Source organism: Panthera tigris, chromosome B4 (assembly GCF_018350195.1).
Source record: "Panthera tigris isolate Pti1 chromosome B4, P.tigris_Pti1_mat1.1, whole genome shotgun sequence".
Taxonomy (NCBI): Eukaryota; Metazoa; Chordata; class Mammalia; order Carnivora; family Felidae; genus Panthera; species Panthera tigris.
In genome coordinates, this window is record NC_056666.1 from 39,352,126 (window position 1) to 39,424,214 (window position 72,089).

The 72,089-nt window shown below is 40.4% G+C and overlaps 1 protein-coding gene across 1 annotated transcript; it reads left to right on the forward strand.

Moving 5' to 3' along the window:
• Window positions 1-298: 298 nt before the first annotated feature.
• On the forward strand, window positions 299-48,099 carry GALNT8 (polypeptide N-acetylgalactosaminyltransferase 8). The gene is given in 16 exon segments (XM_007089693.2): window positions 299-509; window positions 7,535-7,712; window positions 7,714-7,795; window positions 7,797-7,822; window positions 24,315-24,481; window positions 29,372-29,393; window positions 29,639-29,756; window positions 29,758-29,804; window positions 30,787-30,984; window positions 31,748-31,862; window positions 36,913-36,968; window positions 36,970-37,096; window positions 38,061-38,198; window positions 38,749-38,844; window positions 39,889-40,056; window positions 47,956-48,099. Coding segments are annotated over 16 exon segments (1,893 nt in total).
• Window positions 48,100-72,089: the final 23,990 nt, after the last annotated feature.

Genomic DNA, 72,089 nt, shown 5'->3' on the forward strand with positions numbered 1-72,089 from the left:
AGCCTCCCACCCCACAGCCTGAGGTAGCTCTAAGAGCAAGCATTAACCTGACTTCTGTGATAGTGCAAGATGTGCCCAGGTGCCCTCCCAGTCATTGGGTGGGTGTCATGGCACACTCCACACACCTGACACTGCTCAGGGAGAAGCCAGGCAGCTTATGACAGCTTTCTCAGTCGAAGAATATCTGGCCTAGCAGGCAGCAGCTGGCAGAGACAAGGCTCAGCTGATTGTGATCCTTAGCTTACCTGGGCAGTGACACACTCAGCCCTACAGGGAGTGGCAGTGTCAGAGGCAGGGTATGATGTCCCGGAGAAATGTCCTCAAAATCCTTTGCATTGGGCTGATGCTGGCTATTGCCATCACTGTCCTCCTGGTATTTTATACCAAGAGGACTTTACAAAAGTTGATTTTGAGAAGTCTTCAAAAGAAGCTTCATTTGCCTCTGTCTGAATGGAACAAGACAGTGATAAAGAGATTCTCTCACTTGGAGGTGGATTTGCAGCATCTGAGTAAGTTTATGACATTAACTGGGAGGGATGGGGTGTGTGTGTGTGTGTGTGTGTGTGTGTGTGTGTTTATGGCATGGAGAGAAAAATGAGTGAGAGACCACATTCTCATTTCTCGGTTGCTCATTTAAGCATCTGACATTGAATTCTATCCCTCCAAATGGGAGGTAAGTGACAATTAGTAGGAATTAGAGCAAGCCATTGAGGGGAGGGGAGCAGGATGTTTCTATATGAGGTGTGTGTGTGTGTGTATGTGTGTGTGTGTGTGTGTGTGTGTGTGTGTGTACATTTGTACACACTCATGATCACAGGTACATGCATGCAGTCAGGGAGATTAAGGCTCAGTATAAAAATCCCAGAGACTGACTTATTTCACTTGGCATAAGACAGATACCATATGTTTTCACTCATATGTGGATCTTGAGAAATTTAACAGAAGATCACGGTGGGGGGCAGGGGGAAAAAAGTTACAGAGAGGGAGGGAGGCAAACCATAAGAGACTCTTGGTTACTGAGAACAAACTGAGGTTTGATGGGGGGTGGGGGAGAGGGGAAAGTAGGTGATGGGCTTTGAGGAGGGCACTTGTTGGGATGAGCACTGGGTGTTGTATGGAAACCAATTTGTCAATAAATTATATTAAAAAATAAAGTAATGGATTTAAATTAGAAAGAAAATAAATACAAAAATAAAAATCCCAGAGAGGCTCAGGAACAACTAGGCATAGCCTGTCCTTAAGCTTTTGAGTGGCAGGAGCTGTTAAACAGCAGTGACAATCTCTGGGGCAAAGGTCTCCTTCCTATGTTGCTGTGAGCTCCCATCAGGAATTAATGGGGCCTTGTTAGAGGATCTAAGATTGAATCCTGATATGGCCATGATAGGCAAGTGCTTATCTCTCTCCTGGTCTGTAAATGGAGATGTAAGAGGTCCTTCCAGACCTCACATGGTTGTAAAATATATGCAGAAAATGCTCTGTAAACTGATGTGTATCACACTTTAACTTCTCTTTTTTAAATTGAGGTATAACTGACATCAAACATTGTATTAGTTTCATGTACACAACATACTGGTTCAATATTTATATATTTTATGAAATGATCACCAAAATAAATCTAGCTAACATGTATCATCACATAGTTACAAAATTTTATATGCAAATAGAGTATTAACTATAGTCACCAGTCTGTACATTATATCCCATAACTTATTTATTTTATAACTGGAAGTTTGTACCTTTTGATGTTCTTTGCCCATTTCACCCACCCACCCCCATCCCTACCTCTGGCAACCTCCAATCTATTCTCTGTACCTGAGCTCATTCCCCCCGCCATCCCCCCCTTTTTTTAGATTCCACATATAAATGAGATCATTCAGTATTTGTCTTTTTCTGCCCGTCTTAATCAACTTAGTATGATGCCCTCAAAGTTTACCAAATTTTAACCTCTTATGAATTCTGGTGTTTATTTTTTTATTCTGGCTCACCATGAAACCTAATGCCTCTGAATTTTATGTGTCTCAGGATCTGACTCCATAGAGGGGAAGCAGCTGTGTTTCCTCTGCTCCCAAGTGACGAGGATCTAATGCTTGTGTGCATGAAGGGAGGTGCTGAATGTGTGAACAGAGAAGTAACTTCACAGATGTATGGCTTTGTGCATATGGGGGCTGGAGTCAGGGAAAGTGCCTTTTACAATGAGAACTGAGTGTTATCAGGGTTCAAGGTGAGACCAAGGGATGGATGGAAGGACAGACAGGAGGAGCAAAAGGTAGAATTTATATGGAGACTAGAGGAAAAAAGGAAAACAAGATGGAGGGAGAAAGAAGAAAGCACCATAGCACTGTCTACCTCTTCCCTCATAAGATTTGCATATTTTAATGTGGAACAAGTTTCTGAAAGGCAAGTTTCCTAAGGGATGGTTTAGTGAATGTCTTATCATTCTATTCTCTGTACCTGGCATGTAGAAATTAATAGATGAATAAATAAATGAATGAATAGAAAGGGAGAACAGAAGATAGGCAGACAAGGATGAAGGGAAGAGGGATACAAGGCAAGAAAGTAGATGAAACACAGAGACTGTCACATCCAGAAGCCCCGGCTCTGAGCACACTCCAGTGGGTTAACATTAACTATGAATATATGCTTAGTGCAGCTTCACCAGGGCACCCAGACCATACTGGTATGGTCTCCCCAAACCCAGGACTCGTCCTACTGGCTCAGCCTCCTCTGGCCTTAACATAGCAGAACTTCTACCTAAAGCCTGGCTACTCTTTCCTTCAATTGGGACACAGTATGCCTTGAGAGCCGCCCAGAGCCATTGTGGGTACTTCCCCTTCCTTCTTTGCAATGACTAGTTCCTCCTTTTCTTGATATTCTCAGTGCTTCCCATGTTTTATTCACTTTAAAATGATACGGTGTCAGGGACTCCCTACCACCTGAGATGAATTTAAAAATGTCTTCTGGACTCTGTTTCCAGATCACAAATGCTATTCTTTCCTAAAGGGATTCCTGAATTGGAAGCTTGTTCAATTTACCATTCTTGCTGCTCATTGCCTCCAAGGAGATTGACAAAAATCATAAGTCAATAAGGATGCCTATGCAAATGATGTAAACTATCAAAAACAAAAGCAAACACATAATGATAATTGTGGGAAGGGTTTAAGACTCTTAAACCAATTTCCTAGAACCTCCATAAGGGTACTTAAAAGTCCCACCAGAGAGACACCATTGGGTTTTCCCCCTTTGGGTCGTGGAAAGTTTCAGTATGTCATGGGGATGGTCTAGTGACGCTGTGTTCATCCTGTTGGATTCTGCACTTACATCCTCAAATTGATTCTAGGGTGTCCAGGTCTAAACAATTTCCATTGACAGCAGTGATGAAACAGAAAAATCAGATATTCCCCAAGAGGAACGTTAGAGGAATTCAAAGACACAGAGAACCCCAGACTACCCTATGACTCTCATATACTTAGCACAGAAAAGTTTGACTAAAAATACTATTCAATTTGGAAAACTATAAAAATTCTGCTCTCGTTTTTATTTTCTACTGGACCAAATATGCTTTGGCCATCTTCTTTTTGCCTTAAGCACTTCCCTGGCTGTTTCTCCTTCCCTTTGGGCCAGTTTTATGCCACCTTCCAAACATCCTGCTCTAAGTTGCACGGACTTCCCTTCTTCTCTTTTAGGGGCTGTATATTTAGCTGAAATTCAGCCCTTGTTCTTCTCACCAAGCTATGTGCTGTGGCATGGGACTGCACCCACCCAGAGGAAATTCACACTTAGGAATGTCCCCTCATCAAGCTGGTGCCCCTGGGCTGCAATCATCCAAACACTTTCTTCTAACTTGCAGGAAGGTACTAGATGGTCTAGAAGGTGATCCTATCAATTTGGTTGGAATTTAGTGTGGGTTTATGGGGGATTAGTGGAAACTAAGTGGGTCCTTATGGTGGACTGCTTTATCATTTTGGGGTTTAATGCTGAGGAGTGTCATAATCCATGCTGGGCTTGGGAAATATTAATCAGCTCTAGGTTTGGTCTGACTGAGGAGAGTCAGAAGACTGTCACAGTAGCCCTTTACCTTATTATGAAAACCTGGCTACCTTCTTACCTCTGCTAACATTTCTCTGGTTGACCTCCCTGACAAGTTTTCTCACTCATTACAGACTTTGTAATGGCTCCTGTTTCAGTCTTTATCTCTGCCCCCAATACTGCTATCCCCTGGATGATGCAGTGTCAGGTGGATGATTCACTCAATACCTTGCCCTTCCCACCTGTATAGTTCTTTGCCTATATCTCACCTCACATTTCTATGGTGCATTCTGGACTTTGTCATCTCCCAGAATTGCTCACCCCAGAAATGACAAACTAATGCTGTCCATTCCCGGTTGAAACCTCATGACTGCAGCATATCCATCCAATTTTTCTCTTTAATAGTAACATTTTCCCAAGTCTTCTCTTGCCAGTATCCACAACTCTGTTGCATACTTGCTCTGTTGCACCTTCCTAAGAACCTCCAACATCATGTGAAATCAATTGCTCATCTTCTATGCCTTCACCCAAGTGCTTGGCACTGCTGGAAAAGTTCTCATAACTGAACCATTACAAATTCATGGTCACTAGTCCCAGTTAGCTCTCTCTGGCTCCATGGTGCTTCTGTGTTTCAAAAATCAGGTTTCACTCCTATTCCTTATCATCACAACTTTAAAAAGATTTCCACTTTTCTCAGTCTTCTTCACCATTTCTCCCCACCCCTTCCCCAGAAGAGGAAACAGAAAACAGAACCAAACTTTATTGCATGCTAGGCCCTGTCCTTAGCACTTGATATATATTAATCCACTTAGTTATCACAGAAACCCTGTGAAGCACTTGGTAAATCTAAGGCACCAAGAAGAGAAATCCACTGGTCAAGGTCACACAGGTAGGAAAGGGTAGGGCTGCCTGACTAAGGAGCCTGAACTTTTAACATCTATGTGGTAAGTTGTTGGATAGGATCAGTCTTATTTGCACTCACCTTATCAACTAGCCAGAGGAGATGCTCAGTAAGTCTTTGGTGACTCAATTGTTCAGATGAGAGTCAATAGGGAATCAGGCTGGAATGGAATGAAAAGAAAAGGATGAATTCTACCTTGAAGAGGCATACTGTCCATACATAGGCAACTGAATGGAGGTAGGGAAACAGTCAAAGGAGGCCTGAGTTTGGGGTGTTGGGTAGGTGGGAGAACAGTGGTTGGTACCATTTGTAGAAATAGGGAGGTAGCCTCAGGAGATGAGTTCAGTTGTTAAGGAATTTGGGGAACTTGGAAAACAGCAAAATGAGAGACATTTTCAATAGCCGGCTGAGATGAAAATGATGAGGAGGAGGACCAACATCAACTGAGTATGTACCGAGTGACAGGTACAGTTTTAACTGGTTTATGCGTACAAACTCATTTACTTATCCTCAAATCTATGCAGCAAGTGCTGTTATTGTCCCTATTCTACAGATGGGGAAATATAGGTTAAGATGTTTTGCTGAGGCCATGAAATTGGTAGTGGCAAAGGTGAGATTCAAATTCAGGAAGTCTGACTCTAGAACTACAGATTGTGTGTTGGGGGTGATAGTGGCCTTGAGGTGAAAGGCAAGGCCTTGGGGACAAATGAGATCACCAAAGACAGGAGGGGACAGAGGACAGGAGCGAGGTAATATTTGGGGGACAGGGCAGAGGAGCTTGTTGGATCCCATCTGTAATTCTCTGATGTAGAAAGTACTCACTTAAAGAGAAATAATGGCAGCAGAGCCAGGACAAGTAGAGGTGAACCTGGCTGGGGATGAGTGTCAGAGTCAGGTGACATTGGTTTGTTTTCCTCTGTTGATGATATTCCTAGCTGACTGGTCATGTGCCCAGGCTCCAAGATGGAGCTGTATCATGGGCCTTTTACCTGGAGACAAGGCCACTGGTTTGGATGACACTGAGAAGAAGATATATTTAATATAAAAATCATACTCAGCTAAGCTGGCTTTCTGTGAGATACTAATAGGTTTTCCTGCTTTCTTTAGGTAGGATGATGGTAAGTCCTGGATTGCCTAGAATAGTCCTGGTGTACACCTGTTTTTCTGGTGATACATGTTGCATAATTATTAATATCACCCCATCTACTCTGAAAACTGTCCCAATTAGATGGATTAATTATATCTTCATCACTAATTTAGGGACATTAGGTCTTTGAGAGGATTGGCAGGCCAAAGCACTCACATTAAATAGGTTCTTTTTTTTTTCTTTTCTCTTTCTCTGTGGAGTTCACAGAATTGAGCTAGAGGGAGTTCAAGGTACGTATGATGAGACTCTCCAAGTAGAAATCTTATAGGGTTATTGTAAAGGTGACATAAATAATGGATGGAAAAATGGTCTGAAATTTGTGGGCCATCTTCCAAAATAATTGCTATTGATGTCATGGATCTGAGAAGGACTCTCCTGCATAAAAGTGTCCTCTGCCTGGGTCTGTCACTATTCTGTGTTTGGTTGTTGTTGTTTTGTTTTGTTTTGTAAAGGCAGTGTTTCTCAAATTAATGTGACAATTACATTTATCTGGAACAATTGTTAACAATTCATATTCCCAGGCTCCACCCCAGACCTACTGAATCAGAACCTCTGGACGTGGGGGGGTGGGGAGGGTGGTTGGGGGGTGATAGAGGGTAGGGGAGAGGGGAAAATGGGTGATGAGCATTGAGGAGGGCGCTTGTTGGGATTAGCACTGGGTGTTGTAAATAAGTGATGAATCATGGGAATCTACTCCCGGAGCCAAGAGCACACTGTATACACTGTATGTTAGCTAACTTGACAATAAATTACATTAAAAAAAAAGAATCTCTGGTGGAGACCTGACTTCAAACTTTTGAAGATATTCTTATGATCAAGCAAGTTGGAAAATGTGGGATTAAGACATCTCCAATTTAAAAGTTCTTGGCAAATCAAATATATAAGTGAAGGGAATGGTGGATAGTGGTGGAGGTTGAAATAGATTTGCCTTTGTTAGCCACTGACACCATAGTATGATGTTTCTTAAACCTCATAGTACAAAAAAATTACTCCTTGATTTTGTTCAAAATACAGATTCTGGTAACCTCTCTTTCCTCTATCTCTACATGACCCTAAGATTCTGATTTAGTTGATTTGGGGATAAGCCTGAATATTTATATTTTAAAATAATCACAACAGAACATTTTGATATGTGTTTCTTGACTTTTATTCTGAAAAATGTTAGCTCATTATCAATCTGTTTCTCAAGTGACAGTTCCTAAAAGAGGCTTAGAGGTGTGGGACTCAGGACAGATAAGCCCTGATAAAGGTTTAGGAGAGGTGTGTTCTAGTGCACACATGGTCAGGACAGCCTTGCATAGGTCTGACAAGTTCCTTTGACATACTACATCCCCTGGGTCAAGAGATCACACGTGTCAGAATTTGGAGAGGAAAACATTTCAAGACAATTTGGATGGAAAACAATGCCCAGATACCTAAGGATTACCTGAAATATTTTCTCTCCTGTCCTTCGTTTGCAGAAGAAAGTATGAAATTGGGTATGAAGCAACAAGAAAATGTGGACAGCACAGTGGAGAGGGTGAAATATGAAGAACATCCTGTTCAAAAGGCATTGGAAGCCAAAGCAAGTGAGACCAAGGAGCACAAACCCAAAGAGATACTCTTCCCAGACGCACAGCTTTTCAGGCAGTGGGGTGAGGGTCCAGCAGAAAAAGGCTGAGAATTTTTTCCGGAAGTTTGGTTACAACGTTTACCTCAGTAAACAGTTGCCCCTTAATCGCAACCGTCCCAGACACGCGAGATTCCATGTAGGAGGAACCAATGTTGAGTTGCCGAGGGATCTTGTTTTAATTTGGAGATGAGCTTTGGGAGAAGCTAAAGTCAAGGGTTGAAAGAGAGTTGAGGAGTGAAAAATTGATGGGGAAGGAGTTCAAGACACAGAAAGTGCTGGCAGGCTGACTGAATCTTGTTTTTAATCCATTTTATAATAGAAGCTCAGAGAGGATGACTGACTAGTCCAAATGTTTATGCTCCTTGGAGATGGGCAGTGATGTCAGGAAACATAGATCCTTGAGAAATCTGATGATGAATTTAACTCAATTGTTCAGATGAGGAAACTGAGACTGAGAACTTGGAAAGACCCTGGTGTTTTCCTCAAATTCTCTGTGTGGACTCCTCTTTGTTATTAATTCTAATTTAAAGAGACTTCTCTTTCTTTCTCCATCAGTTTCTCCTTCCTTTTTCTCTTTTTACTTCTCCCACCCTCCTTCATAAGCTTTACAAATAACAGTTTGTTGAGATATAATTCATATACAATTCATCAATTTAAAGTGTGCAATTTAGTGGTTTTTAATATATACATGAACATTCATGTATAAGGTTTTGTGTGCACATATGTCTTCACTTTTCTTGGTCAAACCCTAAGAGTAGGATTTCTGGGTTATGTTATAACTCTATATTTAACATTTCAAGGAACTGCCAGACTGTTCTCCAAAGTGACTGTATCATTTTACATTTGCTCTGGTAGTATATGAGAGTCCTGATTTTTCCACAGACTCACCAACATTTGTTATTATTTGTCTTCTGATAATAGACATCCTAGTGGTGTGAAGCGGTATACCATTGTGGTTTTCATAAAATTTGCATGATGTCTAATATGCTGCATATCTTTTCATATGCATATTGGCTATTTGTATATATTAAATGTCTATTCAGAGACTTTCTCTTTTTTAAAACTGGTTTATCTTATTACTGAGCTGCAAGTTCTCTTTATATATTTTACATACAAGTTCCTATCAGACATATGATTTACAAATGTTTTCTTCCATGTGAATTGTCTTTTCACTTTCTTCATGGTTTTCTTTGTTACACAAAGGTTATTAATTTGATTATGTACAATTTATCTAATTTTTTTCTTTGCTTGTGCTTTGGATGTCATATCTAAGAAACTATTGTTTAATTCAAAATCATGAAGATTTATGCCTTTTTTTTCTAAATGTTTTGTAGTGTTAATCTTACATTTCAGTCTTTGGCCCATTTAAAATTAATTTTTGGACATGGTGTGACATAGGGGTCCAACTTTGTTTTTTTGCCTATGACTTTATAAGCTGTTCTAGCACCCTTTATTGAAGAGACTACTTTTCCACATTGGATTATCTTGGCACCCTTGTCAAAATCAATTGGCCATATTGTTTCCTTTGCCTACTCTTGGCTCTAGAGCCGACAGAATGGGAAGAGATATTTGCAAATGACACATCAGACAAAGGGCTAGTATCCAAAATCTATAAAGAACTCACCAAACTCCACACCCGAAAAACAAATAATCCAGTGAAGAAATGGGCAGAAAACATGAATAGACACTTCTCTAAAGAAGACATCCAGATGGCCAACAGGCTCATGAAAAGATGTTCAATGTCATTCCTCATCAGGGAAATACAAATCAAAACCACACTGAGATACCACCTCATGCCAGTCAGAGTGGCTAAAATGAACAAATCAGGAGACTCTAGATGCTGGAGAGGATGTGGAGAAAGGTGAACCCTCTTGCACTGTTGGTAGGAATGCAAACTGGTGCAGCCGCTTTGGAAAACAGTGTGGAGGTTCCTCAATAAATTAAAAATAGATCTACCCTATGACCCAGCAATAGCACTGCTAGGAATTTACCCAAGGGATACAGGAGTGCTGATGCATAGGGGCACTTGTACCACAATGTGTATAGCAGCACTTGCAACAATAGCCAAATTATGGAAAGAGCCTAAATGTCCAACAACTGACGAATGGATAAAGAAGATGTGGTTTATATATACAATGGAATACTACTTGGCAATGAGAAAGAATGAAATCTGGCCTTTTGTAGCAACGTGGATGGAACTGGAGAGTGTGATGCTAAGTGAAATAAGCCATACAGAGAAAGACAGATACCATATGGTTTCACTCTTATGTGGATCCTGAGAAACTTAACAGAAACCCATGGGGGAGGGGAAGGAAAAAAAAAGTTAGAGAGCGAGGGAGCCAAACCATAAGAGACTCTTAAAAACTGAGAATAAACTGAGGGTTGATGGGGGTGGGAGGGAGGGAAAAGTGGGTGATGGGCATTGAGGAGGGCACATTTTGGGATGAGCACTGGGTGTTGTATGGAAACCAATTTGACAATAAATTTCATATTTAAAAAAATCAGTTGGCCATAAATGTAAGAATGTATTTCTAAATATCAATCTTATTTCATTCATTTATAGGTCTAACCTTATGCCAGTAACTCACTGCACCTTTTGTAATAACAGCTGCACCTTTTGTAATAAGTTTTGAAATCAAGCAGTATGAGTCTTTCAATTTTCTTCTTGTTCAAGACTGTTTTAGGTATTGGGAGTTTGAATTTGCAAATGAATTTAAAAACAATTTTTTTAAGTTTATTTATTTATTTATTTTGAGAGAGAGAGAGAGAGAGAGAGAGAGAGAGAGAGAAACAGGCACAAGTAGAGAGTTGCAGAGACAGAGGGGGAGAGAAAGAATCCCAAGTAGGCTCCATAGCCCAATGTAGGGCTGGAACTCACAAACCATGAGATCATGACCTGAGCCAAAATCACAAATCGGATGCTTAACTGACTGAGCCACCCCGGTGCCCCAACAATTAAGCCTTTCAATCCATGAACATGGGAAACCTTTGCATTTATTTAGGTTTTCTTTAATTTCTTTCAACAATGTCTTGGGTTTGACAGTATAAGTTTTGCCCCTTTTTTGTTAAATAGGCTTATCTTTTTGATACTATTGGAAGTGAAATTATTTTCTTAGTTTCATTTTCAAATTGTTCATTGAAAGTCTATAGAAACACAAATGTTTTTTATATATTGAATTTGCATCCTGCAACCGTGCCATATTAATTTATTACTTCTAATAGTTTTTAGTGGATATTTTAGAATTTTCTATATATTAGATTATGTCATATGTAAATTGAGAAATATGTACTTCTTCCTTTCCAATATGATGACTTTTATTTAATTTTGTTGTTTAATTACCTGGCTAGAATTTCAGTACAATGTTGAATAGAAGTGGTGAAAGAGGGATTTGTTTTGTTCCTCGTTACAGGGGGGAAGCATTTACTATTTCACTATTATGATGTTAGCTGTGGTTTTTTGTAAATGCCCTTTACAGAAATCTTGTTCTATTTCTAGTTTGTTTAGCGCTTTTTTTTTCTTATTATGAAGGGGTGTTAAATGTTGTCAGGGTCCCATGTTGGGGGTTCTCTCTGCCCCTTGCCTGTTCACTCATGATCTCTCTCTGTCAGAGAGAGAGGGAGACAGAGAATCCCAAGCAGGCTCCACACTGTCAGCACAGAGCTTGACAAAGGGTTCAAACCCACAAACCATGAGATCATGACCTGAGCTGAAATTAAGAGTCAGATGCTCAACCAACTGAACCACCCAGGTGCCCCTAAATAAATAAACTTTAAAAAATGTTGTTAAATGCTTTTTCTGTGTCTATCAAATTGATCATGTGGTTTTATTTATCATCTATTGATATAGGGTATTACACAAATTGATAGTAGGATGTCAAACAAATCTTAAATTCATGGCATAAATTCTACTTGGCCATGGTATATAATTGTTTCTATATGTTGCTGGATTTAGTTTACAAGTATTTTGAGATTTTTGTGTCTCTATTTATAAGTATTGGTTTGTAGTTTTCTTTCCTTGTGATATTTTTTGTCTGATTTTGTAACTAATACTGGCCTCACAGAATGACTTCTATATTTTGGAAACATTTATGAAGAATTGGTATTAATTCTTTTTAAATACTTGGTAGAATTCACCAGTGAAGTGAAGTTTGTTGTATTTATCTTCTTGGTTACCATGTCTGATTCTCTACACTTGTTCCTGTGGGTTCAATTTTGTGGATCTTTTTTTCATAAGTAATTAGTGATTAGTAATTCAATCTCTTTATTTGATGTAGGTCTATGTATATTTCTATTTATTCTTGTGTCAGTTTTGATAATTTGTTTCTTTTTAGGAATTTGTCCATCTCATCTAAATTTTCTAATTTGTGGGAAGATTGTTTATAGTATTCTCTTATAATATTTTTTTATTTCTGTAAGGCCAATGGTGATATCCCACTTTTATTTCTGATTTTTAGTAATTTGAATATTCTTTATTATTTTATTGGTCAGTCTAACTAAAAATTTGTAAATTTTATGTTTTCAAAGAACCAACTTTTCACTGATTACCTCTATTGTTATACCTATTCTTCATTTTATGTATTTCTACTCTTATCTTTATTATTCTCTTCCTTCTGCTTGCTTTGGATTTAGTTTGCTCATTCTTTTCTATTTTCCTTTTTTTTTTTAAATTTTTTTTTCAACGTTTTTTATTTATTTTTGGGACAGAGAGAGACAGAGCATGAACGGGGGAGGGGCAGAGAGAGAGGGAGACACAGAATCGGAAACAGGCTCCAGGCTCCGAGCCATCAGCCCAGAGCCTGACGCGGGGCTCGAACTCACGGACCGCGAGATCGTGACGTGGCTGAAGTCGGACGCTTAACCGACTGCGCCACCCAGGCGCCCCTCTTTTCTGTTTTCTTAAGGAAAGAGGCTAGATTATTGATTTGAGATCTTTCTTTTTTAAAAAATATACTTATTTACAGCTATAAATTTCTTTCTCAGCTCTTCATTAGCTGTATCCCATAAGTTTTGGTATACTGTGCTTAGTTTTTTTTTTCAGTCATCTCAATGTATTTTCTAATTTTCCTTGTAATTTTTTGACCCAGTGGTTATTTAGGAATATATTGTTTAATTTCCACATATTTGTGAATTTTCCTTTTTTTTCTGTTTTCATCTCTAATGTCACTCCATTGTGATCAGAAAATCATATTTTGTATAAATTTAATCTTTTAAAAATGTATTAAGGCTTATTTTGTACCCTAGCATATGGTCTTTTCTGGAGAACGTTGTATGTGTAGCTGAAAGTATTAGGCTGTTATTGGGTAGAATGTTCTCTAGATGTCTGTTAGGTCTAGTTGGTTTATAGTGTTGTTTAATCTTCTGCCTAATCCTTCCTAGTTGTATTTAATATTGAAAGTGGGATATTGAAGTCTCTAATAATTATTGTTCAATTGTCTATTACCTCTTCAATTCTGTCAGTTTTTATTTCATGTGTTTTGGGACTCTGTTTCTAGATGTATAAATATATTTTTAAATGTTTATTTATTTTTGAGAGAAAGGAGGGGGAGCGGCAGAGAGAAAGGGAGACGGAGGATCCAGAGCAGGCTCTGTGCTGACAGCAGAGAGCCCAATGCAAGGCTTGAACTCAAAACCCAGGAGATCATGACCCAAGCCAAAGTTGGACACTTAACCAACTGAGCAACCCAGGAGCCCCTACATGCATATTTTTATAATTGTCATACCTTCCTGATGGATTGATCTTCTTGTTATTAAAAAAACTCCCCCTTATCACTACGAAGATTTTCATTTTAACATCTATTTTGTCTGATATTAGTATAACCACTCTAGCTTTCATATGGTTGCTATTGCATAATATATCTTTTATTTTCAATCTATTTGTATCTTTTAATCTTTTGATCTTAAATGTGTTTCCTGAAGATATAGTTGGATTAAGAAAATACAATCTGACAATCTCTACCTTTTAATAGGTTGTTTAATTCATTTAAATTTAATATTTGTATTTATTATATTTTATTTATTATATTTTTATTGATAAATATTTTATTAACTTATGTTGGATTTATGTCTGCCAATCTATCTTTGTTTTCTAATGCCTCATCTATTTTTTCTTGCAGCCTTTACTGCTTGTTTTTTGTATTAAATGAATATTTTCGAATGTAACAATATCATTCTTTTAATTATTTTCCAGTATATTTTTATAGTTATTTTCTTAATGGCTGTTCTAGGGCTTATAGTGTACATCTTAACTTATTAGAGTCTATTTAGACTTATTCCAATGAAATATAGGGAGCTTAGTAATATATAGCTTTATTTCATCTTCTTTTTTTGGTGTTATTGTTATAAATATTAAATAGATGTATGGTACAAAACCAAAAATTTACTGTTATAATTACTTTATATAATTTTATGTCTATTAAAATGAGAAAAAAATTAAGTATAGATTTATGAAGTTTGTTGTATTTATCTTCTTAGTTACCATGTCTGATTCTCTACACTTGTTCCTGTGGATTCAATGTACCATGTGGTGTCATTTTCTTACCAATACAGCTTTGCTCCCATTCACCTCTTTTGTGCTGTTACTGTCAGGTATATGAAATTATTATAGGCCCAACAAGTATATACACTTTAAAAAAACATAATTGCAGTGTGCCTGGGTGGCTCAGTCTGCTAAGCATCTGACTTCGGCTCAGGTCACGATCTCACAGTTCATGGATTCATGTCCCATGTCAGGCTCTGTGCTGGCAGTGCGGAGCCTGGAGCCTGCTTCAGATTCTGAGTCTCTCTTTCTCTCTGCCCCTCCCTTCCTCACGCTATGTCCCTTTCTCTAAAAAATAATGGACATTAAATGGGAAATTAAAAAAAATAATAAAAACCAAAAAATATAATTGCTTTTTAAAATCAGTTAAGAGAAGAAAGAAGAAATAGGCATTTATACTGTCTTTTATAATTATGCAGTTACCTTTACTGGTTCTCTTGGCGTGTGTGTTGAGTTATTGTCTAGGATTACTTGTTTTTAATCTAAAGAATTTAGTGTTTCTTGTAAGGTGGGTTTGCAACCAACAAATTCTTTCACTGTTTGTTTATTTGCCAATGTCTTTATTTCACTTTCATATTTGAAAGATATAAAAAATGCTTGTTTATTTTTTTCTTTCTTTCTGCACTTTGAATATGTCATCCCATTGCCTTTTAGCTCTATTGTTTCTGATAAGATGTCAACTGTTTTTATCACTCAGGTTTCCTTGTATGTTGTGAGTTACTTTCCTTTTGGTTTTTTTTCAAGATTTTCTTTTTATTTTTGGCTTTCAGCATCTGGATTATGATGTATCTGGGTGTGTATCTCTGCATTTATCCTACTTGAAGTTCAACGAGCTTCAAGTGTGTCCTGTGCTAAGAAGTATTTGAGTATAAATATTTTTTTTGGAGGTTATGATTATATCAGAAGTTGAAGCCTCTGAGGGTTAAGATCTTATAGCTTAATTCATCCAATACCAAATGAATGTGGAATTGTGATCAGGAATTTTTTCCACAAATTTTCTCCATTTATCATTTATTTATTTTTTAAAGTTTATTTATTTATTTTGAGAGAGAGTGTGAGAGAGGGGGGAGGAGGGGCAGAAAGAAGAGATGGTGAAAGAGAGAATCTCAGGCAGGCTCTGTGCTGTCAGCTCAGAGCCTGACACAGGGCTCAATCTCATGAGCCTGAGATCATGACTTGAGCCAAAATCAAGATTTGGGTGTTTAACCAGCTGAGCCACCCAGATGCCCCATCTTTCATTTATACATTTAGAATCATCATTGAGGATCTGACCCATAATCCGTGTAATGCATGGCAGTGGCCTAATGTATTGGCTGATGAATTGGTACTCTTCATCACATCATCTTAAGATGTTTTGTCATCATCCCCTAATTCTCTGAATCAGAAGGTAATGGGCATAGCCTTAGATGGAGGTGTGAGAAGCTACCTTTTCACTGAGACTCACTCATCTCAGCATGTAAAATAACCCTGAAGGCATTTAGAGAAATCTTTTACCTAATTAGTTTATACAAGGATGGTAACAAAATTTAATCTTTCATGCCAACTCCAGTTGATTGGTAGTGACTGCCTAGAGTACTGTGGTGGGAAGACTTTTGAGTCTGTATGATTAAAGGCATGGGTGATGTGTTAGTGATGTCCTCCATTATGAGAGGGGAGGACGTGTGTCAGTACTTGCCACTTGTGAGCCAGGACACGAGTAGGGCCTCATACATTTTCTCTTGGGTTGATTGCATAATTTAGATCTTTAAGCATAAAGATAATATACTGGGATAAGTTGGTAACTGAAGCTGCATTGCATTTAGTAATTTTGGAGCATCCAGATTTAATTCCATAAGGATTAACTCACAAAACTGCTTGTCAGAAAGTATTATTATGGATACAAAATATTTATGAATCAAGTATCTACATATACTTGAATAACATCTAAGTCACATCCGATACTTATAAACCAAATGAGTACTCTTCATCCCTGCTGTTCATAAAAAATCCTTGTGGCTCAGACAGAGAGATATTTCAGAACTAAAGCATTCTGGAAACCATTATGGTCTAAAACTATAGGAAGACTACTCCACTAAATTTCTTTGAGAGAAATAACTTAGAGGTATTATTATACAGAATTATAAGATAAGAATAGACTTCTATGCAGCTTCCTGCTGAGATGCCAAAGTGATTGTAACCCCTGTTTCCCCAGTTTTCTGGGTAGCTGAGACCAGAAAGATGGCAGCTCTTCTGTTGTCATGTCCTCTCTTTACCTTTCAAAGACTGGAGAAAGTCCACTCAGGGGAGTGTTGTGTGGAATTGGAGAATCGGCCAGTTACTTTATTGAGCTTAGGTAGATTTTTTTTAAGTTTATTTATTTATTTATTTATTTTTGAGAGGGAGTGAGACAGAGAGTGCGAGTGGGGGAGGGGCAGAGGATCAGAAGCAGGCTCCACACTGACAGCAGAGTCCAGTGTGGGGCTCGAACTCACGAACTGCAAGATCATGACCTGAGCTGAAGTCAGATGCTTAACTGAGCCACTCAGGCGCTCCATAGGTAGATGTTAAATACCAGCAAACAATTAGACACATGCAAAGGCATAGCTTTAACAGCTAATCTCTAATAGGGAGTTTACCAAAATGCTGTGGCCAGGACCAGCTACAATATTTGCTGGGCCCAGTGCAAAATGAAAATGTGGGACCTTTTGTTCAAAAACTGTGAAGAATTTCAAGATGGTGTTAGCAAAATATTAAGCCAAGTTAACTCAGTAAGTGTGGTGACCTGTGTGACTGCATAGGATGCACACCCAGGAAGCTTGCCTTGCTGCTGGCATAACTTGCCTTGGGAAATCCCAATGCAAGAATATATTTTACAATTGTTTAAAGGCTGTTTCGATATGTGTGTATTGGTTTGTTATACACAATGATAGTTTCAGGTAAACTTGTGATATACACAAGTTTATCTTTCTAGATCTAACACCTAGAAGCTACCTTATCAATTTCTCCTATTGTGCCCTTCTGCTGTTGGGGGAATGGAGAGATTGTGGTCTTATGTTGGAAGGAGTTGCCAAAGATCAGTTCCTGTAACTGTCACCCAACTAATAAATATTTTTCAGTATCTTTTGCTGCACTGCCCAATATGGTAGCCACTAGTCACATATAAGTATTTAAATTTAATTAATTAAAATTTAATTAAATAAAAAATTAGTTTTTGGTTCCCTAGTGACATTATAAGTGCTCAATAGCCATACGTGACTGTGGCTATCATAATGGAGAGAACAGGTTTCAAACATTTCCATCATTTCTGAAAATTCCTTTTTTAATGTTTATTTATTTATTTTGAGAGAGAGGGAAAGAGAAAATGTGAGTAAACATGAGCGGGGAAGGGGGCAGAGAGACAAGGAGAGGGGGGAATACTATTCAGGCTCCAGGCTCTCAGTACAGAGCTGGACACAGAGCTCAAACCCATGAACTGTGAGAACATGACCTGAGCCAAAATCAGGAGTCAGACGCTTAACTGACTGAGCCACCCAGATGCCCCCATCATTGCTGAAAATTCTATTGAACAGAGCTGGTCTAACGATTCCAGGTCGGGTGATAAGGAGCAAGGAGGAAGGGGAGATCATTCTTTTTGGAACGGCAGGAGCCACATTTCTTGTTTCTCTTGATATAAGGTGGGTAGGAGAATGTGGAGTGTGGATAAGAGAAGTGTTATTAAAGCATTTAGAATATAGCCGAGAAAGTATTCAAAAGGAAGCAAGGGAGACTGAGTGGAAGAAAGAAAATCTGAAGATAGTTGGATTATGTGGATTAGAGGGAAGAGAAGACTGACTCTTACTCTCAACTAAATACATGTGAAAGACCTAAATGTGAGAAAGGAAACCGTCAAAATCTTAGAAGAGAAAACAGGCAGCAACCTCCTTGACCTTAGCCGCAGCAACTTCTTACTAGACATGTCTTGGAGGCAAGGGAAACAAAAACAAAAATGAACTATTAGGACCAGATAAAAAGCTTCTGCAAAGGGAAGGGAACAATCAACAAAACTAAAAAGCAACCAACAGAATGGGAGAATATATTTGCAAATGACATTGGATAAAGGGTTAGTATCCAAAATCTATAAAGAATTTACCAAACTCAGCACCCCCAGCCAAAAAAAAAAAAAAAAAAAGAAAAAAAAAAGAAAAAAAGATAATCCAGTGAAGAAATGGGCAGAGGACATGAATAGACACCTTTCCAAAAATGTCCAGATGGCTAACATATACATGAAAAGATGCTCAACATCACTCATCATCAGAGAAATACAAATCAAAACCACAATGAGATATCACCTTACATCTGTCAAAATGGCTAAAATGAACAACTCAGGAAACAACAGATGTTGATGAGGGTGTAGACAAAGGGGTAGGTACCCTTTTGCACTGTTGGTGGGAACACAGACTGGTGTAGCCACCCTGGAAAACAGTATGGAGGTTCTTCAAAAAATTAAAAATAGAGCTACCCTACGACCCAGCAATTGCACTAGTAGGTATTTGTCAAAAGGATACAAAAATGCTGATTCAAAGGGGCACATGCACCCCAATGTTAATAGCAGCACTATCAACAATAGCCAAATTATGGAAAGAGCCCAAATGTCCATTGACTGATGAATGTTAGTGATCAAAAAGAATGAAATCTTGCCATTTGCAACAACGTGGATGGAATTAAAGTATATTATGCTAAGTGAAATAAGTCAGTCAGAGAAAGACAAATATCATATGACTTCACTAATATGTGGAGTTTAAGAAACAAAATGGATGAACATAGGGGAAGGGAAGGAAAAATAAGATAAATAACAGAGTAGGAGGAAAACCATAAGAGACTCTCAAATACACAGAATAAACTGAGGGTTGCTAGAGGGGAGGTGGGTGGGGCGATGGGCTAGATGGGTGATGGACATTAAGGAGGGCATTTGTTGGGATGAGCACTGGGTGTTATATGCAAGTGATGAATCACTGGGTTCTACTCCAGAAATCAATACTACACTGTATGTTAACTACCTTGAATTTAATTTAAAAATTAATAAAAATACATATTTATTATATAAGCAACCTGTACTGGACATTAAGAACTGCCACTGAGCTTGAAAGAATTTAAGGTTTATCTCTTACATTCCTCTGCCTTTGCTTTAAATATTGATGATCCTCAGGCTTTAGCTCAAGTCTCCTTTCTGCATGTAACTTGAGTAATTTTATCCAACTCTTGTGAATTTAACCACCACTTACACGGTAATGACTCCTAAATTCACATGTCTTCAATCCAGATTGTTCAGCTGTGGCCCCAGGACCATATTTGCAATGACCTGCTGGGGAATTCCCTAGTGTGACTCACAGGTACTTCCTACTCAATAAGACCAAACCAAAACATGTCCATTACTTTTTCTCCTCTCATTGTTCCCAGTTCAATGAAAGGTGCCACGATTCAAGTAACAAATATAAGAACAACAAGAACAGCAATAATCACCAAAGTAATAATAAAAGCAGTTAACATTTAATGAGCCCTTCTTTTATTCTGAGCACTTTATGCACATTATTATATTTGACCCTCATAATGATACTGTTGTGAAATCATAGAAAATATATATTTGTCTCTGCCTCCAGTTCCTGACACAGAGCTCAAAGCTTTGTCATTTCCTAAGTGATAAGAACACTATGAGTATCTTTTGTTCTGATGAGGTGACTCTGAATGGACTCCTGGATGAGGGCTGGTTGCCAGAAAGATCTACCATAATTAGAAGCTTGAAAATTTCAGCCCCAACCCCATCCCTCAGAGAAGGGAGAGAGACTGAAAATAGAATTAATATTTGGTCATGCCTGTAGGGAAGCTCCCATAAAATCCCAGTAGTATGGGATTTGGAGACCAGGTTGGTGAACACATCTACACAAGGAGGGTAATACACCCCAGCTCCATGGTGACAGAAGGTCCTGCAGTCAGGACCCTCGCAGACCTTGCCTGATGTATCTCTTCAGCTGGCTGTTCATTTGTATCCATTATCAGATCCTAAAGTAAACTGGTAAACATAAGCTAGTGTTTCCCAGAATTCTGTGAGTGACTCTAGCAAATTAGTTGAACCTGAGGAGGGGGTAATAGGAACCTTCAATTTGTAGCCAAGTCTGACAAAACTTGTGGGTAAGCTGGCGACCTACTACCTGCAACTGGCATCTGAAGTAGGATGAGTACAGTCTTGTAAGACTGAGCCCTTAACTTATGGAATCTAATGCTACCTCCAAGTAGAAACTACCAAAATTGAGTTAAGTTATAGGATATCCAGCTGCCGTCAGAGAGACTTGCTTGGTGTGGGAAAAAGACACACACAGTTGGTGACCAGAAGTGTTAAAATTGAAGTGGTCTGTGAAGTAATAATGTGAGTAATAAGGGAGACAAACTGTTTTTTTCTACATAAGTGGAAAATAGGGCAAGTTTTTTTCTTAAACAACTATGACGTGAGTGTTATTACTACTACTGTTTTATAGATAAGGTAAAGAAAACACAAATAGGGCAGGTAATTTTTTTAAGATCATACAAATAAAAAGTGCCAGGGCTATGACTTGAATATAGGTCTATTTGCAGACTTTGTGTTTACTTGCTCATATTCATTGTACCACACTCTTTACAGCATTGGCATTATCTGACAGTCTGTTAGAAATGTGGAATTTCAGATTCTTCCCAAAATTACTGAACCAGAATCTGCCTTTTATCAAGATCTTCAGGTAGTTTGTATGCATCTAGAGCTTGAGAAGCATTATGGTATGGTATCCTTCCTCCAACCCCCTACCAGTTCACAATAGTCAAGTGACTAGGAAATCAGATTGAGACTATTGTTCTTCTTTTCATTCTTCAGAGTATGTCTTAGCTGAGGTCTTCATACCTATTATACCTGTCCTATGCTTAAAAGGCTTCAGTTCCTCTACTTACTCTTTTTAACCATTGTTTGGTCCTGCTGGTCTGCCCAGCCTTATCTTTTGTCACTAATGCTGAGCAGTGTAGTTCTTCAAACAGTGTGTACTCTTCTGTGCCCCTGTGCATTCATCTGTACTGCAGCCTTTGCCTAAAACATTCTTGCACTCTCAGGGGATGCAACTCAAATGTCTATACAGATCTGCTATATGAGGGCTGTGGTAAACAGGGGAACATATGCTGTGAGTAACTATAGCAACTCTGACTCTGGTCAGAGGAGGTGCTATCAGCAGGGAAGATGGTTGCAGTGAGACAAATGTTTGATTTATCAGAGTCCAAAAGTCTGGATTTTTTTTTATGTTGGCAATTACTTTACATTTTTAAAAATTACTTTACATTTTTAAGAAATATATGGATTTAGCCTTCCTTCCAGAATGGCAGAATGTTGAGTATAGCATTTCTTCTCAACAAAATAACTAGATGACTGGAGAAATTCATGAAAAAGAATAATTTAAAATTTCTAGAGTGCAGATACATGAAAAAACAGATAAAAACAATAAAGAAAGCCAACAGAAAGTTGTGTTTTGAAAGATCGACAAAATTAATAAAACTTCAGCTAAACTGACCAAGAAAAAAATAAACAAAATCAGGATTGGAAGAGGGACTTCACTATTGACCTTGCAGAAATAAAAAGACTATTAAGGAGTACTATAACAATGGTCTCCCAAGAAACTAGACAACTAGAAGAAATGAACAAATTCTTAGAAACACACAAACTACCAAAACTGGCTCAAGGAAAAATAGAAAATCTGAGTAGATCTCTAACAAGAGATTGGATTAGTAACTAAAAAACTACTCAGGTCCATATGCCTTTACTGGTGAATTCTACCAAAGTTTAAACAAGAATTAGCTCCAATCCTTGCTAAAGTCTTCCTAACAATAGAAGAGAAGGGAACACTCCACAACTCGTTATATGAGGTCAATATTACCCTGATACCAAAGCCAGAAGAAAACATCACGAGAAGAAAATGGAAGAGCAGCATCCCTTATGAATATAAATGTAAAAATCCTGAGGAAAATATTAGCAAACTGAATCTAACAGAATAGAAACAAGATTATATGCAACAGGACAAAGTGGCATTTAAGCCAACAATATAAACTTGGTTCAAATTCTGAAAAATCAATCAATGTGGTACATCATCTTAATAGAATAAAGGACAAAAGGCATACTATCATCTCAATAGACACAGAAAAAAGCATTTTAGATAATCCAACACCATTTATGATTAAAAACATGCAACAAGCAAGGAGTAGATAGGGACTTCCTCAATCTAGTAAAGGGCAGCTACAAAAAGCCCATATCATTCCTAATGGTAAAAGAGTGAAAGCTTTCCCCATATGAAGACAAAAAACAAGTATATGTGACTTCAACACTTGTATTCAATATTTTAGCCAAGCAAGAAAAAGAAATAAAGGGCATCCATCTTGGGATGGAAGAAGTAAAATTATTTCTACTCTCAGATAACATGATCTTATATATAGAAAATCCTAAAAATCCATTAAAAAGACCATGGGGGAAGGGAAGGGGGAAAAAAGTTACAAACAGAGAGGGATGGAGGCAAACCATAAGAGATTCTTAAATACAGAGAACAAACTGAGGGTTGATGGGGGGTGGGAGGGAGGGGTGGGTGGGTGATGGGTATTGAGGAGGGCACCTGTGGGGATGAGCACTGGGTGTTGTATGGAAACCGATTTGACAATAAATTTCATATTAAAAAAATCAATTGGCCATAAATAACTCTTATAACTCAATATAAAAAAATCAAAGGGCTTAGACATTGCTCCAAAAAGATATACACATGGCTAACAAGTATATGAAAAGATGCTGAACATCATTAGTTATTAGGGAAATGGAAATCAAAATTACAATTAGATAATACTTCACACCCACAAGGATGGCTATCATCAAAACAACAGATAATAACAAGTGTTGTCCAGGATGTAGAGAAATTAGGACCTCCTTCATTATTGGTGGTAATGTAAAATGATACAGTCACTTTGGAAAACACTACTGTGGTTCATCAAATTGTTAAACAGAGTTGTTCTATGACTCAGAAATTGCACTCTTAGATGTATATATAAGTGAAATGAAACCATATGCCAACACAAAACTTGTTCAAGCATGTTCACAGTGGCATTAATAACTGTCCCCAAAATGGAACACATTTTAAATGTCCAACAGCGGATAAATGGATAAACGTGGCATACCCATACAATGCAATATTATTTGAAAATAAAAAGGAATGAAGTTTTGATACATTAGAACATGGATTAACCTTGAAAACATTATGCTAACTGAAAGAAGCTAGTCATACAAAATACATATTGTATGTTTCAATTTATATGGAAAGGCCAGAATGGACAATTCTTTAGACATAGAAAGGAGATTAGTGGTTTCCTTTGGAGAAAGAAAGTGGGGGTGGAATGGGTTGGGGAGAAATGGAAAGTGACTGGTAATGTGTATGGAGTTTCTTTTTAGTGTGATGAGAATATTCTAAAATTTGGCAGTAGTAATGGTTGCTCAACTCTGTATTATAAAAAAACAATTTTACACTTTAAAATAGGTGAGTTTTATCATATACAAAGTAGATCTCAATAAAGATGTTAAAAATAAAGAGTAAGCTAGTATCTAGCATATGGCAAGCATTTAATAAATGTAAACTATTATATTAAAAATGTGTGAAGCATAATTCTTTGAAAAGTTTCCTACCACTTTATAGCAGTGGAGTAGAGGTTTGTGTCAATAAAGACTATTGGTCTGAGAACATGGGGAAAAGGTGGTGGCAATGACAGAAGGCCTCTGGCAAGGAAGGTAATTTGGAGATGGGGGAGGAATAGGGATTTCTTTTGAGGAACGTTGGATGTTCAAGTGGATATACATCTTTTGAAGATTAATGGAAAAAACATGGATTTTATCCATATAACAGGAAAATTATGTATAAACAAATATAAAATGTTGCTACTGTGATAATCACCTGAGAGCTGCCCTTCCTAACAAGTTTGGGGATTGGTGAGCTGATTGATATATTAAAACATCATATGTAGTGAAGGGGTAAATTGGATATTAATGTTTAAGTAATTTTTAAAAAGTAATATGGTTATTTAAAATGGTTTCTTACAGGTGTCTTCAGAAGACATATTCTACACAACTCCCATCCCTTGGTGTCATTCTCATATTCGTGAATGAACCTCTGTCCATTATAGAATGGGCTATTACTAGTATCATTAACCACACCCCCTCTCAATTGTTAAAGGAGATCATCTTGGTGGACGATTTTAGCTCAAACAGTAAGCAACTTGATCAAGGAATAATAGTTTATTGACCATGATAGGTTGGAAAGTGTTCTAGGTGAGAGTTTGGGACACTTTGGGCTCCTCATATAGGGAAGAGAAAAGGATCATTTGTTGAGGGCCTATCCACATAGGAAACATTAATTAATTAATTAATGTTAATTCTATTAATTAATGGAAACAATCTTCCAAAGTCAAGGCAGAGGATCATCTTCTTGATTACACAGATTAGGAAATTAAGACACAGAGAGAGAGACCACATAGTGTGCCCAAATTGCATAGTTAGTGGTGGAGCTGAGTCAGGCCCAGGAGTGAGTGACTCCAAAGACTTCCCATGCATGCACCATGATGGGGACCTGAGGGAGTGAGGTGGGATCCACAGTTAGACCTTAGATCCCAAGAAGGGATTCAGAACTGTTCCCTATGAGGAAAAGCAATCTTCCCAGGTAAAAACCCAGAGAAAAGGGAGCTTTGGATGTTGAGACTCTTCACAGTGGCCATGTCTCTTGCTCACAGCATGCTCCCTCCCCATTCTTATCTAGTTCACCCAGCAAGGACACATGGAAAAGTGGGAGATAGTGGACCTGAGCCCTCACTTGCTGGGATTTCAGAATCCCACTTCCTCCCTTGTAAGCTCTGTGTCCATAGATATCTCAACTTCTCCGTGCCCCAATTTACTTATCTGCAAAACATGAATGTCGGTAATAATAACTATCTCATAAACTGTAATGAGAGTTACATGAGAGTTAATGAGATAATCATGGCAGCTAACATTGTTCCAATCACCTCATGTATGTTAACTGTTTTAATCATTACAATAACCTATGAGGAAGAACCACTTTTTGCCCAATTTACAGATGCAAAAAACTAAGGCATAGTCTGGTTAAGGAACATGCTCAACATCATACAGCTGGTAGGTTACGGAATTGAGATTTGATCATAAATTTCAGAGTCCAGAGCCCTAGCTCTAGCCACTATGTTCACTGTTATAGTACATAGATTATGAATAGCATTTAGCACATAGTAACCTCTCAGCTCTTAGTTTTTAAAATTTTGGGTGCCAAATAAAAGAAACTAGAACAAAGTCACAAAACCAGAGAATTGGGCTAGCAATAAGGAAGAAATTTCTAGAGTTTGTTAAGTGGTTGCCCATTGGAGGCAGAATATATTCCTTCTCAGGGGGATCTTTAAGTACCAGAGAGGTATTTACTACAGTTCAAGTTAGGGGCAATTTGACCCAAGAAGAAGAGACAAATGACCTCCAAGCCTTCTTTGTTGGATTTTCAGACACTTAAAATACTCCTTTTTATGCTTTAAATAGCTTCCTTTCTTGTCATTTCAATATCTGCACACACACACAAAAGAAGGTACAATTCCTAAGCAAAATTCCACTGAAAACCAAAGAAATGAAGATGGCTGACTTCATTCCTTTCTGGGCATGGAGACTGATTCCAAGTTCCACACGTGGTCTTTAAGCAAGATACAAGAGCTTGATTAGAAAGACCTCTGTTCTAGACATCTGAAGACACCCTGGCCTCTCTCCCTGGCTCTGTGAGATGACCTGAGGCAAGTTGTCTTACCTCTCTGAGACTCAACTTTTCCATGAGGCAAATACAAGGGCTGAGATGGAAGACCACTGAAGATATCTTTTTCTGTGGGAAAAAAAATCAATGGTTCTTCAATCCCACATTCCATGAAGAGTAGATAAGAGTTAATTCAAGATTTCTTCCTGTGGAACAATTAATTCAAAAGATACAAGATTACAGATGTAGGGTAGACACATAAAGAGAAGTTAAGCAAAACTCTAGATTGTTCTGAACCGTGCCCCTATCATATAACACATTTCTCTCACTTGAGTCAGTAACCCATTATGTTTTCCATAGCCATAATGTTTGGGCACAGAAGAGGGGACTGTTCATCATTCTTTGGCTGATGTCTCTGGGATAGGAATTAGCTTCTCTCTCATTAACTGTGAAAACATCAGCTAGATTGGTCTTACATCGAAGGGAACTCAAAAATCTATGTTGTGTTAAGTTTAGGAAAATAAATGGAAGACCATGATGCATGCCACAAGAGAAACTTACTATTCATTTGACTTTGGGGGGCAAGTCACTCAACTACTTCATGTCTCCATTTTTTCATCTGTAACATGGGGGAAATAAATAGTTTACCTGATAGGACCAGTCTGGGGATTAAATCATGAAAAGTCCTTAACAAAGGACCTACTCCCAATAAATGTTAGCTAGTGTTATTACTCCTTGTTTACCTCAGTATCATTTGTAGTACTGTTGAAATGCCATCACCTGGTGTTAGAGGTATTCCCCTTTCCTTTTTTCCCTAGATATGAAGCTTCATTTGCATTAGGTCAAGTGTTTCAAGTGTCAACAGGGCTAATCCAACTTTTCAGAAATTATATTAATATAAGTGGGATTCTGCATTTTCTCTCAAATTTTAGGCAAATTTTATAGCTCTCAGCTATTTGTTGAATTTGTACCCAAAACAAGACACTACGCAGGGAAGAGAATGTCAGTGATTTCAAGAAGTTCTCATATTAATTGATGAGGCAAGACATACCCATAAAAAGACATCCCAATATCTGAAGAATGGTGTGTTAAATTGAGTGAGCTGTTGGTGAGTGTAAGAAAGCCCAGAGAAAAGCCTGGGATTATCTAGGGAGGCTTCCTGGAGGAGAAGGACCTGGGTTGGGACTTGAAAGCTTGGTAGGATTTAGAAAAGCAAAGAAAACAATGATTGGGTGTATGTGTGGGGGTTGGGGGAGAGAGAGTGATGCAAAGAATAATGTGAACAAATCTGCAGTAGCCAGAAGCACCCTAAGCTGAGCATCCTGGAACAAAGGGTTTGGGGGCAAAGGGGACCAGTGGGAGAGCAAGGTTGAGAAGTGAGCATAAGTTTACTTCAGAAGATCCATCAAGGGTTCTTTAATTCTTGTGCTGGACTATAGGCATTATTTCTGAGAGAATGACTTAAAATCTTCAACTCATAGAATTTTGGAAGTGGAAGGATCCTGACATTATCCATCATTTCTAAGTTGAAGAAACAGAGATCCCCAAATGTGAAGTGACACAGAATTATATAGTGAAAGAGGCTGAATTACAGACTAGATATCCAGGATCTATGGCAACCTCTCTTCTCGCCCCCACCACCATTTTGATTTACACGTTTTATTTAATAACTCATACAAAATACTCCAGATAAATGATTTTTAATCCTTATCTTCCTCTTCTTATTTATCCTGATTAATCTGGAAGTAATGTAATCCCTAACTATGCTGTTAGCAACTATGTTTACAACTAACAACTATGTTAACAACTAACCAACCACACAGATTATTCTTCATAGTTTTTGGTGAGATATTTCAAATGCCTTTTAAAAAAAGGTGCCTCAGAAATTATGGTAATCCTGCTCTTGCTCCTTTAAGAGATTATAACAACACCACCAAGATTTCCAGATTTTCCATTCACTTTGAGTTTTCTTGAAGACATTGCTGAAAAATAGGCAGTATCCATGATTTCATTTTCCACAGATTACATTTTCTTCACGCTGTCAAGTGACAGAAACTCCTGCTCCCTTCCCCCACTTTGCCACAAGCTTTTCAGTGGCAGGAGAAGCAGAAAAAATACGGCAATCCCTTCTGATTGCTTCCTAAAAGTAGTGACTGGGTGAGTGTAGGGACTTTCCAGCTTGGTTTCTCTCAGTAGGAACAAACAGCCTTCAGATCCACTGGCTCTCTTTAACACCTTCAACTACTGAGTTAGTCATCCTGGACTGCAATTGGGAAATTTTGGGAGAAAATTTTTGTGCCACAGTCATTCTGGATCTTGGCCACTCCAGCACTCACAAATCTACTCTTCTTGTGAGGGAGAAACCAGCAAGAATCTTGTTTCTTGGCCCTGGGAAGAGAGGAATGGAGGGAAATCATGATAAACCCAACCAAGTTCATACATAGTTCTTGAGGTAGCATGGCATGATGGTTAGACACAAAAAGGGCTCACATCCAGGTGTGCCACTTATTAGATGTGTAACTTAGACAGGTTTCTTAGTCTCTCTGTGCCTCAGTTTTTTTCATCTATAAAGTGAGGATACTGAAGTACCTACCTCGTAGGATAATTTGAAAATTAAATAAATTAATGTTATCAATGGATACTCAGAGTCATTTAGATATTTTAACACTGCTTGGTGATTTGCATGCAAGTTGTTCTCATACATATGAAGAAATCAGCTGGTAGACTGAGTCAAAGAACAAATTTATAGTCAGGCTTTATAAAAGAGAAAGGAGAGAGAGGAAAAAAAAGTAAACAATCTAGGAATAGTGAATCCTGTTTGCATAATTTGGGGGATAAATTCATTATCTGGAAGCTGAAAAAGCCATTAGTCTGGGCATTCTATCCAAAATTGGCCCTTGAGTAGGACAAGTTGAAATATGTAAAGCAAGACAAAATAATTTCAGTTGTTTATGGATTCTTCAGAATATCTTGAGAATTTAGCTGTGGGGAAGACATTCCAGGCTGTCTCCACAATGTTCATCAGCACTTCTGCCTTATTCAGGTTAGGTCTGTCTACTCATTCGTAAGACTTTCTCAATATACATAAAGCATGAATAACAATCCTTATTACTTAGTAAGCAGTATGATTATTCTAATGTAGTTTAACTTCAAGGGGGATTAGGAATGGAGCATTAAGCCCAAGGATGGAAAAGAGAGGAGAGGTAGGTGCAGGGGAAAAACTACTTATTTTGTCAGTCAAGATGGTAGAATTGTTCATCCTAAATTGGAGGTAGTTCAACCACTACTATATAATAGAATGAAATTTCTACACCACATCGATTAAGGCACTCAGGATTTCTATAGGTATGCATTCGGTTGGCAGGAGAACTAAAGGCATACTTGGATAAGAAGATTAAATTTTATTTTTATTTTTTTAATTTTTTTAAACATTTATTTATTATTGAGAGACAGAGAGAGACAGACCGTGAGCAGGGGAGGGGCAGAGAGAGAGGGAGACACAGAATCAGAAGCAGGCTCCAGGCTCTGAGCTGTCTGCACAGAGCCCAACCCGGGGCTCGAACTCATGAACCGCGAGATCATGACCTGAGCCGAAGTTGGACACTTAACCGACTGAGCTACCCAGGTGCCCCAAGAAGATTAAAGTTTATAACCAGAGGTATCCAGGTCTACTGAAAATAATTTGGCATACAAACAAAAAGGGTCTTGCTCAAGCACATAACACTGGCAGGAAAGTGGCTATAGGTGATGTATGTGATTGTCATCTTGGATGCTCATGTTGAAGTGAACGTGATGGTGTAAGACTCCAGGAGTTTTCTTCTGGGAAAAGGCAGAAAGGAGATACAGTACCTGTACTACATACAAGACAGGATATTGTGGAAATAGGGAAAGACAGTACCAGACTTTGAACAAAGAAAATATCCAAAGATAGGGCACTTTTACTCAGGGATTTTTGTTGGCTAAGAAAAATAGTTTAGTGCTAGAGAAAAAAAAATGGGCTTGGAGTATTGACAACTGGATTCTGACCTTGACTTTGCTAAATAACTTTGTGACTTTGAATCAGTCACATTACCCAACTAAACATTTATGTTCTTAATCGTAAAATGAAAAAATGATGTTTTGATAATTCCTAAGGTTTTTCCCAGCCCTGAAATTGCATGATACAAAGAAAGTTATGTTCTTTGGAGAATCAGATAGAAAAGAGACATCATTTTGGAAAAAAAAGGAGACCCAAAGAGATAATGTAAATTTAGGCAGAATACCAATGGTTCTGTTCACAATGACTTGGGAGTGGTATTTAGGTACTAATTCCAAATCTGTTTTTTTTTTTTAAATTTTGAGAGAGAGAGAGAGAGACAGAGAGAGAGACAGAGAGAGAGAAAGAGGGCATGCACACACACACTCAAGTGTGGGAAGGGTAGAGGGAGAGAGAGAGAATCCCAAGCAGGCTCCATGCTGAGTGTGGAGCCCAATGAGGGGCTTGATCCCACGACTGTGGGATCATAACTTGAGCCAAAATCAAGAGTAGGATGCTCAACTGAGCCACCAGGTGCCCCCCACCCCCAAATGTGCTCTCGGCCCGAGTCAGCTGCTAGCAGCCTCAGCTATCCTGAAAACTATAGAGACTCTGCACCCTGGAGAGTCCTACTCACTGCACAGCACAACCCAAATGAAAAAGATGCTCAGTACCAGGGCAAGGTGCTTGGAGAAGTTTTGTTTGCTTCTCTCTGCTCCTTACTTTCATATCCAGCCTGGGTTTGTTGCACACTCTTCTTTCAGGGCAGAGCCCATTTTGGCTCGGATTCAGGAAGACCACACAATGATTGTGTCTCCTGTTTTTGACAACATTCATTTTGACACCTTCCAATTGGAGAAGTATGCACTGGCAGTTGATGGATTCATTTGGGAACTATGGTGCTGCTACGATCCTCTGCCAAAGGACTGGATTGATCTGCATAATGTCACTGCTCCAGTGAGGTAAGTGTGGGGCTTAGGGAACCTGATTGACACCTGGGAAATCAGGAATAAATGGTGTTTGTTTTGTTTATCTTTGGTGGTACTGATGAGAGTGGGTGGGAGAAGTGGAGGAGATGGGGTGAGGGACAGAAGATAGGGAAAAAAATACTGATCCTGGATAAGAAATTATAGACCCTTTAGACTCTTTAAGGGCTTTCAAACAAAGTTAAGCACAGCATGTAATATTTTAAAAACCATTTAAAGCATTTATCAGGCTATCAAGTAAGGATATGAAGATGAAAAAAAATGGAATTTCTTTTTTTATAATTATTTATTTATTTTGAGAAAGAGAGAGAGAGGTAGCAGAAGGGAGGGAGGGAGGGAGGGAGGGAAGGAGAGAGAGAGAGAGAGAGAGAGAGAGAGAGAGAGAGAGAATTCCAAGTAGGGCTCCACACTGTAAGCATGGAGCCTGACATGGGGCTCAAACTCACAAACCATGAGATCATGACCTGAGCTGAAACCAAGAATCTGACACTTAACTGACTGAGCCACCAGGATCCCCTCAAAAGATGTAATGTCAATATAATTGACAAGGCTATGGTAGCATGGGGACAAGGGAAGGCTACATGCACAAAGTTCAGTCTGAGGGTTTAAGAAAAGCCTTCAAGATAGGTAGAGGCTTGAGTAGAGTTTTGAAAGCCAAATTGGCTTCCTACCCCCTCACCCACCTTCATCCTGACCATTCCTCCTCGAGAGGTTAATAACTCTCTTGTGTGTTCTACAGGAGTCCCTCCATCATGGGCATCCTGGCTGCCAACAGGATCTTCTTGGCAGTGATTGGATCTCTGGATGGTGGAATGTTGGTCTATGGAGGAGAAAATGTGGAACTTAGCTTGAGGGTGGATATATTTCCTCTTATTATGAGACAAAAAAGAAGGGGAAATAATTGGAGGGTTGGTAGGATCTCTGGAATTCTGGAACAAGGCTGAATGTCATTGGCTCAAGAAATAGACATATTCTCATGTTTCTGGATCACTAGGGATAGGCAGTAAAGCTTCTGGAGTAGAGCTTTCTGGTATAGGTCTATATAATCTGGGAAATATGGATGGAAAGGGGCAGAATTGAGGCTCAGCAGACTCCAAGCAGTTTCTAAGCCTCTCTTAGGATGCTTTAAGCCAACTTTAAGTCAGGCAGCTATCTACAAGATTAGCTAAAGGGAATTTGAAATGGGCAGAAGGATTGGGTGCTACAGATGTGTGGGCAACCAACATGCTCCTGTATGGACAGATGGAGCAGCTGACATCATGACATAAGTTCATTCTGAGATGTAGTCTTGTCTAGGACAAATAGCCAGTGATGGGTTGTACAGCATGAAATTCTCAAACCAGTTCTACTTCTGATTAACTTCCTGTGTGTCTGGAACAGCACTGGCTTCACGGTTCAGTAATGATGCCTCTTCCGTTCCCCTGACAGCTTCCCATGATTTCTCAGGTCAAACGAACAACCTGAATTTTTGTGCTGTATAAATTTGGTGTGCAAACTAAGACTACTGGAGAAAATTCAAGTGCAGGTTCATATTACATCAGTGTATTAGTTAGCTCCTGCCACAAAAATGCTGTGTTACAAACTGTCCCAAACTCAGAAACTTAAAACAACAATAATTTATTCTCACAGATACCCAGGTCCAGCTGGGCTTGCGTGGGTGGCTCTGTTCCACACATGTTTATTCTGAGGCTCAGGCCAATGGGACAGCAGCTACCTTGGTAAAGTTCTTCTTATGCAACAGAGGGCAAGTGGAAACATGTGATGTCTCTTAAGGCCTGGGTTTGGAACTAGCACATTATTTTTGTGCTCTATTCCATTTGTTAAAGTAAGTCACATGGCCAGCTCCAACTTCCATGGTGTCTGTTTACAGTGAAGTCTGTCTACAATGAAGCCATGAAGACAGGTATGAAGAATTGGGGTCAATAAATTCAACTTATCAGTTTGGAACAGATTTCACGCATAAAACATCCCCCCCCCCAGAGTATTCCTTTTGCCTCTCCTGTATAATATACAGACCTTTATTAAAAGACCTTGCCCCTTGGGTTTCTGATGGTTCTTACATCTTTCTTTAATCTTCCAGACTAAGGTTTAACTCTTACAAAAGGCAGTATAAGTTAGTGAAAATTTCATGGGTATTGGAGACATACAGACTTAAGTCCAAATCCTACTCTGCCACTTGAAAGTTTGTGTTATCTTGGGCAGTATACATGCTCTCTATGTCATACCTACTACATTAAGCACCTAGCATGGTGGGTGACATGTGGCTTATGCTCATAAATGGTTAATGATAAAAATAATAATAATAAGACTGTCAGGATGGCATTGTAAAAAATGCTGTACTTGGTTCTAATCCTGACTCTGCTAACTCACTGTGGACCAAGCTTCTATAAAATGGTGCTTTTTTTTTTTTTTTTTGAAGCATATGGTATTTTCTAAAGCTTGCTCAGATCTAATATTTTCAGTTTCTTTTCCCTGGAACTGATGATCTTAGAACTACATGTTATACTCAATTAAGTACTAGCCAGGCCCCCATATTTATGTGTTAACAAATATACCTTAAGCCAACAGTCATTGTTTGGAAGAGAAAACTACTTTTTGTATGATTATCTTGACAAATTTTTCCATTTATGCAAGGGGAGAAGCATCCTTCCTTCATCTACCTCGTAAGGATAATGGCACAGTTAAAATGTAATAAATAATTTTAAATGATTTGTAAAGATATTAATTAGAATTCTTGTTTGGCTTCTGTGCGGGAGGCTAAAATAACAGGTTTAAACAACATAGAAATTGATTCCTTTTTCCAATAACAGTTTGAACAAAAGCAGTTCAGGATTGAGATGGCAGCTGCAGGGTGATGGAGACCAAGACTCTTCCATCTTGTGGTTCTGTCACACTCAGCACCACACCTGTATTCTAGTCAATAGGAATACAAAAGGGGAAAGGCAGAGCATGCTTTATTTTTAAGGGCACTACCCAAAAGTTGTATATGCCATTTCCCCTCAAATCCCATGACTGTTGGTCATATGGTCACTAGTGAGCAAAAGAGTCTGTGAAATGTAGATTTCAGCTAGTTGCTTATGTGTGCAGTTATTCTTTCTATAACTATAGATGTAAAGGGAATAGATATTTGGAGTACAATTAGTCTCCAGCATAAAAATATAAATGCAGAAACAATTATTTTATGTATGGTACTTAGCAAGGTCCTAAGATGACCCTAGTTACATTATAGTTGAGGTTTTCCTACCTATTATAGCTTTCCATGAATGTATCTGGAACCCCAATTACCTAAGTTAGGACCCTAAGCCCTTCTTACCATTTCTGAGTTCCTCATTTTTCTCTACTCTCTCCTTTTGTTGCCTTTCTGTTTTCATTCCCCCACTTTGTGTTGAACTCTGCCATTTTAGTTTCCACAAGAAATCCTCTTTCTTTTAACATTTTGTGGTTTTTTGATAGACTTTGCGGGAAATGAACAGAGGGTCAGGGAAGAGCCATCCTTTTCCTTTTATTGGATAAAACAGTTCTACCCATATCCAGTTTTCTTAGTTTGTGAGTGTGGCTATTTGACTTTTAAAACCTGTCAGCACTTGTTAAGATCGGTCTTTTTCCAATGACAGATCTTAGGGTACATCAGAGCTGCATGGAATGTTTTATTCTGACATCTAGAAGCATGGCAGTGATGGTGCACATGGACACGTATAAATGGAGACAGGCTGTTTGGGCTGATGCACAAGAAAGAAAAACCAGCATTTATTAAGCACCTTATGTATTTCTGGCCTCTTGCCAAAGCTTAACATGCTTACTCCCTGGGTTCAGAATCCAGCTCTGTCATTTACTGGCTGATAAATGTGGGCAACTTACTTAAATTGGGATAATAATAATACCTACATGGTGAGGAAAATTCATGAAAAATATTAAGGTAATATGTGCCACAAAGCAAGTTATTGTCATTATAAGCAGAAGCTTCCTGTCCCTGTGTGTGGTAGACACACACACACACACACACACACAGATAGATTTAGGGAATGAAAATGGAGATGCATTTGGCAAGTGGAAACAAGTTGAAAGAGTGAGATTTGACAACTGTTGGTCAGAGATAATGGTTAACATTATTTCATAAATGGCAATCATGACTTTCATCTTTTCACTTGAATTTATGGTTTCTTGTGCCAAAAGTTTTTTCTCCCCTAAATTCCTGTGGATTGGAAACTACCATCAACTAAAAAAATTAAAGTAAATTTGTATTTGAAATTTTAGATGTTTGGCTTCAGAATATAAAATCTGAAAACAAATCAGATGTAACCTTCATATGATTCTAGAAACTAATGAAAAGAAATGGAAGAGGATATTGGAAGAAAAGAACTGTTTCAAGTTAAAAATCATAGCCATTTATGGATCTTTGTTATGCTGCTTAGTCCTACTGGCAGCTTTGTGCCATTTTGTAGATGAGCCACCTGAGGCTCAGCGAAGGGAAGTTTTTTTGCCCCTAGTTGCCAGCTGTGCAGTAATAGAGTCAGGATTTGAACACAGGTTAGTCTGACTTCAAAGCCTGATTTTTTGTCACTGTGCTATTCTCGGTTTTGGGGGGTGAGGGAGGAGAATCTGTGAGTTCAAAAGTAGAAGAAAAGATGAAAAAAAATTGAAAGTCAGGCAAGAGGATTGACCTTTCAGGTGGTCCTGAACCAGGGGGACCGAAGTTGCTCACTCTCATCTCAGAAGTCCCCTTGGGCATGAATGCAGTAAGTTTCTAACTACTGCCAGATAGGCTAATTAACCCCCTGAAACTGTACCTTTCTTGAGAAACCATGAAGAGAAGACAATGGAGCCATTATATCAATCTAATATCATTAGATAGTTATATCATCTATCTAGATGAAGACTATTTTTAAACCAAATATTAGATTGTGTGGCCTGGCAAGTATGTTTGTACCCATCTGGAATTTGGATTTTTATATTTACATGGTAAGTCATGGTATCTCTTCTTCAAGAATGACTTGTATTAGTTATCTATTGCTGGGTAATAATATTATCACAAACTTGGTGATATAAAGCAAGGTGCACTTACCATCTCACAGTTTCTGTGGACTAGGAGTCCATGCATGGCTTAGCAGATCCTCTGTAAAGCTATGGTCAAGGTGTTGGCTCAGTTCTCATCTCTCATCTAGGATCAACTGTGGAAAGATCTACCAAGCTTATGTGATTGTTGGCAGAACTCAGTTCCTTGAAGCCCTCCAGACTGAGAAATTATTACATTTTTTTTGCTGACCAATAGTTGGAAGCCTCCCTTAGTTTTTTGCCCTGTGGCCTTCTCCATTATGGTGGCTCACAATATGGTGGCTTCTTTCTTCAAAGCCAGAAAGACATCATGTCTCCTATCAAGATGGACACTGCAATCTTATATAGCATAATCACACACAGCACTCATGTACATACTGTCACCTTTGTCATACTCTGTTGGATACAAGGACATCAGAAGCCCACACTCAAAGAGAGGGAATTAGGGAACACTATGAGGCAGGGATCATGGGAGCTTCTGAGAGTCTGTCCAGCACAAAGTTAAGTCCAGTGAGATTGGTTCAGGGTGTGGTGCCTCTCAGGACTTTGATACTTTCTTGGGGATAAAGGAGCAGAGGCAGCCACTCCTTTTGTCTGTTCAGGAAGATTTCCTGAAGGAGGTAGGAGTTTTGGAGCTGTCTGAACAACAGGAGAAAAGCATTTTGGTAGACTTCTAACATAGGTTGTTTTATGTTGGTTGGTTGAGAGGTAACATAGAGATGGCAGTGGCAGGACTGAATTTACATTAAAAAAAAAAGGTTCCAAAACGTGTCTCTGTGAGTCTACAAACTATGCCACTTATTGGCCATGGGTTCAGCCTTCCCAGGTAACTTTTCTTTTCTTCTCTTACAGGTGTGGCAGTGTGGAGGGAGAATCGAGATCTTGTCCTGTTCCAGGATTGCTCGCCTAGAGACACCACAAGCCCTATGCCTTGGATCTGAGTCTTGCCTTGAAGCACAATGCTCTGTGAGTGGCTGAAATCTGGATGGATGAGTACAAATACGTGGTCTACGTGGCTTGGAACATACCTCTCCAGGTTTGTCATGGAATTGAACAGAAGCAAGGAAGAACAAAGAAGGAGAAGGTGGCGGTAGTGGTAGAAGATGGGTGGGATACACTGAAAGTGCCTTCCCATCCTAAAAAATTAAAGTCCCAATAGTGTGATGATAATGACACTTAACATTAATGTAGTAATACTATGCTCCAGGAAGTCATTAATCATTGCAACATATCTATGGGACAGGTTTTGTTTTTATGACTCCCACATTTACAATGGAGAACCAAAGCACAGAGAGTTGAAAGGAACTTGTTTAAGGTAATAAAGTAGTAAGCAGCAGAGATGTGATTCAAACCAAGGAATCTTCTAGATTCCGTGTTCTTCGTGCATCATCTGTACTAGGAGATTCCTTGTGGGGCAGGGCTTGACATCAAGAATTCACTGGTCATTGCAGGTGGGATGTGGGATGGTGGGAGTAGGGACAGCAACCCTGCTGGGTGCACCCAAATCAGGATGGCCTTCTTGGCTAAGGTTAGCCACAAGAGGCTGGCATGGTATGCTGTCTTCTAACCTGGATCTGCGGCTCTGGGCTCAAGCATTCTTCCCTTTTGATTCCCCATAGATGTCACTTGTAGAAAATCTCCTTTAACTTTTACATCTCATTACCAGAATGTTCCTTTCAAAAGCCTTTTCTGGCTATCACGAGGAATATTTTGTGCCTTACTGGTGTAAGCATTATCTCAAATAGGAACAGTTTGCATTAGTTTGCTAATGATGAGAAATAAACCTGAGTGACCCCACTGCACAGACCTTGCAAGTGCCTTTTAAACCAGCAGAGATTACAAGGGTTCAAGCTCTTCCCACTTTCCCTGGAAAACTATAATTATCAAGGTTACCTTATACGCTATCAGGAAAATATTCCATTCCCTCATGCGTCATCCATACCCTTTGGTGGAGTCAAGGATGTTACAAGGCACAGAAACACTCCATATTTTATTTATAGAACACTGGAATCGATTTTGGAGACATTTCTTCCAGAATGGCACTCCGGAAGAAACTGAAATGTAAAACTTTTGACTGGTATCTGAAAAATGTTTATCCAAACCTGAAGCCAATTCACAACATTGTGGGCTATGGAAGAGTATGTATTATGAAATTGCATTTCAAATGTTAAATATTTGACTGTAAGAGACAATAAGACCTGAACTGCATGACTGCCCAGAAGAGGGTTTCCAAAATCCATCCTACCCAGGATGGATTTCTACCCCTAATTTCTTTCTTGGCATTTTGCCCTTGAGCTGTTTCAGTTTCTTTTCATCTTTTGCTCCCCAGATCCCATCTTTTTTCCATGTCTTTGTCTCTGGTTTCTTATTTTGCAAACTGCAGCCCTAGATCTGCCCCTTTCAGTTTCTCAGCCAACCAGAATGTCTGGCCTGGCTCCCCTTCTCTATATGTGCTCTGACAGTCTGAAGGGTGGGTGTTCTCAGGAAGGGGCACCACAGTAGTGCCTCATTCTAGCATTTGTCTAGTGCATAGAAAATGGCTCCCAAGATCACAACCTCCTGCTCCTTTTTGGCTGGTAATTTCTGGCACCCTTGGAGTAGTGGGGAAAATACAGGGCCAGGGGAGGCTTGAGGGCCCTCCTTGTCTACCTCTTTCCAATGGTGTTTTTGTGTGTTTTGCCCTTTCAGATGAAAAACACATTGGATGAAAATATCTGCCTAGATCAGGGACTTGTTTCAGCCAACACCTCCATCATGTATTACTGTCATGAATACAGTACACAGGTATTTTCCACAATTTCCCCTGCCCCGGCAGGGTGAGTCTGTTGTAGCTCAGCCCCTGGCAACCTTTGCCAGAATTGGACTTGGTGTTAGATGATGGAAAGGCAGGATCTGAGTATCCTGGGTGATGGGTAAGAGTGAAATCCAAGCCTGTTCTTATAACTAAGCACTTCCAAGTCCATTCAAAAGGTCATAGCTAGACAGTTCCACTTCAGGTGTAGGGAGGATAGGTACAAAACCTATGCTCTGTCACATTCATTCTCAATGGTAATATTTTCATTGACAGTAACCTCCAGTCCCTTCCTATTCCTGTCTCCTCACTGCCTCCACCATCCTCCCACTGCTCTCAGGATGCCCTGGGAGGTAGGCAGGTGATGTTACCTGTGACTTCTTCTGTAGAGAAGGAAATGGGCTAGAGAAGAGAGAGGCTAAATGGAAGTTACTCCATAGAATAGAAGAGATCTGACACCAAATGGAAGTTGCATCCAGGGGAATTTTCCTCCTAAGAATATTCACATCTCTCTTGTTACTGGCATGTTCCCCTCGCAAGAAACTTTTGGTGGTATGCAGGATAGATAGCATTTCCACTTGACAAATGAAAACACTGAAACACAAATACAACCCATTTGTCCAAGCTCACTGAGCAAGACAGTATTAGATTAAGAATTGGAAAGGGTTCTTGACAAGCCCAGTCCATAGCTGGGGTTTATGATGACAGCTTCTGAAGTTCAGGGGTTTGTGTGTGTGTGTGTGTGTGTGTGTGTGTGTGAAAGATAATCTCCCTTATCCATGCAAGTCATGATTATTTTGGAGCACTTGTATGGAAGCAGGAAGGCTAGTGCCCTCTTCTCATGCCTGTTTTTCTTCCTAGAATCAATTGGGGGTTGGGGAGAAAGAGGCAGAAGTGACTCCTTTTTACCTAGGAAACTTCAGTTCTCCCCCATGGTGACTGAGTGTCTTCACTCAAGAGCAGTCTTCATGCCCTCTATAAAGTCAAGGCTCTCCCCACTGACTATATCCATGGCAGCTTTCTGTGCTCTCTTTTAGAATGTCTACTATCACCTAACTGGGGAGTTCTATGTGGGACCACTGATTGAAGAGGCAGATCCTGATGATCACTGCCTGACAGACCCTGTCAATGGGGAGAAGCCCACTTTAAAGCCATGTTCCAAAGCAGCCCAAAACAGACTGCACATATATTGGGATTTTAAGCTGGTGAGTCACATTTTTTAAAGGATATGCATCTTGAAATCTAGTCTGAGAAGTTCATATTTGATTTGATAGTGTTTTGGAAAGATTGACTTTGCGGAAGTGTATGGGGAAAAGACTGGAAATGGAGCTGGGCATGGAATGCTGAGTCTGTTGGCAAAGGTGGGTGGGTAAAGGAAGCAATATTGGAATCTGTCATAGCTTAAGAGTTAGGAGCTTGGGTTCAGTCCTAGTTCAGTCACCATTAGCAAGTTTCTTGCCCTCTCTGAGACTTGGTTTCCTCATTTATAACATGGAGATCACAATATCTACTTTAGGAAACTATTGGGAAGATTAATTGAGATTGTGTAAAGAATTTAGCATGGTGCCTGCACATAGAAAGTATTCAATAAATATTAGCCATTATGATTAGTTTTATTATTAATGATAATCAGACAATCCGGAGCACTGGGCTGAAATATGATAGGGACTAGTGTAAAAGCCCTGATTTAACTTCAATATCAATTGACCAAGAACAGGGTAGAGAGAATCTGGCAGAATTCACAAGACAATGACATAGGGATTTGACTGACTACAATCTACATAAGAATTTACTGTGTGATGGGGCTGCATTAAGCTACCTTGGCAGAGATGTGATGTCCTGATGAAGAGAGTCAATGTCCTGTATGTGATGGTATCTTTGAGCATTTTGATACTATATTAGCTTCAGGGACTACATTTTAACAGATATGGATCAATCTAACTAATTTATTCCTAACTTAAAGCTAATAACTCCTTTGAGAATTCTTGAGAATCTCCTTTCCAGAAAGACATATATATGCACATATGTGCACAATTTTGCTTACAATTTCAGAAAATTTTGGGATCCTATATTAAGTCTTTTTGAATTAGGCAATATCAGTGAGAAGGAGGAGGAGGGTAAGTCATCTTCTTGCTCTATACTTCCTGCCCTAAATGGAGCTACATGTAATTCTAGGAAAGGCTATGCTCCCTCTCATCTCCTAGATGTTTGTTTACCTGTTGTTCCCTCTCCTCCTACCTCTGCACTGGGCCAACTACAAAGTGTTCCTTGGCCTTAGACATTGTTTTCTTTGAGAAGCCATCTGTGACTCCATAGGACAAGGATGAGTGAATCTTCTATGGGCTCTCAGGGTCCCTCTTACATATTTTATCTCAATATCACTTCTAAGTGCCTCCTCACTTGCTTCTTTTCATCACTAGACTGTGAGCTGGAGGGGAGAGCCTGGGTATTGTTGTTGTTGTTTTCTCTCTGGCATCTAGCACAGTGCCTGGAACATAGTAGGCACTCAATAAATAATTGTAGAGGAAATGAAAGATTGGCAAATCTGGAGGTACTAGCGTGAAGATGTGAGCCTAGAGAATTAGAGAAGAGTGATTAGACTTGTTCAGTGTCTATAGGAGGGCAGAACTGAGACCAGTGATTATAGATCAATGAGTCAGAGTTCAGCTTAATGTAAGGGCAGGGGAAGGCTTTCTAACAGCCTGACAGCTTAAGCTATCCTACAGAATAATGGGCTACCTAGCAAGCTGGTGAGCTTTCTGTCAATGGAAGTCACCAAGCAGAGCATGTTTGACAGGGAGACTCTGTCAATAGAATGCTAAATGTGAGCTTTTGATGTCCTTAACAGTATCTTTTGTGTGCAGAAAATATTATTACAGGTTTGCTTTGGTTTAAAATTAAATTTATTTAAGTTATAAATTAAACTAGTTTTTCTTCAAGCTTTTATATTCAGCTTAGAAATCTTATTATTTTATTTAGAAACCTAGCAGGTTTTAGCAATCACATCCCCCTGCCCCCATTTCTAATCTGCATGACTTTTATTTGTTTTTCTTGCCATATTACATTAGCTAGAATTTCTAGTACAGTAAAACCTTGGTTTGTGAGCGTAATTCATTCCAGAAACATGCTTGTAATCCAAAACACTTGTATATCAAAGTGAATTTCTCCATAAGAAATAATGGAAACTCAGATGATTCATTCCAGAACCCTGAAATATTCATATAAAAATGATCATAATACTGTAATGCAATACAAAATAATAAAGACAATATAAAATATAAAGAAAAATAAACAAATTAACCTGAATTTACCTTTGAAAACCTTTGTGGCTGGTGAGGGAGACAAGAAAGGAGAGTTATTATGTAGGATGATTTTCACTGTCACTAACAGAATCACTGTTATCTATTGGCTCAATGGAATCTTTTTCTGCATGGGGGCCATTGTAGACACTTGCACGGATGTTGACTACGGTATGGTATTAATAAATTCTTGTTGTAAACTGCATTTAATGTACCTGGCAATAAGGCAGCAGAGGAAAGGGTCTATATCTGCAGGGAGCCTGACCTACAATGAAGCAAAGTATTCCTAAGCTTACTCTTGTATGGAAAAGCAAAAGACTGTCTACAGGTGCTTTGAAATGACAAAAAATAACACTAGTGCCAGTTGTGGGCATCTTCCAACATTCTGAAAAATCACTGATTTCTGCCAAACACCACAGTCTGAGACTGAGCATCCGAGCATGGGAGACAATCACCCATGATCCTGCAGAGGGAGAGGGAGAGAGAGAGAGAGAGAGAGAGAGAGAGAAGAACCATTGGCTCAGTCGTGATCATGTGACATTCAATCTCACGTACTACTCATATTGCAAGACATAGCTTGTTTATAAAGTTGAAATTTATTAGAAATGTTTGCTTGTCTTTCAGAACACTGGCAGAACAAGTTACTTGCAATCCAAGGTTTTACTGTACTATGTTGAATAAGAATGGTGAGAATGGATGTCCTCACCTTGTCCCAAATGCAGGAAGAAAGCATTGACCCTTTCAACATTATGTATACATTAGCTATAGATTTTTTTGTAGATGCTCCTTATCAAATTGAAGTAATTTACCTGAATTTCTAACTTGCTAAGAAATATTTTTATTAGGAATGTGAGTTGGATTTTGTCAAATGCTTTTCCTGTGTCAGTTGATATGATTATTTTTTTTGTTCTTTAGCTTGTTGACATGATGGATTACACTGATTAATTTTCTAATGTTGGGGCAGCCTTGTGTGCCAGGAATAAATCACATTTACTCATGGTGTACACCTCTTCTCATAATTTATTGGATTTGGTTTGCTTGTATGTTGTTGATTTTTGTGTCTAAGTTCATTAGAGGTAAGGATCTGCAATTTTTTTTCTCTCTTTTTGGTACTGTCCTTGTTTTTAGTATCAAGGTAATACTGCCCTCATAAAGTGAGCAAGGAGGTGTTTCCTGTTTCTAATTGATAAAATTTGTCCTGTTAAAAATTTCGGAATAGACCAGTTTCTGAAAGAGGCATTTCCGGAAGAGATTTTCTGTAAGAGATTATCTTAAATTGGTGTTAATTCTTCTTTAAATTCTTGGTATAATTCTCTAGTGGAACCATATGGGCCTGGAGGTTTCTTTTCCAGGGGCTTTCAAACCATGAAATTAAAAACATTTAAAACTCTTTTGGCCTCATGGGTACCCCACAAGTTCCCACCTGTGTTCAAAACTATCAGTACAATCCCTTAAGCCTGGAGTCTAGTGAGCCTGGTTTCCACTTTGGAGCACCCAAGCATGGACACCTTGCTCCATGCACACTGCCTCCACTCAGACCTGCCAGCCTTCTAGGCCTATGTGTACAGACGATGTGGCAGCTCAGCAGGCCATCTTTCTGGAGCTCGGAATGAAAATTTTTAATGGTACGGGGCTATTCAGATGATTTTTTTGTGTGTGTGTGGATTGAGTTGTGACGGTTTATCGTTTTTGAGGAATTGGCCCATTTCTTCAAATTTATGAGTATAAAGGTACTTACAATAATTAATTAATACGAGTGACATTATATTAGTTTTAGATGTACAACATAATATATCCAATTTATGTATATATTGCAAAGTGATCACCACAATAAGTCTAGTCAACATCCATCACCTTTAGCAACTTTAAAGGGATTTTACAATTTAATAAATTCCCTTAAACATTACATACTATATTCATAAGTTTAATACATTAAATTTTCTTTCTTAAGAATGTCAATTATCTGTCTTTAATTAATTTAATTAATTTTAATTGATTTTTAATTTTTAAAATTAATTTAATGATTATTAAATTTTATTATGTGTTTTAAAAGTATTTGTAACTTGGTAAAATTTCACAAATTTAATTATTCAATTACACATTTTAAAATTGGTATCACAGCGTTAATCTGTAAGACAATTTTTTTAAACATAGCACGTACTTAAAAATAGTAAATATATATAGAATCTTTAACAAATACTATGTGTTTGATTCCTTCAACATCTCTACCTGATCCTAAATCTCTGGGGGAATTAAACATACTACTTATGCTAAAGAAACAATTATGACATCCCGAAAATTTTGAGGGTTGCCTTTCCAAGAGAATTTTGGAAGACTACTTTCTCAGCTGGCTGCAGTAGAATATAGATGAGAATCGAATATGCTAATAGAATATATATTCTGGCTGGGTGTGAGTCTGGAGCTGCAGGACATGTAGGGGAATTGTGCCAACCACTCCGATGTCCAAATTTGGTCCCGTTTTATGATCATTGTGTTAAGAAGTCTGGAAGTTGAGGAGGGAGGTGATCATGTAGCTCATGGTGTATTACCCAAGTCAATTCATTCTATCCAAGCCTTTCTTATCCACTTTATCTTTTAGGACCACAGTTCTTTCAGGTAAGAAAATGATATTTGATGGAATGTTGGGGCCCTTTTGTGTTCTATTTACTTTGTATGCACAACTTACACTTTCATTCTATTAAAAAGCTACCAAAGATATTTTCCAGAATTAAGAGGAAGATAAGACTAAATAATTCTTTTGTTTTCTTTCAATTTCATGATTCATGTTTTGAGTCAACCAGAGGTATTACCTCTGAAGACCATAAAAGGGATGGCATAACTGAGAAGGGACCCAATTTGAAGAAATAAGGTCTTTTTGAGACCTCTGGACTGTGAGATGAGGAGCAGAGGGTTGAGAGTAGAGATGAAGCTGAAATAAGGGAGAGTTTTGGTGAAAGTCTTCATTCAGATGTTTTCTAGATGGAATTACACAAGGAAGGCTCTGAGAGAGGCAATGAAAATAGGAAGCCACTGGTAGGTAGTCAGGGTTGGAGAAATAAAAAGGAAGAGATATTTGTGGGAATGCAGTCATGCTGGTGGCCATGGTTGCAGAAGGCAGTTTAGTTCTCTACAGGAAGAGCCCTGACATTAATCAGAACCCTCAAACTAATGATACCCCATTTTAAGGTGCTCGTTTTCTTGTAAGACAATATTTTAAAGGCTAACATAGAATGTAGGTCAAAATTAATATGGAAAATACCTTAATACTTATCATAACAAAATATTAGGAAAAATTAAATGTCCAACAGTAAGGGAGGTTTTTGTTCATCCCTTGAACTGAATATTATATAGCCACTCAAATTATATCCTCAAAAAGTATATTTTCAAAAATTAATGAAATTGTAAAATGCACATGGTATTAAATCATGATATTAAATTTAAAAAGTAGTATATACAAACTACATATACATTATCCTATTATGAGTGCTTCTAATTTTTAAAATATGTTTTCCAAATTAAAAGAAAGAGCACATATTCCTTCTGTGAAAGTGGAAAATAGAAACAAAAATTGTTTCAAAACTGGCAGGCAACACCTCCCCAATAAAAAACAAACCAAAAATATATAAGATCCAGATGAACACAATGTAAAGGAAACCAGAGAAGAGTCTGAAGAGGATGCAAAGAATACTTCCAAAGGTCATGTCACATGGAAGTGGAGAGAAAATGGAAAAAAAAAATCAGTGACTTTATCTAAAAAATCACAATAAATTATAATACCCAAGATTTCTGGAGTACATATAATGTACCAGGCACTGTCTAACTGATATAAATCTTACAAGAGGACTATTATCATTAGCTGTGCTTTACTTATGAAGTAACTAAACCACAAAGAAGTCAACTAATATTACCAAGGTCACACAGCAGATTAAATGTCCAGATTCAAACACAGAATCTCATCCACTGTTTGTTATTGCCTCATTTCTTGGGAAGTTTGATTCTGAAAGTGAGAAAAACACTGAATTTTGGTTAAAAAGGATGGCAGAGTTAAGGGTTCTTTTCCCCCCTCTAATACTGGAACATTTGGGTATATTTAAAGTCAGTAGGAAAGGAATCTGTCCAGAGGGAGAAATCAAAGAACAATGTTAAACAAGAAGAGTGTTTCTCTGGCATCCAGGATAGCTGGACTCACAGGATAGGAGCTGTTGGCTATAGAGACAGAGGCATGACAGCTCCTTCAAGACCACCCAGGAGCAGTGTCCTGAGGGACACTCTTGACATTGGGGCGGGGGGGCTAGACTGACTGGAAGTGCGGTTCTCCACAAAGTGGGGGAAAAAAAGGCATTTAGTGAAAGTGAGCATCAAGGGTTGGGGACCAGGGATAGAGTGCTGAGGAGGTCTGGAAGAGTAACCCTAGGAGTAAGCCAAGTTTTAAGCCAGACCACTGTAGGCTCATCTGTGGGCCAGGCCTGCTTGATCAGCAGACCTCTCCTCAGTTATCCTGTGGGCTGTAAGCGGGGCCGAATGGAAAGGAGCAGTGGAGGTGACAGGAGGAGTTCAAGAATCAGGGGAGCCTGAATGACTGCACACACTGGGGAGGTGCACCTGGGTATGTGTGACCAAGACAGGCAAGTTTAGGGGAGCAGGGTTATTGGGGCCAGTTTGTGATGGGAAAAGATGAGAAGGAGCAGGGTTTGGACACATTGCTGCAGCCCTGCTTGGTGGTAGGTTCCAAAGTGAGACAGTTAGACCAGGGTTGAACTCTCACTAGACATTCAGATGGAGGCTATTAACTGGGGATTACAGCAGAGGGCAGGGTGGATAAAGGAAAAACAACTTCACCAAGGCACTGAAATAGATTCTGTGAGTGATTCCTGCAAAGAGGTGGAGAGGGGTGTGGAGAGTGGGAGGGCTGGGAGAAGAGGACAAGATCAGGACAGATGGCACAATGTCAGTTGTTGAGCCATATACACAAGGGGGAAAGAGCTCAGGGGGCTGGGGGTGGCACACAGGGACAAAGAGAAGGATGACTCTTCCTCCACTTCCCCCATTGGAATGGGAAGAGTCAGAGATGTACCAACATTTATTGCACATCTTTCATGTCAGATACAGGATGCTCAATAAATATTAACCAATTAATTTTATTCAATTAATATTAGTTTTAACTCTAATATTAAAATAAACCCATTTTATAGATGAAGAAATTGAGACTTAGGCTGGGTATTTGCCTGAGACCCTTTGCTGTATGTGGTGGAATAGAGATTTAATCCAGACTCGTTGGCTTTTAATCCTGTAACATTCCCAGTAGTAAACCTTGGTGAAACCCCAAGGTCAGATTGGGTAGGAACTGCCCCCACAGTGGTGGAGAAAACAAGCTAAGATTCCTGAATGTACTTTCTGCTTGTCTGGCCATGGAGCCTCACTGAGGAGGGAGGGAGAATCCTAATGGGTTTCATGGGCTCAGGGGTGAAGATGTGAAAAGAAAGGTCAAGTAGAGAAGGGCTCTGGCTCTCCAAGATGTGTCATATCTTGCCAGTCACACTGCCCTGATGCTTCAACCTTAAAAGAGGTGGATGATAACAGCGACCCAGGGTAGACTTGCTTCCTCCTATATCTGTGGTTAGTCTGCCTTGGTGCTAGTAGAGAGCACTGGGTGGTCTAACGCTACTCTTTGCTTCATTTCTCTTCTGGAGGACTTGCAGAGGACTGAGGGATGCTTCAAGCACATCGCTGAGCACAGCAGGAAGAGTAGGAACAGACGAGATGAAGGCATTTCAACACCTTGACTCTGTCTCTTCTTCCATCCAGGGAAGAGCTGTCATGAACAGAGCCACCAAGTGATGTCTGGAGATGAAGAAAGACAGTTCAGGCATCTATGTGCCTGTGCTCCAGACCTGCACCACACAAGTGTGGACAATACAGTATACTGTGTGAAACTGGGGGTCAAACTAACGTCCGGGGATCCTCAGCCTGGATTCAGAATACCAGTTCTTGCCACTGGAATGGCTTCTACTCCTAATGCTGCTCAAAGCGGCATTAGTGGGGAGAATGAGAAGTGGAAAATATGTGTGTGTTTATTATGACTTCAGCCTGCAACACACAGGATGTGGGGAGATGAGGTCCATGCATGTGTCGGGATGTCCAGGCTGAAGCTTCTCCCCCAGGTCCTCTTGGAAATTCATGATATAGATCAAATGCCATTCTTGGAAACTCCTTGAAATAAGCATCATCATCTGGCTGCTATGTGGGGACAGAACTAGGCGGGTGGAAGTCTATCGTTGACTTCTGCCAACACTGTTTAGTCTTCATTCCTGACAACTACTATTGCCATCTGCCCCACACATCCTCCCCCGACCCATCTGCTCAGAGACTCCCCAGGCAGCCTGGGGGCTGCTCCACAGGAGAGGCTGGGTCATCATGAGGCTGGCAGCATGACAGTTCAGGTGGCACCAATTTTCTGAAGGTGTGTTGCCACTGCTGTTCCCCTTTCCTGAACTGTCCTGAAAGATGCAGCAAGTAGACAGGTAGTCTTAAAAAATTCCTCCATCATCCCCCCACAGCAGTTTTACTTGGATTGCCCAATCTCTCCCATACCAAACAGATTCCAGAGGCTGAGGGTAGGAGAGAATGCACCTCTACTAATCCCAGCTCTACAGAGTGCACAGAGAATGGTAGAAAAGTCCAAGTCCATTTGAGTCTTTAAGTAGCCTGTAACACTTCCTAGACTTGATGCCTATTTCCTTTTATTTTCCCTAAAAGTTATGGAGGAATTGAGGCTTGAAACAGAGGGGCATCGCCTACTGGGACACAAAGAAGGGATTGTAGGCAAAAACTTAAAACCAAGGGTCCTTACTGCTGTCTGGTGGACAAATCCTTTCCCCTAATTGGTGAATTGGGAAGATAAGTCTAGGAATGGAAATTTTGGCAAGGTCCTGGTAGTTGGAGGGAGTGGGCATCATGGTGGGAGAGGAGGTAGGATATGATGTGTGTATTATGGGCTCACTTTTGAAGGATGTGCAAACTGGTCCCTTCCTTGAGAGAGTCACCTTTTCCTTTTAGTCTTATATAGTTACTTGGGTATGATTCCGGGAATAATTAGTCTTCCTTTAGGCATTAGGCAGACAAGACACTGATAATTTAGTACAGAATTAAATCAGCTGAAATTTTGTTAAAGTAAGCTTTTAGAAGTGTATAAGTCATAAGCATACAGCTTGATAAAATTTTCACAGTGACCAAATCCATATCAAGAACCAAAACATTACCACAGATAGGATTTCATGATGAAAAAATTAAGGAACAGGATAAATGTTAAGCAAATGTATAACTCTTAGTTTCTTCATAGCAAATTGAAGGGAAAATGCAATTTATAGCAAAGTTTTTTTTTTAAGATTTATTTATTTTTAGAAGAGTGCAAGTGGGGGAGGGGCAGAGAGAGGGGGACAGAAGATCCAAAGTTGGCTCTTCACTGACAGGCTGACAGCAGCAAGCCTGATGTAGGGCTCAAACTCACAAACTGCAAGACTGTGACCTGAACCAAAGTTGGAGGCTCAACTGACTCAGCCACCTAGGTGCCCCACAAAGTTTTTTTAAAATCTTGTGTCCAATGGAAAGATTTTCTAGGGTTTGAATATCTGCTATAGCCTATAGTTTTGGTAACTATTACTAAGCTTAATATCTCTTATTTATTAAACAACTTTTAGATATCCATAATAGCAAGTAACAAATATAATTAATTTTAGAAATACAGAATAACTTACACTTTGGAGAATTTATGAAAATTCCTGTGAGTTAGATTTTTTCCCTAAATCCCCAAAGTAATGTCTGTTGAGAAATTGTTGAGAATACTACCCTAACTTTGCTGAAACCTACTTGGTGGTCTCCCTCAATTTACTGCTCTGTGTTCTCCATTAAATGATCAACCAAAGGGGCTTCTTTCAGGTTTTTTAAATAACAATTTTGTACTTCTTCTATTTTTTTTTTTGCCAATTTTTTTAACCACTTAATTGAGGTATAATTGAAATGTAAAACGTATACATATTTAATATGTGCAACTCAATGAGTTTGGGGATAAATATACCCCCATGAAACCATCATTGCTATCAAGGCATAGACATATTCATTACTTCCCAAAGTTTCCTCTTGCCCCTTTTATTATTGTTATTATTATTAATATAACTACTACTGATATTTGTGGTAAGTATACCATGTTGGAAGATTTTTAAGTATATAACATAGTATTGTTAGCTATAGGCACCATGCTGTATTGCCCCAGAACTTATTCATCTTGCATAACTAAAACTTTATATCCATTGACCACCATCTCCCCATTTCCCCCTCCCTGACCATTCTACTCTCTGCTTCCATGAGTCTATTTTTAGGTTCCACATATAAGATCACATTTGTCTTTTTGTGTCTGGCTTATTTCCCTTAGAATAATGTCTTCCAGGTCCATCCATGTTGTTGAAAATTTGCCAAGTGTTTTTAAGTGTCTTCCACGAAATCAAGTTTCCCAGGAGTCTTTTCTTCTCATGTCTGTGTGCACATGTGCTGTGTGGTTGGCTGCAAAATCTCAGCTTCAGCTGGAACTCTTGACTCCTGAATTGCCCAACAAGGCTTAGGGAACAGGGGACATAGATTAAGGGGGCAGAAAAGCATTGGTTCAATGGCAACAAGGGTGGTGACTGCAGAGCCAGTTTGGGTGATGAAGGATGCTGCGGGAATGTTGTGGCTGGAGATGTGCTTGTGTGGGTACCAACAGTGGTACCTGCATGTCTTAGGACGGGGTCAGCAGGGCAGCAGATCCTGCAGGGTGGTGAAAGGAGCAGGGGTTGGCAGAGGACTATGTTTGTCCCCAGTAGCTGGGGCAGGAGGCTGCATGGTGCTGGGTAGCTCTCAGGGAACTCTGGCAATGGCAAGTAGTGGCTCAGTGTAAAAACACTGATAGCTAAGCCTGGGAATTGGTCAGGCAGGGAGGCTGTGAGAGCGCCCTGAGAAAAGGCCTCTATCTGCATTTGCCACTGTTCTTATTCCCCTCCCTGCTGGAAGACTTTGGCTTTCTCTCTCTGCCTGCAGTTTTCCTTGCCTCTACCCATGCTCAGATGTTAAGACGTTTGCACCTAGGATTAACTTAGTTCCAGTGGGTTAACTTGATCTTGTGTATCTTTTGTTCAGTCAGGAGGGGTGAGTAAGGGGTCTTTACTCATAAACAGTTTGTTCACTGGACCTTTAATCATGGGTAGGCTGTTTTCTATGGCGGATTTTTCTTTAGGGTCCTGCCCTAGCCCTTAGGGTCTTGAGAAGAGCTCTGTAAAGGGAGTAAGTTTCCCACCTACTGGCTTCACTTTTCTTCCTTGCACCCTTTGGGAGCAGGGATATTTCTTAATACCCTCATAGGAAACACCCTTAGAAAGTGAAGGCAACTCTTCTACCTCATTTCTACCAGTGTGAACTCCCTGTAGCCAAGTTCTCTAAGGGAGAGAAAAAGAGAGGGAGTGAGAAGGTTGGGGGGAGGAGAGGATTTAGCTATTCTGGCAACATCCAGGCAGAAGCAATTCCACTGATGTTGCCCAACACTGCCCTCCAAGTGAGAATCAAGGGCCAACTCAGCAGACCCCTGGCCATCTTGAGCTTTTCCAAACATCCTGTTTATGCACAGAGGAGTTTGGAAAAATAAAAGCAGTCAGGACCAGTTCCACCCAGCAGGCAAGGAAGGGAGGTTCTTAAGGGAGCAGCCAAAGCGCCTGGAGGAGGGTGGCTGTGGTTGGGTTGAATCTCTTTGGGCAAATAGACCAGTTGGCTGGTCACTCCCTGAACACAACATGGTAGAATAAACAGGCAACCGTTCTGAAATCCTGCTTGCCCTGGCCCTAGGCTGGAGTGGTCTGGCAAATCCAGTACTGGAGAGACTTCATCCCAGACATGCTTTGAATAAGCGCACCCAGTCGAGACTTTGCCAGACTCTTGTCTGTCTTCACTCCATCCTTAGATCCTTTGGGCTCCAGACAAGATCAAAGGTTCCTGCTCTTCTTGGATAAAAGCCTGAGAGAGAGAGAGAGAGAGAGAGAGAGAGAGAGAGAGAGAGAGATATTGAGATTTGTAGGAGTCTTTTCATTATAGGCCCCTGGTTACTGGAATTTGAAAATCTGGCTGTGAACACTTATTCCAGGCCAACTGTTGGCACCGATCTTGTAGCGAGGATCAACTTCTACCCCCACTCCCCGCCCCCTTTCAAGTCAAATATGGAAAAACTCCATTTGGCAGTTATTTTCCCTGAAATAGCAACAAGAAGAGAGACAAATATCCTAAGTTTTTAAAAAAGAAAACTTTACAGTGAATCAGGCGTTCTCTTACAATGTTTTTTAATAAGTAATATCTTTGATTTTGTCACCACACTCCTGATGTTTGTAATTATAAATGGGCCTCCAGACTGAGGGTACAGGTCAGTTCTAAAGCCACATTTGGGATATAAAAAAAAGTGTATTAAAAGACACATAGCCAGAGAGAAGAGAGTTTAAGTACAACCATGAGTCAGAGAATAGAAAAGCCAAGGTAAATAAGCTCCCTGCAGGGACGGCTCTGGGGACAGTGTTCGGCTTACCTTGAGACTGGGTGTTTCCTCTTTCCAATCCAGAGGGCACCTTGTAATACAGTGTTTTTCTTTGGAGAGTGAGTGCCCTCACAGAAGGGACACCTTGTTTCTTCTCTTTCAGATACACACTCTCTTGTCTCCTACTGCAGGGATCAGAAAAGAGAGAAAAGAGAGAGAAAGATCCATTTAAATCCCTTTCTTTGTTGCCTTTAGAGATCTTGTAGCTGCTGGATGCATGACCTAGACATACCACAGGTATGCAAACTTAGTTAGCTGTGCCTCTTTTAAATTTTATGGTTTTCATCCATTTTTCCTGTCCTTCAGTCCCAATTTTCATTTCCACTGATCTGACACTTGGTCGAATCAACTTGAATGATGTAGAAAGGGAAGCAGGGGCACAGGAATCAGGGATGGGCTAAGAGGTGTGGGCAGGGTGTGTGGAGAAGATTCTCAGTTAATGCCTCACACTTAGGAGTCTTCCTGACGAGTTTGGGATTTGCAGAGGTGAGTGAAGAAGGAGAGTCTTCATGGTGGAGAAGCCCGGGACTATCCCAAGGGCAAGACTACAGGTGAATAGAGACCTAGAAGCAAAGCCAACAATGAACGTGCCTCGATGAAATGAAAGGACAAGGAGGAGATGAGGGCAAGCCCTGGAAGAGAGCTTGGCCTACAAGGGACACAGTGGCCAACAAAAATGTCCTCCTGCTGTCTTCTACCTAAGGAATACCTAGAGAAACAGATGAATAATATTTATGTTTTATTTTTCATTGTAAATTTCCCAAAGCACATAAAGACCTAAATAATAAATAACTAGTATGCATAATCTTACCACTCTGAGGTAACAATCACAAATTTCTCTTTATTTCCTTCTCATCTGTTTTCTTTGAATCGATATATCTAATCATGTTTATACATCATTTTATAAAATTAGGACCATTCCCGATATACAGTGTAGCTTGATTTTTTAAATATAATTTATTGCCAAGTTGGCTAACATACAGTGTATATCATGTGCTCTTGGTTTTGGGGGGGGGGTAGATTCCCGTGGTTCATTGCTTACATACAACACCCAGTGCTTATCCCAACAAGTGCCCTTTTCAATGTCCATCACCCATTTCCCCTCTCCCCCCACCTCCCCCATCAACCCTCAGTTTGTTCTCTGTATTTAAGAGTCTCTTTTGATTTGCCTCCCTCTCTGTTTGAAACTATTTTTTTCCCCTTCCCTTCCCTCATGGTCTTCTGTTAAGTTTCTCAAGTTCCACATATGAGTGAAAACATATGATATCTGTCCTTCTCTGACTGACTGATTTCACTTAGCATAATACCCTCCAGTTCTACCCACATTGCTGCAGATGGCAGGATTTTATTCTTTCTCATTGCCAAGTAGTATTCCATTGTATATATAAACCACATCTTCTTTATCCATTTATCAGTTGATGGGCATTTGGGCTCTTTCCATACTTTGGCTATTGTTGAAAGCACTGCTGTAAACATTGTGGTACATGTGCCCCTTCAAAACAGCACTCCTGTGTCCTTTGTATAAATTTCTTGTAGTGCTATTGCTGGATTATAGGGTAGTTCTACTTTGATTTTTTTGAGGAACACAGAAATCCAGCATTTTCATGGATTTAGAGAAGTCATCAGCTGAATGTCAGAAGTTTCTAGCACAGGTTTTATGAGAGAACTCTAGAACAATGGTGTTGCTGAGTCTCCTTCAGGTGCAGGTTTTGTGTGGAGCAGGTTTTGTGTGAGCATTCCCTCGGCTTACCAGCCCAATGCAGGGGGCTGCTGCTCTAAGAAGGAAGAGGGAAGATGGAACACTGTTCTCCCAGGTGTAGTGGGAGGGAGCCCATAGGGAACTGTTCCGTGGCATAGGGGTTGGTGCTTCTGGGAGGATGCTCATTACAGTCACCACTTATTGAACATCTACTATGCACTGGGCAACGGAGCTGTGCACATACTAGCTGTCATCCTCCAAACAATCTGACAAAATAGGTGTTATTATCCATACTTCCTATGTGAGGAAACTAAGGCTCCCAGAGGTTAATTTACCATCTGCAGTCACACCACTGCTAAGTGAGTGAGTGAGGGCTCTGACTTGGGTTTCCCAGGGAGTACAAGAAGAGAAAATTACAGGCTTTGAAACACACAGAAAACATGGATTTGAATCATTTTTGTTAAAACACAACTTCCTTTTGGACTATAAGAGTAAGACATATTTATCACAGAAAACTTGCCATTCATCTCTCTCTTCTCTCTGGCACCTTGGCTTGGAAAGTCTCTGTTATCTGACTCCCCCTGCCAGGATCTTACATTAATTCATTCAACAAAAACTTATTTTTCAATGGCCATGTTTTAGTCACTGTTAAGGGGAGTGGAAAAAAATTGGGTAAGTTTTAGCCCCTGCCTTTAGGAAATAGTGCAACAGGACTAGGCAGCTACATGCACTCTAACCGTGACATCCATAATGATGATTACCACAGAGACCTGACACAAGGGCTCAGGAAATACAGCTGTGAAGGGAGGAATAAACCTGCTTGGCAAGGGTCAGAGAAGGCCTCAGAATGGGCAGTATTTTCTCCCTGAGCTTTGATTATCTCGTCTTTCAAACTGGACAAGAGTGACTTCTGGTCATGGCATTCTGTAATTTTCATCTCCTTTTCTTACATGGATTTGTCACCAAGGACAGCTCTTCTCCATATGTAAGGAGCTCTGGGTTCCTAGAGCCTGATCTGGAGCTCACACTGCATGGCTGCCTTCCTGGAGCATGGCAAATGGCCTCCTTGAGTACAGTCTCTTATGCTTGTTTGGCAAGGGGAGATCTGCTCAGCTACAAGTTCAGATTCCTTCCTACTTATAGCTCCCTACCTCTTTCAATGCCCTCTGGTCTTTTAGTGGCAGACTGATGTGTTCTACCCCTCTCCACCATCAAATTTCCTGGAAGAATAGATCCCAAGGTCAGGATTTATTCTGGTTCAGCTCTATAGACTTCCAGGACTTCATACCTTGCACAGAGAAGATGTTCAATTAATGTGCATGAATACATAATGGTTTTTCCTTTTGGAGATTTTTTGTATGCCATTTAAAAAGTACCTGCATTCAGGGGCACCTGTGTGGCTCAGTCAGTTGGGCATCTGACTTTGGCTCCCATCATGATCCATGGTTCGTGAGTTCAAGCCCCACATCGGGCTCTGTATGGACAGAGAGGAGCCTGTTTTAGATCCTCTGTCTCCCTCTCTGCCCCTTCCCTGTGCATGCTCTCTCTTTCTCAAAAATAAAAATAAAACATTAAAAAAAGTATCTGTATTTGTTTTCTCCAATTCTCCAGTGGAACAAATTACCATAAATGGTGGCTTGAGATGACATAAATATATTATCTTACAGTTCTGGAGATCAAAAGTGTGACTCAGTGGGTGTCACTGGGTTAAAACCAAGGTGTCAGCAGGTCTGTGATTCTTTCTGGAAGTTCTAGAGCAAATTTGTTCTTGTTTATTTGTTCATGTGGTTTATTTTGTTTCTGTTTTTTATCTTTTCCTGCTTCTAGGGGCTGCCCTGCATTCCTTGACTTGTAGCCCTCTTCCCTCCAGCAGTGGCTGGTTAAACTTTGCTCACATTGCATCACTTTGACACTGATTGTTCTTCCCTTTTCTGTCTTTTAAGGACCCTTGTGATTATAGTGGGCCCCTCTGGCTAATCCAGGATCATCCATCTATCTTAAGGTTTGTTGATTAGCAACCCCAATGCCATTTGCCATGTAATGTAGCATAGTCACAGGTTACAGGGATTAGGATGAGGATACCTTTGGGGGACCATTACTTGGTTTACTATGGTGCCAGGTGACTTATTATTAGTTATTATTATTATTATTTTAGGACTTCAGGACCAATCATCTACCCATGCACTTACTTACCTAGCAATTTGTTGAGCTCTTACAATGTTCCATGTATTTTGCTAGATGCTGGGAAATCAGAGGTGTAAAATACATAATCAGAGGTCGGGGGCAAGAATGAATAACTGCAGTGCAATCTGACAAGCATTATAACGTAGGTGTGCAAAGGGGATTGTGGGGGTACAGAGGAGGGGCATTAATCCCAGACTGGAGAAAGAGATGATACCTGACCTGAGCTTTAAGGAAGCTGGAATTGGAGATGGTGGTCCATATGAAGGAAAGAGCATTTGCAAAGACCTGGGCAATATGGTATTCTCTGGGAGCTAAGATAGTTTGAGTTATTGAAACAGAAGGTGCTTTCCCCATATTCTTCCTGTGCTGCCCTTAAGGAAGAGAGTTGAGGCTGAATAGATAAGCATTGGCAGATCAGGGTAGGCCTCACATGCAGATAAGGAGCTGTATGTACTTCATGCTTTAGCCACTGGGAAGAGACTGAAGAATTTAAAACAGAGGAATGATGATGGGCTGATGTTCCGGCTATGCATAAAGACCCTCCCAAGTTTAAGGTTTCATTCCTTCCAGGAGCCACACATGGTCTTCCTTTTTCTAACACGAATTTAATGCAGCCATTTTTTATCCTTGTTGTCAGCCTAAGGAGGCCTCCTGTTGGCTAAGGCTGCTTTGAGGTTTTCAAAGGTGACTTTGCGGCATCTCTTCCCATATTAGTCCAGGACCCGGCCCTGAGTACCTCCAGGTGTTCAGGCTTTCCCCCAGAGCCATCTGCATGAAGGTCCTAATTAGGACAGCATCAATGAATGGTGAATGCATTTGTAGAAAATGCTCGTCTCAGCAGATTTGTTGTTTGTTTGAAGGTAGTAGCAGAAGCAATTATGCAGCAGCTGTGGTATAGTGGCAAAAGCACTGGTTTTAGTCAGAAAATCTCACTATCTCAGCTCTGCCAGTTAATAGGCATTTGGTTTGGGGAAGTCACATAGATTCATTGCATCTCAATTCCATAATGTAGAGAATAGGGGAGGTATTAGTCTGGCTGGTTAGCTGCTGTAACCACAAGTTTAGTAATTTAACACAATACAAGCTTATGTCTTACTCATACCACAGTCCAACATGGCTGTTTCTGTTCATGAGCCTCTTCTGCACAGCTCTTCTCCAACTTGTGACTCAGGGGCTTAGGATCCCTCCATCTTATGGCTTCCTCACCCCCTCCACCCTGCAGTCCTCAGAGTTCTCCCCTTTTGGCCAAAAAGCGAAAGGAGAGAGCATGTTAAGGTTTGTGCAGTTTTATGGTCCAGGCCAGGAAGTGACCACATCCGTTTTGCCCACATTCCATTGGGCAGAACCCAGTCACATGGCTGCACCCAATTAACTTCAGGGGAAGCTGGGAAATTTAGTCCAGCTGTGTCCCAGTGGGGGAAATCCAATGGTTTGGTTTACCAAATACCTAGTCAGCCTTACTATATATACTATAACAATACAGTTGTTTCTAGAATTAAGTCAGATAAGTAAGTGCTGGTGCTGAGAGCAGTGCCATGTACATGGTAAATATGGAATGTGAGTTTTTGTGCCCTGCAAAGGGTGCCTGGGAGAACAGATGCTTCAGGAAGGAAATGTAAATTGTGGGTTGTGAGAGAAGTTCTCCTTTGTGGTTTCTTTTAGAGTGTATCAGGAAACAATATTCAGTAAGAAATAGTCCATTAGAATCAGTAAAAAAATACTTAAACAGAAAATAGTCCATTAGCCCTGGCACCCTTAGGAAAGAGCTCTTTGTCTGACAGACACAGAGCTGCTTCCTGGCTCTGATAGAAGCAGTGTCCCTAACCATCCTCATCTGCCTTTGCTGTTTCTTTTCCAATTAACTGTCCCCCGCCCACCATCCCCAAGTGACACACACTAATTCCCCTCATAGAGGATTATAATGGGGGCTGAATCAGGAATGATGGGTGGGGAGAGGGGATTAAATCAGGCAAGATAATTTAGAGGAATAAATAAGGCAATATAGGTCATCTAAAGGAGAATTAAATGGAATTTGGCCTGAGAGAAAGGTCCAGACTAATTCAAACCCTTGTGCAACTAAGTATGCAAATCAATTGAACAGAGAGTAGAGGGAATGCTGATGTAAATGTTTTGTAGTGAAGTAAGACTTTGTTGACTCCACATGTTAGGGCCTTTATGCTTTTCCAATCCATTCCCCCCACTATCCCCATCTGATGATGGGAACTTAATTAGGATTAGAAGAAATTCCACCTCCCTTCCTGTATATTTCAGGGCTAATGATTTTTATTAGAACAAGTATTTTTTTAAGACATAATAAGAAGATTATTCCTTCTCCCTTTCACCAATTCAAGCCCTACCTTGGAAAAAACAGAAGAAGAAACTATTTACTGATGTACACTGCTTTTAGAGCCATCCCGGGAGACAGATACATCTCCATTAAGCGTCCAGTTGTTGAGAGCTGCAGTAGGCTCAGTAATGAACTCTGTGATCTGAAAACTGGGGGACTGGCTGGGAGGGGGTTCTAATGGTGGCTTGGAAAGCAAGCCCCTGTCTGAAGATGTCCAAGAATGGGTCATTAGAATAAAGATGCTGAGCTATATGTGTCAAGGCCAAGGGGCAGGCTGCAGAGAGTGATGAATAGGGGTCATTTGAAAGAAAAGACATGACAAGTTAAAGGGAAATGATTGTGGCTCAGAACTCAGACCTTTTATCCAGCCATGAACTATTCTTGCTCTGCTTGGGGGAGGGAGGGCTACAGGCTTCTTCTGCTTCAGAGAATCATGAAAAGGAAGAGAGGTCTGGTCTTAGGGTATATGGGAGGACAAGATGAGGGCAGGGGAGGGCTCCGCTCAAGAGCTAGAAGGAAGCTGGAAGAGGAGGAGTTGGGGAAAGAGCACAGCAGGAAGTGTAGAGAACCAGGACTCAGGATTCTAATCCTATAGCCCTCAGGATCTCTGTTTCAGAAAAAAGAGGAATAAGTAACCAATGCATAGCTGTCTTACCATCAGGGTGGAGAAGTACTCTATGGCTTCCCTTCCCTTTAACTGGTTTTGCTTTCCCTTGTGGTGGATTTCTTATGAAAGGGGGTTGCAGGGTGTGGTTGTTGAAAACCTGGGTTTGAATTCCAATTCTACATTTGTTAGCTAGTTGAACTTGGGGAAGTTCATCAGCTTCTTTAAGCTTCAGGGAAGGGTGAAGATTAAAAGAATAATGTATGTAAAATAGCATAGCACACATAATTCATTTATCAAAAGTTAACTGATACTGTAAAAAGTGCTTAGTTTGACCCAGGAACTGACTGGAAATTTGGGAAGGCATTCCAGACAGGGTGATAGAGTTGTCCTTCTGCAAACAAAATTCTGAGGACTGTTCTCGTGGGATTTGCACCTATTTGGAGACAGAAGATGTGAGTTCCAGTCACAATGCCACCATTAACAAGCTGTGAGCCCTGCAGGCAGCCCAAGTAAGCTGTTCAGGGCTCAGGTTCTCATTTAAAAATAGGGATACTACTAAGTGCTTGATCTGCCTCAAAGGGGTCTCTGGCAACCTCAAGAGCAGTTTGTGAAAGGCAAAAATCCAGGCAAACACTAGGGGTCACTAAGGGGAGTGACTGGTGCACTGAGCAGGATGGTGATCCCTGGAAGTGAGAATGGTTAGGGAGAGAGAAGAGAGGTGGGGAGGGGGCAGAGAGTGGAAGAGAAGTTGCTAAGAAGCTGACAGACAGTAGTAGATAGAGGGGTCAAGATCACTCTTGGATTGGCTGGAGGATCAGGGTTATAACCAGGAAGGACCAAATCCCAGGTACAAGAGTAACGGTAGGATTTCTGTGAGAGACTGTTTTGAGCCACATGGGCTGAAGGTCATAGGGGTGGAAAATGTAAAATAATGATAATAAATAACATTTATTCAGTTACTCATTATTCATTTATTTGACAAATCTTGAGTGCCCATGATGTGCCAGGCAAGGTTTTGGGTGCTGGGGATACATACACCAGTGAACAAAACAAAAAAGAATCCTTGTCCTCATGGAGCTGATGGCCTAAGCAGGAAAATAGACACATTAAAATTTGTTTAATGTTTATTTATTTATTCTGAGAAAGAGAGAGAGAGCACACTAGCAGGGGAGGGGCAGAGAGAAGGAGAGACAGAATCCCAAGCAGGCTCCTCACCATCAGCGCAGAGCTTGAAGTGGGGCTCGAATTTATAATCGGTGAGACATGACCTGAGCTGAGATTAAAAGCTGGACGCTTAACCGACTTAGCCACCCAGGCACCCCAATACATTTTCAGCACAAATATGTAAAATGGGGCAACTGGAGAGCCACAGTTGGACCCTAACCTCACATCATATGCAAACATTAACTCAAAATGGATCAAAGACTAAAGTGCAAGAGCCAAAGCTATAAACTCTTAGGAGGAAACATAGTCATAATCTTTGGGACCTTGGACCTGGCAATGGGGTCTTAGTTATAACACCAAGAGTGCAAGCAGCAACAGCAAACCAGATTAATTTGAATTTCAAATTAGAAATTTTTGTGTTTCAAGTTATGCTCCCCCCCACCAAAGTGCAAAGACAACTTACAGTTTTTTTGTAACCCTGCTCTAAAAAAAAATAAAATCTATTCACTTTTTAAAAAAACTCACAAGATGGGAGAAAATATTGCAAATCATATATCTGATTAGAGACTTGTATCTAGAATATATAAAGAATTCTTTAAAAATGGGCAAAGGATCTGAATAGACATTTCTCAAAATATGCTGCACAAGTGGACAATAAGCACATGAGAAGATGCTCAGCATTCTTAGCCCACCAGGGAATGCAAATTAAAACCACAATGAGATACCACTTCACATTCACTGGGATGGCTATAATTAAAAACAAACAAGTAAGCAAGCAGACAAAAACCTTAGAAATTACCAATTGTTGGGGCATCTGGGTGGCTCAGTTGGTTAAGAATCTGACTGCTGGTTTTGGCTCCGGTCATGATCTCACCATTTGTGAGTTTGAGCCCTGCCTGGGGCTCTGCGCTGCCAGTGTGGAGCCTGCTTGGGATTCTCTCTCTCTCCCCACCCCCCTCTGCCCCATCCCCTGTTCATGCACATGCACTCTCTCCCTCTCAAAATAAATAAGTAGAAAACTTAAAAAAAAAAGAAATTGTTGATTGTTGGTGAGGGTATAAAGCGATCAAAACACTCGCACCCTGCTGGTGGGAATGTAAAACGGAGCAGCCATTTTGGAAAACAGTCTGGCAGTTCCTCACAAAGATAAACACAGAGTTACCCTATGACCCAGCGATTCCACGGCTGCATATACCTGAAAGAAATGAGAACATGTCCACAAAAAAATTTGCATATGAATGTTCATAGCACATTATTCCCAATAGCCCAAAGCTTGGGACAACCCAATTTTCCATCAGCTGGTGAATGGATAAACAGAGTACACTACAATCTTGTGATGGAAACTTATTTGGCCACAGAAAGTACTGGAGTCCTAACACAAGCTACAACATAGATGAACCTTGAATATATTATGCTAAGGGAGGGAAACCAGTCATAAAAGACTATGTATTATACAATTCCATTCATGGGAAATGTTTACAATAGGCAAATATGGAAGAAACAAAGTGGGTTAGTGGATGCTGTGAGTTGGTGGGAAATGAGGGGGGCGGAGCTTTGGGGAAGGCTTTGGAGGTGATAGCTAAAGGGTTTTCTTTGGAGGTGAGGAAAATATTCTAAATTTGATTGTGGTGATGACTTGCACAGCTCTGCAGAGTCTATAACCCATTGAATTGTACACTTTAAATGGGTGAATTGTATGGCATGTGAGTTATCTGTGAATAAAAGCTATTACAAAGAAACAAATACATGTTGGGTCAGATGGTGATAAGTTCTATGAAGAAGAATAGCTGGGCTGTGGTCAGGGAGGGCCTCTCCAGGAAGGTAACATTTAAGTGCAGACTGGGAAGAAGTGAGAAAGTAAACTCTACAAGATTATCAGGGGAAGAATGTTCCAGGCTGAAGGAACAAGTGCAAACCCGGAAGGCACAGAGAGTTGTCCAGAAACTGTGAGGAGGCCCTTGTGGCAGAAGCTAAGTGAGGGGGAGGAGCGGAAGTCTCCCAGGTAGGCGCAGGCACCTTCCACATTACATAGGATCAGAAGGACTGAGGTTGCCACTCAGATTTTATAGTTGGTGTAATGGGAAGCTATCGTAGTTTTTGAAGCAAGCAAATGATACACGTGCCTTCACATTTTTAAATGACTCTTGCTGGGGGTGGAGAACAATGTGCAGAATGGTGGAAGCAAATGGAAAGTCTCTGTGGGAAGAAAAGGCCCTGGTTTGTAACGTATGCTAATTCCTGTGGTGTAAGTATTCCCGCTGTGGCCACTTTCAAAAGAGCACCAGTTTGACAACAGGCTGGAAACATTCCTGAAAACTGAGCAGTAGGCTCTTGGGAACCAGTATGGGATATCGATGGAGAGACTTCTAGAGCAATAAAATGGTGAGACAAAGTAATTGGATTTGGGGCATATTTTGAAAGCTTCCTCCTATTACGAACAAGGGCAAATGGCATTCTTTCTCATCTCATTTAATCCTCATAGCAGCTCAAAGCCCCTGTTGGCCCATAGAGGACCTTTGAACAGATTAGAAAAAGACACCCCTTGCTCTGGATGTGAGCAGCCACAGCAGGGTGTGTTGTGTGTTGTGTGGAGTACGGGTTTGGCTTCAGCCCCACTCACCCCAGCTGCCCTGTGTAGGGTACAATCTGCCAATTCATAACAGGGCATCCCTTTGACAGAGTTGACAAAGATGCTATCGTGTGACTCCCTTTTTATTATGGATGAGAGATTGGTAGTCCAAATTAGTTAAGCAACTCGCCTGAAGTGGGGGAGATGGGATTTGTACCCAATGTATTATAGCCTGACACCCCAAACTGAATCTGAACACCCAGGCTGTCGTACCTGCCAGATTGCAAGGGCAAGGAGGTGAAAGGAAGAGAAAGAACAGAAAACCCAGGGTTGCAGATTTCTAGGGCAAAATTTTATCCCTGGAGTTGTGGCTATGCAAGGTAAAGAGAAGGGAATTACAGTTTTTAATTTCTACTTCTGCACAGCTTCACATTAATTTGGAGAGAAGAGAAATTTTGGTTTAATTTTATTGTTTTTATTTTTTAAATGTTTTCATTTATTTTTGAGAGAGAGATAGAAACAGAGCATGACTAGGGGAAGGGCATAGAGAGTTGGAGACACAGAATCTGAAGCAGGCTCCAGGCTCTGAGCTGTCAGCACAGAGCCCAAAGTGGGGCTTGAACTCATAAACTGTGAGATCATGACCTGAGCCGAAGTCGGACGCTTAACCGACTGAGCCACCCAGGTGCCCCTTGGTTTCATTTTAAAGAGGAGAACACTGAAGCTCAGAGAGGTTAAGAAATGTGCCTAGGATAAAACAGTTAGTGAGTGGCGTCTGGAGCAATGGCCCCATATCATTGGTCAGGAGCTTGAGCTACCAGCAAGCAGAGGTGTCCTATCCTTTCACTGTGTCTACCCTTCCTCTGAAGGTGATAGGCACATTTATGGCCAGGGAGCAAGTTGGCCACTTCCTTTTTTTTTTTTTATTTATTTTTTAATATATGAAATTTACTGTCAAATTGGTTTCCATACAACACCCAGTGCTCATCCCAAAAGGTGCCCCCCTCAATACCCATCACCCACCCCCCCTCCCTCCCACCCCCATCAATCCTCAGTTTGTTCTCAGTTTTTAACAGTCTCTTATGCTTTGGCTCTCTCCCACTCTAACCTCTTTTTTTTTTTTCCTTCCCCTCCCCCATGGGTTTCTGTTACGTTTCTCAGGATCCACATAAGAGTGAAACCATATGGTATCTGTCTTTCTCTGTATGGCTTATTTCACTTAGCATCACACTCTCCAGTTCCATCCATGTTGCTACAAAAGGCCATATTTCATTTTTTCTCATTGCCACATAGTATTCCATTGTGTATATAAACCACAATTTCTTTATCCATTCATCAGTTGATGGACATTTAGGCCACTTCCTGACATATTTTAGGAACCCAATATCACGGCAGTACGGGGTTTGTTATTTACCAGCCACTCCAGTTGGGTACTGGGACTGCGGTGATGAACCAGCATTGTCTCTGACCTTGTAAATGACTCTGCCCTCCTCTTTGTGTTCTCATTTACAGTCTGAGGCACAAATCCCATTTGCTCACTCCCTATCTATCCACGGCTTTCAGGAAAAGCAGGATGCTCACATGGTTTGACATTTCTCTAAGCAGCTGTGGGAAATAGAATCTGGACACATGGAAGCTGTCAAAAATGGAAACTCTCTCTCCTGTACATAAAATGTCACTTTGCCCCTTCCCCTGCCAATTCTCGAGCTGACAGAATCAGGAACGCCCACTGCAGGATTTCTAGATAGCGCCAGGCCAGCCGTCCGCCTGCACCCACTTCTCTCTATTCTGGACAAGAGAACAAGGACCTGGTTTGTGAGGATGCGGGCACTTTCCTAGAGCAGGGCCCCTTCCTGGCTTTGGGAAGGACCGGAGGATTAGGATGGAAGTTTTTTTCATGGAAATGGAATTCAAATTGGAACCTTATGTCTGGTTTCTCTGTACTGCAGAGCATGGCCTGAGCATAGCCCCCATCAGCCAGATGTGGCATTCTGAATGTGGACTCTCTGATAAGCTAAGCATACGCCTGCTCCCTAAATGAAAGGCTGCATGCATATCTTATTACTGAAAGGGCTCACTTCTGGTCATGAGATAGTGAAATACAAAGCCCAATGTGTGTGTTTGGTGTGTGTGTGTAAAAGGGGAGCTGCGCAGGGTTAGCTCTGCATTCAGGAAAGCAGGCAAATAGGTTGAGCACTGGGTCCCCTGAGCTTGCACATCTTACTTCCCAGGACAGAGTCCATTCTAGCAGCCAAGTGACTTTCTACAAGTCACTTGACTTTCAGCTAGCTATTGCTGCAAAACAAAGTACCCAGCTCCTAGTGACTTAACACAAGGATTTGTTATTGTTATATGCCACAGTTCTGTGACTCGGGAATTCAGATGAATCACGGTGGGAATGTCTTGTATCTGCTCTGATGTCTGGGGCCTCAGCTGGGATGATTTGAATGACTGAGTCCTGAAGCAGCTAGAGGCTGGTGGGAGACTCTCTCTAAGTGTGTGTGTGTGTGTGTGTGTGTGTGTGTGTGTGTGTGTGTAGGTGTGTGCATGTATGTATATACTTTGCCCCCTACTAGATAGACTCTCCTTGGGGTCAGGATTCATGATTATTTTGTTCAAAATTATACCTCCAGGGCCTCTTGCAGTACTTGGTACACAGAAGATGCTCAAAATTATTTGTGGAATAACTGCACGAATTCCTCTGAAGTCTCCAGTATACATGGCGAAAGACAGTGGGCAGTGACAAGAGGTAACAAAGAATACTCTCAAAGATCCTTCTTTTTGTTCTCTTCTCAGATATAGACACTGTTCAGCTCGCCCTGAAGTGAGTGGAGAATGTTATTTATTTTGTAGTTAAGACAGCTTGAGGAGTTCAGGGCTCACAGAGTCTTACCTACACTATTGCCTGGGATAATAGAACATGCCTGTGATAATTAATTTGAGCTTTTAGGATTAATAGGTTCTGGCAATAAATGGGAGACACAGAGTACTTTGAGATTTTTAGATGGCAAATCAGCTGGAAATGTCTTTTACTGTAATTTTCACCTCTCTATATTTTGGCTGTTAGTATAAAATCCTTCAGTTTCTGCCATTCATCTTTCTCTTAGATGAGCACTTCCCAATATAGAATGGTACAGGGATACTTGTGAATCTGAGGGAAAATGGCATCTGGGGGCATGTGTCTGTATCCCTTCTTTCTCTCTCTGTGCCTCTGTGGCTTTGGATACTGCAGCTAGTAACCCATGTCCTGCTCTGCATTGCCTCCAGGAATCAACTCCTGGGTCTTCCTGGAGGGGTGTATAAAGCCCACTCCTCACCCAGTGGGGAGGACCTGGTTGGCGATGTCTAGTGTCACAGTGGTAGAGCAGAATTGGAAGAAGGCTCTTCTCAGGGACTTGCAGCCACTATTGCTCTTGAGGAGAATGTAGTTCTTACCAGTCAGTGGGTAGATGCCCAGAGAGCCTCTGAAATACTACAGACCTAGTATTACAAGCACATATCCAGAATCCAAGGGTTGTAGAATTAGGATTATAATTTACCTTAGAATCTAGAGTCCCCTTGTGCAAGAGGGGAAACCAAGGCCCAAGGAACTGCCATGACACAGGCTGGACAGGAATCATGTGGGCCCAGAAGTCAGGCTCCCTGACTTCAAAACTTTATTTATTTATTTATTTACTTATTTAAAAATTTTAACACTTTTTTTAAATTTATTTTTATTTTTATTTTTTAATATATGAAATTTATTGTCAAATTGGTTTCCATACAACACCCAGTGCTCATCCCAAAAGGTGCCCTCCTCAATACCCATCACCCACCCTCCCCTCCCTCCCACCCCCCATCAACCCTCAGTTTGTTCTCAGTTTTTAAGAGTCTCTTATGCTTTGGCTCTCTCCCACTCTAACCTCTTTTTTTTTTTCCTTCCCCTCCCCCATGGGTTTCTGTTACGTTTCTCAGGATCCACATAAGAGTGAAACCATATGGTATCTGTCTTTCTCTGTATGGCTTATTTCACTTAGCATCACACTCTCCAGTTCCATCCACGTTGCTACAAAAGGCCATATTTCATTCTTTCTCATTGCCACGTAGTATTCCATTGTATATATAAACCACAATTTCTTTATCCATTCATCAGCTGATGGACATTTAGGCTCTTTCCATAATTTGGCTATTGTTGAGAGTGCTGCTATAAACATTGGGGTACAAGTGCCCCTATGCATCAGTACTCCTGTATCCCTTGGATAAATTCCTAGCAGTGGGATTGCTGGGTCATAGGGTAGGTCTATTTTTAATTTTCTGAGGAACCTCCACACTGCTTTCCAGAGCGGCTGCACCAATTTGCATTCCCACCAACAGTGCAAGAGGGTTCCCATTTCTCCACATCCTCTCCAGCATCTATAGTCTCCTGATTTGTTCATTTTGGCCACTCTGACTGGCGTGAGGTGATATCTGAGTGTGGTTTTGATTTGTAGTTCCCTGATAAGGAGCGACATTGAACATCTTTTCATGTGCCTGTTGGCCATCCAGATGTCTTCTTTAGAGAAGTGTCTATTCATGTTTTCTGCTAACACTTTTTTTGAGAGACAGAGCATGAGTGGGGGAGGGGAAGAGAGAGAAGAAACACAGAATCCAAAGCTGTCAGCACAGAGTCTAACACGGAGTTCGAACCCATGAACCGTGAGATCATGACCTGAGCCTGAGTCGGAAGCTTCACCGACTAAGCCACCCAGACGTCCCTCAACACTTTAGTGTTCAAGTGTTCAAGGCTCTGGATGTGACCATCCTTTGCAAAGGTTAAAGCGCCATGAAAAAGTAAGGTCATTGTTAATGGTCACATGTTCTGTGGTCACTTGAATGGGAAACATAAATGGGGAGGAAACAGTCTCTTCAGAACAGCGATGACCTCACCCTCCTTTCTTGCACGCCCTCCCACCCCATCATCCACACAATGGTTCTCCTCTTCTTTGGACTCTGGCCCCCTTGCTGTTGTCCTTGTCCCAGGCCTAGATGGAAACAACCCAATCATTTCAGAAAAGAGTGTTCAGAGGAGGAAGTATGTGAGGGGTAGGTAGTGACAGAGACTTCCACCTTGTCTTGAGACATGGACGAGGTGTAAGGGTTCCCCTGAGCCCCTGAGTTCTCACCCTTACATCCTCACTGGCCCCTAATCTCCAGGGGTCCTGGCAGTCCAGATCTCTGGAAGGAGAATTCTGGAATTCTCGCTCTCAGCCCCATCCAGTACCTTTGCCCACTGTGGTCAGAACCTGGCTGGCCTCTGTAAATTGTGTCTGGGAGGAAATGAGGTCCTCCTTACACTGGGCCGTTTCCAGGCTTCCTGAACCACCGAGCACTGGGAGGGAGAATGAATATTTTATAAAAGGCCATAAAACATAATCTATTACGTTGAGTGAATTAGAGTCTGTAGTTAAAAAAAGAGAGAAGTTGCCATCAGTGGACCAGGAGTTTTGCATTATTTAGCCCCAGCTATTCCATCACATCAGTAAAGCAGGAGGACCCGAACATGAAAATCACACCCTTTGCTCCTCAGGAAGGGAAGCAGCATCTTGGAGGCCCACTCCATACAACTTGGACTCACTTGGCAGGGGACAGTGGTTCTCTGCCTGGACTGTGCTTGGGAGGAAGGGGGCATAGATCTCTGCACCCCAACCAACACAGTACCTTACAGGAAACATTTTTTGAGATCTTGTCTTCCCACCCTATTTGGGGCATGTCTTACTCAACAGATGGCCTTCTCTAATTTCTTCTCTTTTACAGCAGTAGGCTTCCCCAGATTCCTGAACCTGGGGGAAAGCCAAAAATCATTTTACTTTTGTTTGCATGCAAAATGATTTCACTTCCTTTGCTGTAAGCACTCCATCACAAACTATAGCCTGGGCCTTACCATTCCTAACCATAAAATCTTTTAACTTGTTTTCAGAACTAAAAGAACATTTCATCCCATGGACTCCACATTTAGGGGGAAAAACACACACATAAATATAAACTTTGGAACTATGATTTGTTTAAATGTCTCAAAGATTCCAGATCAATCTCTTCATGATCATCCAATTTAAAGAATTTATACTTTACTCCAGTAGTGGAAGAGTCAGGAAAATGTTTTCTCCATCTTTCCAGAACATATCCTGAAAGTCATGGCTATTTTTGTTCCTTCATTACTGGACTGGATTTTGGTCTCCCTTCCCCTCATGGTTGTTATTTGGGGCCATGTATGCAATGAGATGTGGCTTTCTGTGTCTTGCTCAGCTCCTTACCTCTGCCATCCACCCCCCCCCCCACAACACACACACATGCACACACTCATGAGCACATATGCAGCTATACAGGATTTGCTTTACTCCATCAGAGCCTTGTGAGGGATGGTGTTATTGCAGATGAAGGAAGATCCTTTGGACCTTGTGGCATTCCTTATATTACCTGCTTAGTAACCAGCCCTCTCTCTGCATGGGATGTATGTACCTTTCATCTCTTCTTCCTGATTGCTTTCTCCTCCTTCTGTTCCTTTGTTACTCATCAGCTAACATGAGGAGCACCTGTTATATGAAGGCTATTGTTCTAGGACAGGGAGAAACAATATGACAGGGACCTTGTCCTCACAAGGATTGGAATCTATGGGAACATGTGCTTCTCTCTGATCTGTCACTTCATCCTAGAAGTTTGCCACTTAGAACCCATGGGGTAGGGAAATCTTAACGAATGGGGAGTTAAGAGATCTGGATTCCAATTATGGTAGCCATAAGGCCATGGAAAAGTCATTTAGTCCTTCTAAAATCCTAGTCTGTTATTAGCAAAATAAGGTGGTTGAGTGAGGTGATGTTTACCATCACTCCTAAAGCTTGGTTCCCATGATTTAACTTTCTCAAATTATGCTCTACAGTACATAAATCTCTCAAAGTGTTAGGTTTGATGAAAAAGGAAGTTCTATGGTTAAATCCATCTGGAAAATGTTGGGTTAAATAATGCTAAGGAATGTGTTACAGGCTTTAATATTCTAACATCTATTGTGAGCCTCTCTGAGACAGTTAAAGTATCAGATTCCCAAACTCATTTAATTGGGGAGTGTGCATGTGTGTAAACATCCATTAACACGATGCAAAACTAGAATTGTGTAGAACACAGTTTGGGAGTGAAGATCAGAGTGCCTGCAATATGAACCCAGGACCCATGGCTGCTTCCATTTACAGCTTGCTTGGTACCCACCAGTTCTGCCACCTGGGGAATTACTTAACTTCTCCATGCTTCAGCTTTCTCGTTTGTCTGAGTAAATGAGGGAAAGCTCCTACCTCACAGCTCTTGGAAAAGTAATTGGGAGTAAGCCTTCAATAAATGCTTATAATTAGCTATTGCTATCTTTAGTGACTATTTATTAAAGGGCTAGTCAACAAAAGGCACTTACGACATTTTATCTTGAAGACTGACTTAGCCACAGTCTATGGTCCTGTTTGAGATGTCAGCTAGCACACCAGAACTAGACAGCACACTGCTGCCTCAGTGATACAGATTTAGGACAGAAAATGGACAAGGAGAACCAAAAATTCGGAGGATCTCAATACAAACACATAAGAAGATCCCTACAGAATGATACGGTAGGGGGAGGAGTAAGCAACAATAAGAACCAAAAACGTTGGCTACAGTGAAGTTTTGGAAATGAATTTCATGATTCATGTTTGATGTTTTTCTTTCAGCCATAGAACATTTATTACTTCTGTCATTTGTATCTTCCAAGCAAGAAAGCAAGTAGGTACATAGGTGAGGAGAGGCTAGATTATGCTGGCGTAATTAACATGGCATAAATCTCAGTGGATTATATTAAAGCGTTCCTCATTGCTTAGACTACGTGTCCATAACTGGTATTCTTGAGGCTGTGCTCTACCTTTCAGTCTGGGTCACAGGCGGGTGGAGCAGCTGCCTTCTCACGTGCTCTGCATCATTGCGGCAGAGGAAAACCACTCCGTTAAGTAAGTGCTGCACGCCAGATACAACACATGTCCTAACTCATCAGCTGGAACTAGTTACACAGCCCTGCCACACATGGCATTACATGGGCCAGGAAGGACACCATCCTACCATGTGTCCAGGAGGTGGAGAACTGGAAGTACTTGGTAAACAGTAGCAATGAATCGCATCAACTGCCCTTCTGATCATGAAATGTCTGTCACAGGCAAAATGTGCATACTTACTCTCTAAGGGACACAACCCCAAAGTTACCTAAAAGTGCTATCCAGTCCTGGTAGGAAGCTGAAATTCTAGGATTTCTAGTGGCACGTAGTACTCTTTACGTTATGGAGTGACATGTTCTGGTCTCTACATCACTTAGGATTGGGGCTTCTCCTAATTCAGAGACTTAGGGGACCCAAAAGACAAGTTGTGTTTCCCTCTCTCACAACACAATAAACAATGGTTGATCTGAAATGGGATAACTTTAATAAATAGTTCCATTCAGAAAGGCAGAGATGGAAAAGCTCAGCAATCACTCGTTTGTAGTGATTTTAAAACCCTGCTAAATACAACTTGTTCCTTGTTTGGATGCTGTTCTCTGCCTCTTAGCTTCTTTCTTTAGAATGTTCCTTTTTCTCTGTTATCTTCGTTGGTTGTACCTCAGATGGGCACTGCTGGTAGTACTCTCCTGGGGAAATGCGTGGCTTCCTCAGCCACATTCTTTTTTTTTTTTTTTTTATATATGAAGTTTATTGCCAAACTGGTTTCCATACAACACCCAGTGCTCATCCCAAAAAGTGCCCTCCTCAATAC